Below are 69448 nucleotides of genomic sequence, written 5' to 3' on the forward strand. Positions count from 1 at the left end.
AGTCATTTGGTCAGTGTGAGTCTCCTGGTCGAATTGTTTGACAAAGGCTTGGGCTAGGTCCTCAGGAATTGCTCTTTGGCTGTCTTCAATTTTCCACCATCCCCCAGGGACGTAGTTTCCATTTTCAGTTTTAAACCTGCTGTTTTCATGTTGTGGGTCCCATTCCGCCAATGGACCAGGGAACAGTGTGGCAGTCAGAGCTGCTAGTTCTATTGTCCCCTTGGAGGTTGTGAGTTTTGCTTCTCAGTCTACTTTACATTTTCCCTGAGTGACTGTGGTGTTTCCCCCTTGCTGTCCCTGAATGTGTATGACAGCCACCTTTCTAGAGGCCTGCACAGCATCTAAGAGTTCAAGAATTTCTTTGCCATATTTTATGTCCTTTTGTCCAGAGTTGATTAGGCCCCCTTTCTTTATATAAAGCCCCACGTACATGGGGGGTGGAGAAGGCATATTTGGAGTTGGTGTATATACGGACATGCATGCCTGACGCCAGGTGGAAGGCTTGGTTTAACACAATGAACTCTGCCTTTTGTTTGGAAGTCCCTTTTGGTACATCTTCTGCTTCATTGGTGGAATGTATGGTCACCACCAAATACCCATCAAGGCATTCTCCCTCTTTTACAAAGCTGCTGCCATCGATGAAATATTCAGCATCTGGATCTTTGAGATCCTGGCCTGTTAAACCCAGTTGGCTGGAAAATACTTCATCCATGACTTCAACACAATCATGATCTGGCTGGCCCAGCCCAGCGGGTAGTAGGGTTGCAGGGTTTAGGGTCCTCACTACTTTTACGCCAATGCATGGATTTTCACATAGCATTCCCTGACACTTGACCATCTGGGCATTAGTCGGCCAGTCTTGTCCCTTATACTCCATTAATATTAGCATTGAATGTGGTACTCGGACTGTTAATTTGTGTCCTATAGTCAATTTGCCAGCTTCTGACACAGAAAGCTGTGCCTGCATGTGCCTGCAGGAAGGGTGGCCACCCTTGGGCAATGGCGCCAAGTTGCTTGGAAAGGTATGTCACTGGATGATGTCATGACCTCAGCATCTGAGTTAAGACCCCTACCACAACCCCAGTGTGTGCGTGTATGTACAAGATGAAGGGCTCGGAAATGCCTGGGAGTTCCAGGCCAGGTGCATTGGCGAGGGCTCACTTGGTTGCTTCAAAGGCCTTTTGTTGCTCTGGTTCCCACTACAGAGGTTCTCGTTCCCACTTTGTGGCCTCATAAACGGACTTTGCCAAGACAGAAAATTTAGGTATCCAGATCCTGCAGAACCTTGCAGCCCCTAGAAACTCACAGATCTGGCATCTAGTCATCAGGACCGGGATGGAGCAGACAGCCTGTTTTCTTTCTGGGCTGAGTTGCTATTGTTTCTGAGACAGGTGAAAACCAAGGCACTTGACTTTTTCTTGACAGAGTTGGACTTTCTTTCTTGAAACTTTGTAGCCAGCCTCCCACAGGAGGGTAAGGACAAGCTGTGTTCCATCAATGCATTATTTCTGTGTTCACCCCGCCAGCCGCAAGTCATCCACATATTGGAGCAGCATGCAGCCATGTTGGTCCACTGGGAAGGCTTTTAAATCAGTCACTAAAGTAGTACCATAAATAGTAGGGGAGTGTTTAAACCCTTGAGGCAGTCTGGTCTAAGGCAATGGACCTTGTCACCATTCTCAGCACTTTTCCACTGAAAGCAAAAGTCATTTGACTCTGGGAGGCCAGACGGACACAAAGTGTGTGAGGGTTTGGAAAGACCAGATGTAGGGTGACTGCGGCTTGATTTACTGCACACAAATCTGGGACAGGCTAATAATCATTGGTACCTGGTTTCCAGACCTCCAGGAGAGGCGTGTTCCAAGGTAACTGTCAAGGCCAGATAATTCCATACTTTAGAGCCTTTCTAGGTGCCTTTGAATTCCCATCTGGGCCTTACAGGTGATGAAATACTGCTTTTGTCAGATGGGCCCCACCCCTGAGTTCCCTAGGGTCAGGGCCATTTGGCTGTGGGAGTTGAAATTTATCTGGGGCTGTAGTTTTACCAATAAGTCCCAAACCACCAAAGCCACAGGACAGTCAGGGAGGTATATAAATTGATGAATGACTTCATGTCCACCCAAAGCACATCGTCTAGGCTGCAGGAAGGGGCACCATGTTTGGGTGCCTGTGGCCCCTACTATGGTGGCTTGCCTCTGTGAGAGTGGGCCCACAGGGGGCTGAGTTACCACTGAGTGTTCTGCCCTGGTATCTACTATGATGTCAATGGGTTGGCCCCCTACATTCTTTCAGCCCACAGGCTTGGGGGCCTAGCAAAATATATCCTGGTCCATCCTAGTCCTCCTCATAGTCTCCCATAACAGCCAGCCCTACAAATCATTTTGGGGGGGGGGGCATGTGGCTGTTGGGCCAGCTGATATCAGCCCTGGACCACCCAGGCTCTTCCCCTATACTTGGGACCATATTGGGAATCACCTGACAATTGGGGGCACTCATTTTTCCAGTGGTCTTCCTGGGGACAGCAGGCATATTGGTTCCATCCCAGTTTTGGCCCTGGGCAAGATGGTCCTCCTTGTTGCCCTCCTTTCTGACCTTGGCCTTGGCCTTGAGGGGCACCTTCCATTTGCTTCACCAAGGCAGTGGCCAGTAGGCTCACCTTTTTTGCATTTTTTTTTCAGGCTTTAGTGGTCACTGTTGACAAGCACTTTGGTTGCTATCCCCAGAAACTGACTAGCATTCATACCTGCAAAACCCTCTAACTTCTGGAGCTTGCATCGGATGTCCCCTTGTGCCTGGCTCATGAAGGCTGCATTGATCATCCACTGGTTTTTAGCTGCTTCTGGGTCAAAGGGGACATAGAGGTGGAATGCCTCACATAGCTTCTCACAGAATTGGCTTGATATCTCATCAGGCCCCTGGAGGACAGCTGAGATTTTGCTTATGCTCATGGCCCTCTCCCCATCCTGTTTCATGCCATTTAGGAGAGCCTCATTAGATAGCATGCAAGTTGTGGAAGTCCCCCTTAAACATTAGGGTCCCACTGGGTGTCCTCCCTGGGGAAATTGTCTCGGGCATAAACCTCGGCCTCTAGTGTTTGCACCAGGGCATTTTCCTCCAGCCACTTTTGAGCTGCCTGAGTAATTCAGCACCATTCTTTAGGGTTAAACAGAGTCAGGAGAAGCTGACAGCAATCAGTCCTGCTGGGCTTGTGGCTTTGAATGATGGATTCCATTAGATCATCCATCACCTGAGGCTTCTCTGTGTAGGAGGGAGTTTGATCTTTCCAATTTAGGATGGCAGTGGTTGTGAAGAGTTGATACACAAAAACATGTTGGCCTCCTTGAATCTGGCCTTCTTGATCAAAATAGACAGCCTTCTGGTCTCTTTCAGTGACATCTGCAGGGATACCTGCTACTGTGGTGAAGAAGGGCTGCCCCTGCTGGCCTGACTTTCTGGTTGCCTTCTGGCAGGAGTATACAAAGTTAACACTTGAGGCTCGGGAGAGGTGGTGACTGGTGGCTTCATGGATGAGTCAGGGGAGGGGGTACTCTCAGAGGAGGCAGCAGCCTCTGGCATGGCCCTGGCTGCTGCAAATGTGGGTGGCGGTGGAGGGTGCAATGAAGCATAAGGTCAGGGAACTTCCTCTGGCTCCCAGATGAAATGGGCTTCTCAGGGGTTGCGGTCAGCATTTTGAGGAGGCTCTCATTTAAGCCGACTTAAATTTACAGTTCTCTTCCAGGCAGGCTTTCAGCCAAGGTGGCCAAGAGAGGACAATTTCTTGCCAGCAGTCAATGTAAGGGAATTGGTCAGGGTGCCCTGGGTCTCCTGTGATGACTCTAAGCACTTTGCTAACTAGTTCTTTATCTAGTGACCCCTCAGAAGGCCAACTCACCCTGAATGAAGGCCAATCAATTTCACGGAATGTCCAGAGTTTTCCGGGAGTCAACTTAATACCGTAATCTCCTGAATATCCCCTCTTGAAATTATTTTTTGTACACTCTAAGGGGGTATGTTTACTCTGTTTTCCACCCATTTCCTCCCCCCCCCAAAAGATGACAGTCACACGCAAGAAGGGAAAGGGAAGCAGGAAACAGTTGCTTTGTCTGTCTCTGGCCACTCTCCCAGGGGAGATATTTCAGGTGCCCTTTGCGTTGGTGGGACTCTACAAACCACCATGCCCGAATCTCTCTGAGGAAAGCCACCATAAGCCATAGGAGGATCATCATGGAACTGAGGACCAGAACACCACCCTGCTTTGGCCCGTCTGGTTGAGTCAGAACTCTCCTGTTCACTCACATTCATACAATGTCTCCAACCCACCACCCAGCACCTTAGAGTTCCAGCTTCATCTCCTCTGAGTCCACGTGGGCAACTCTGGGAAGTGATCAAGCTCCCCTCCTGCCTCTTAGGGATAACGTTACCAAACTGAACTCAGGTCCTTACCAGTCTTACAGGCAGCACTCCCTTGGATGGTTCCTGGACCTCACCGGGTTCCATTGTGCTCCTGGGGACCTGGCACCAGCATGCCAAGAAGGCTAGTCCCCCAAGGATCAATCAGTCTTCTGGTGCCAGGTGAGGTCACTGGTCCCAGCATCCCAGCGGTTGCACCCCAGGGACAAAAGAGGTGCAATCACCATCTCTGAATCCTGGACAAGCCCCCAAGAAGTGCAGAACTTATGTACAGAGAGATGGGACACCAAGGCTTTTTGCCAGGAAGCAGCATTTCTTCATGCCTGCATTGGCTCAGCAGATTCATATCCAGAGGCTGAGCCCTGAATGCAGCAGGGAGCTGTCTTATATACCCTCCATTATTTTTTCTTTTACACTTTGGTCACATTGTCCCCCTTATAAAGTAACATACATTCTGCAAATTCTGGTTGGAGGGTCTATGCTACAAAGTTGCACATGGATACAGATTATGTCATAACTGCCACAAAGCTGCAGATGGATAAAGATTACATTATACTGCCGCAAAGTTGTGCATGCACGCACAGATGCTGATTGTGCACGTTGCCTTCCCTTTCTTCTGGAAGGGCCCTATCACAGGTAAGCCAGGAGATCCAGCTGTAGAGCTCAGGGAACCATATCTGGTCACTTTTTTGGAAAGAAGATGGAGGATAATGTCAGAAAAGTAATATGTATATACAGGTATGACTATCATTTTGATGTTAAAAAGAAAGGGAACACTATAAATCAGCTATAATGGAAGTTTAGAAATGTTTAAAAAAATTTCCAGCTCACCTTTAACCAGAGAAGGTGTCTGGGTCCAGAATCCTGCCTCTTAAGGAAAAACAGGAAAACCAACTCTGTTGAACCTATCAAAATTTCTTAGCAATGTGACATCTGACCAGAGGTAATTAGCTAGGGTGTATGAGTTTATTTCTATATTAACAGATTTTTATTTTTTTACTTACCTATTTTTCTGCACCCATTTTTGCATGCCAATACTGTCAGACCAGGGATAGTATCCATGCCGCTGCTGTACAACCCCAGGTTTGTACCTAAAACCCTCTGCCATGAGAGGTATACTGTCAGGAGATACTTCATTATTGCCTTATCTATCAACTCCTTTAGGTAGGAATGTGTATATATATACATATATCAATTTCTATATCAATTGTGCTCATTCTTTCAGTATCTCTTTTTACTAATAAATTTATTTGGGTGCCTCCTGAAACATTGGGATGTTGTCTGGCCAGGGTTTGATCTCCCAATGAAGCTCTTACCACAGCCACCGTAGTGACAAGGAGAGACTCTTAAGTCGGGCAGTCATGATGGAACATGCTGAGAGATTTCTTGATGACACATATCAACCCTGCTTGATTCATTACAGCTGGTTTCAGTCAGCCGTCCATGTGCTGGTGCCATACTGAAAAGAGAGGCTCATCTCAAAAGGCAAGAAGGAAATTTCACCAGGTCTTTTGAGCAAAAAAATCACAGGGATTAGCACAATAATGCCACTGAAGTCCCCTATTCATTCAGCAGCAGCAGCCTCTCTCTCCATATATCTAAACCCCAACAGTCAGGGGCTGAAAAGGGCCAGCGCATGATTCAACACAGATGCTGTGTGGGTCCCAGCTCCTGCCTCTGAAGGAACACAAGGTACTCCAAAACCCAGTGAATCCTTTGAGCATTCTTAACACACTGCCACCCAACCGGGTTGCCAACCCCCATCCAATGCTGAAGGGATACCTGTGTCCTCTTTCTGACACGATGCATCTTACACCAGAGTCCCTGGTGCCCAGATAGCAACCCCAAACTTCCAGGGGCTTGCTGTGGGTTCCACCCACCACACCATCAGCCCCACCACTGAGCCTGCACCTGCTGCCTTGGAGCTCCACCTGGGTCCAGAAGGAACCCTGGCACTATCTTTGGACATCTGCTCTAACAGCCACACTCAGGTTTTCTGCCTCTCTCTGGCTCAGCAGCCCCCCTGGAGCTGCAGTGGCCTGGGGGCAATGTGCTGGTTGGATTTCCTTCCTCCACTTTCTTGAAATACCAAGAAGTGCCCTTCCAAGTGGGCTATTTCTCTCACAAAGTCTTTCAGAGCCCTGAGGCCAACCTACCCCATGCCACACCTTTCAAACCCTTAGCTCCCAACCCATCATGTCATGACACGCTTCTTCCTTTTTTATATCTTCCTGCACTTATGTATTTACAAATATAGGTGTGTATATATGTAACTATTGATTTTTCTTAATTTTCCAACTGTTATTCCTTCATTGATACAATAATATCTTGCTTTTTTTCCTTTTTTTTCTGTTTCTTTCATTCCATCCTTCTTGATTATCTTATTGACCCCACCTGAAGTGAGACTAAGTGGTCTGCCCATCGATTGTTTTCAAGCCACAGAGGTTACCAAACCCAGCACAGAGACAAAGAGAAATCTTTAACTCAGGGAGCTAAGAGGGATCTCCATGAGAGTTTTCTTTATATCAATCTACTGGCCTTAATTCACCCAACCAGGCTTTAGATCAGGTCTTCATACCTGGTGTATAAAGAGAAAAAAAGAGGCTCACATGGAAAGAAAAGGATGGAGATTCAGGAGACCTCTTGAGAGAAAGCACAGGAATTAGTGTAGCTACTCACCAAAATATCACCATTTACCACCTTCCATGGATAAGCCTCAGGCACTTTATCTGGATCCTAAAGCACAGGTCAGGCTGGGGTTTCAAAATTACCAGCTCAACAACTGATACAACCCAACAGCAAAACTATAAAGCAAGAACCAAATTGAAAAATGGGCAAAACACCTGAATAGACATTTCCCTAAACCAGATACAGAGGGCAACATGAACCTGAAAAAAATGATCGCCCTCAGTCATTAGGAGAGAAACACAAATCAAAACTAGTCTGAGGTACCACCTCACCCCAAATGAACAGCCATCATCAGTAAGTCTACAAATAATGAATCCTGGAGAGGGTATGGAGAAGAGGGTGCCTATAGATGCCTATTTACATACCTATAGTGTGGGTGGGTATGTAAATTGATACAACCACTGTGGACAAGAGGATCAAGGTAAATCTGAAAACTACATGTAGAACGACTGTATGAACCAACAATCCCACTCTTGGGCATATGTCTGCATGAAGGTTCTTTTAAAAAGATACATGCCCTGCTATGTTCTTTGCAGCACTATTTACAACAGCCAAAACATGGAAACAAACACAATGTCCATGGACAGATGAATGGATTAGGAAGATATTGTACATATACACAATGGAATACTATTCAGCCATAAAAAAGAACAAGACGTCATTTGCAGCCATATAGATGGAACTAGAAACTCTCATCTTAAGTGAAAGAAGTCCAAAAGAGAGGGACAAATGCCATAGGATACCCTTTCTATCTGGAATCTAACAAATGGCACAAATGAACCTTTCTACAGAAAAGAAACTCATGGACTGGGAAACAGACTTGTGGTTCCCTAATCGGAGGGGAGGGTGTGGGAAGGACTGGGATTTGGAGCGTACTAGAGGCAAACTCAGCACTAGGATTGATATAGCAATGACATCCTGCTTTATAGCAAAGGGAATTATTTCTAGTCACTTTTTTTTTGGAATGAGATGGAGGATAATGTGAGAAAAAGAATATGTATATTCATGTATGACCGGATTACTTTTCGGTTAAGGTGAAATTGAGCACTATAAATCCACTATAATGGAAATTAAAAATGATTTAAAACAACAATTTACTGGCTTAGCGTTCACCAGAGAAGGTGTCTAGGTCTAGTTCTTGCCTCTTGAGGAAAAAAAGAAAAAAAAAAGCAAGCTGGCTCTGATGAACCTGTCAAGATTTCTTAGCAATGTGACTGTGACATCTGACCAGAAGTAAGTACCTAGGGTGTATGAATTTCCAGATTAACATTATTATTTATTTGTTTTAACTTACCCATTTATTTTTCTGCACCCATTTGTGGCAGGCAGATATTGTCTGCCGAGTAATTGAATCCACGCCACTGCTGTACAACACCAGGCTCATCCTTAAAACCCTCTGCCACCAGAGATATGTGTCAGGAGACCCTTTACGATGGCCTTCTCTGTCGATTCCCTTAGCTACTCTGTAGCAATGTATATATGACTTCTTCATCAATTGAGCTCATTCTTTTAAATTTCTATATTATTAATAAATTTATTTGGATGCCACCTGCAACATTGGGATGTTGACTGGCTAGGATTTGATCTCCCAATGCAGTTTGTTTTTTTCTGTTTGTTTGTTTGTTTTTGTCTTTTACTATGGCTACACTCATGGCCAGTGGAGGTTCCCAGGCTAGGGGTCTAATTGGAGCTATAGCTGCCAGCCTACACCAGAGCCACAGCAACACCAGATCCAAGTTGCGTCTGCGACCTATACCATAGCTCACAGCAATGCCAGATCCTTAACCCACTGAGTGAGGCCAGGGATTGAACCCGCAACCTCATGGTTCCTAGTCAGATTTGTTAACCACTGAACCACAATGGGAACTCCTCCCAATTCAGTTCTTACCACAGCCACAGCAGTGACAGAGAGGCTCTAAAGCTAGGCGGCCATGAGGAAACTCCCATGAGAGCTTTCTTGATGATACCAATCGATCCTGCTTAATCCGCCAGACCTGCTTTCGGTCAGGCCTCCATGTCCTGGTGCTGTCCTGAAAAGCGAGGCTCATCTGGAAAGTCAAGAAGCCTATTTCATGAGGTTTCTGGAGTGAAAAAAAGCACAGGGATTGGCACAGCTGCCCACCATAATGCCACCTAAGTCCCCCATTCAATCATCTGCACCAACCTGTCTCTCCACCTACCTAAACCCCTGACAGTCAGGGGTTTCTAAAATGGCCAGCTCATGATTCACACAGACACTGTATGTGCCTTGGCTCCTGCTTCTGGGGGAACACAAGGCATTCTGAAACCCAGTGAATCCCTCAAGCATTTAAAACACACTGCCACTCAACCAGGCTGCCAATCCACCTCAAATACCGAAGGGGCACTTGTGTCCTCTGCCTGAAATGAGGCATCTTGGAGCAGAGTCCCAGGTGCCCTCATCTAAACTTATCCCCTCACCCTAATCTTAACCATAACCCTAACCCCTAACCCTAACCCGAATCCTAACCCTAGCCCTAACTCCAACCCTAACCGCTAACCTCTAACCCCTAACCTCTAACCCTAACTAAAGCCCTGTACTGGCTCCAACTATACTCCTGCACTGTCTCCTTCTAGAGCCCCTTACACTGTCCCTAACAAGAGCCCTCCTCTGTCCCTAACTACAACCCTGCATTATCCCTAAGCAGAGTCCTTATCTGTCCCTAACAGAGCTCTGCCCTGTCCCTAATTGCAGCCCGGCCCTGACCCCTACATGAACCCTTATCTGTCTCTAACTAGAGCCTTGCCCTGCTCCTCAGTAGAGCCCTGCTCCATCCCTAACTGCAGCCCTAACTGTCCCTAACTAGAGTCCTGCTCTGTCCCTAAGTAGAGCCCTGAACTCTCTCCCAATAGAGCCCTGCTCTGCTGCTAACTAAAGGCATACAACATTTCTAACTAGAGCCCAGCTCTGTCCCTAACTTGGATAGGCGCTCTCTCTCACTAGAGCCCTGCTTTGTTCCTAACTTGGGCCCTGATGAGTCCCAAACTAGGGCTTTCACCGTCTCTAACCAGGGCCAAGTTCTGTCCCTAACTAGGGTACAGCTCTGCCATAACTACGGCCCTGCACTGGCTCTAAGGAGGGCCCTGCGTTGTCCCTAACCATAGGCCTTCTCCACGTAAAACTCCGTGCTATCCACACTTAGAGCCCAGCACTGTGGGTAACTGGGACCCTGCACTGTCTCTACCTAGATCACTGCTCTGTCCCTAACTAGAGCCTGCAGTGTCCATAAATAAAGCCCTCTACTGACCCTAACTGCAGTCCTGCACTGCCTTTAACTAAGACCCTACAGTGTCCCAAAGTAGATCCCTGATCTTTCCGTAAATAGGGCCTCCATGGTCCCTAACTAGAGCCCTGTGCTATGTGTAACTGAAGTCGTGTGCTGTCCCTAATTAAAGCCCTGACCTGTCCCTACTTACAGTCGTGCTGTTTTGCCAACGAAAGCCCCGTGCTGACTCTAACTGAGGCCCTGCCCTTGCCCCTAACTAGAGCTCTGAACTGCCCCTACCTAGGGCTCTGGGTGATGCCTCCCTAGAGCCCCACACTCTCCCAAACTAGAGCCTGAAGCCGTTCCTAATTAGAGCCATGCATCCTGCCGACTAGAGTCAGGCACCGTCTCTCCCTAGAGTCCTGCCCTGTCCCGAACTAGAATCCAGTGCTGTCCCTGACCAGAACCTTGCCCGCTCCCTACCGAGGGCCTTCTTCTGTCCCTAACTAGAGTCCTACGCTGTCGCTAAGTAGAACAACGACGCGCTCGCCCTCATCAGGGCACCAGACTGTCCCTGATGGAACCTGAGACCCTACACAGTCTCTGAGGCCCTTTGCCGTCCCTCCCTGGAATCTAGTGCTGTACCTGACGAGACATCTTACACTCGAACTCGAGCTCTGCACGGTCCCTAACTGCACCCCAGCTCTGCTCCTTCCGAGGGCCCTGCCCTGTCTCAAACTGGAGCCCAGCTGTGTCCATGCCTAGAAGACTCTTCTGTTCCTAAGGCCCTTCTCTGTCCTCACTAGACCCCTGCACTGTCTCTGACACAAGCCCTGCTTTGTCCCTACCTGTGGCCCTAAGTTGTCCCAAACTACGGCCATAACTAACTGCACTCTCTCTAACTAGAGCCCTGCTCTGTCCCTACCTGGAATCCTGTTGTGGCCCCAACTAGGGCCATGTCCTGTCCCTAAATAATGACATTTGCATTCTCTTATTAAAACTCTGTGGTCTCCCTACTTAGAGCTCAGCACTGTCCCCAACTAGGACCCTGTACTGTCTCTGGATATAGCCCTACTCTGTCCCCAACTGGGCCCTGCTCTGTCCCTAAATCTAACCCTGGGCTGTTCCAAACTAGGGCTATGCACTCTCTCTGACTAGGGCCCCGCAGTATCCCTAAGAAAAAGCCTGTCTCTATCCCTAGCTAAATCTCTACCCTGTCCCTAATTAAAGCCCTGCTCTGTCCCTAACTAAAACCCTGTACTGACTCTACCTGCGGCCCTGCACTTATCCCCACTTAGAGCTTGGACCTGTCCCTAACTAGGGCCCTGTGATCTCCCCAAATAGGGCCACATGCCTCCCTAACGAGAGCCCTGCCCTCTTCCTAACCAGAGCCTGGCACTGTCTCTAACTAGAGCCCTACTCTGTCCCTAAATAAAGCCTTCTGCTGTCCCAAACTGGAGGCCTGTGATGCCTCTAAGACCCTATATTGTCCCTAACTAAATCTCTGATTTTTCCCTAAATAGAGCCCTGCACTAACTCTCGTTTTAACCCATAGACTAAACTTATCCACCATTATTGTACTAACTTTAGCCCTTAACCTAAACCATAGCCTACCTGATCTGTAACCCATACATTAAGCCTTACGTTAACCTTACCCCTTACCTTAACCCAAAACTAACTGGATCCCTATGTCTGAAACCAGAACCTAGGAGTTCTCATCGTGGTGCAGCAGAAACAAATCCGACCAGGAACCATAAGGGTGCGGGTTCCATCCCTGGCCTCCACTCTGTGGGTTAAGGATCCAGCGTTGCCATGAGCTGGGGTGTAGGTGACAGAGGCGGATCAGATCTGGCGTTGCTGTGGCTGTGGTGTAGGCTGGCAGCTACAGCTCCAATTAGACCCCTAGTCTGGGAACCTCCAAATGCCGTGCGTGCAGCCCTAAAAAGACAAAAAGACGAAAAAAAATTTTTTTAAATGAAACCAGAACCTGAACCCTAACCCAAATCCTAACTCCTAATCTGTAACCCCTAATCCATAAATCATAACCAACCCTAACCCTAAGACCAGAAAGAATATAACAGAGATTGAAGTCACTCATATCCAGAACAGAGACTAGGAGTTTGGAAACACACAGGACACCAAGGAAATTTCTTACCGTGTGCTGATCTCTAGATTACTTACCATCACGTCCAATCCCCTTGCCAGGAACTTGTCCAACCAGATGGTCAATTATTTATCTCACCCACTACTAGAGGGTCAGCTTGATTCAGAAGACCAACCACTCCGTCCAGTCCTCTCAATAGAGGTCTCACTCCAACCAGATGGCCAGATTCCTTTCCCTTAATCTGCCCACCCCTATAACCAACCTTGGCTTTATTGGCTTGAGTGGGGTCATCACCCCATGTAATTTGGTTCCTCAACACAAACCCAATCCAGAGCAAGCATCTTTGTTTTAGATGTGCCAGGGTGGAGGAGGGTCTTTACCTGGGGAGCATTTCAAATAACCTTTGACTGCTTTTGATCTCAGAATGAATCCAGGAGCCCTCCCTGGCCCAGAGGTCCAGGACTGGGGCAAACTGTCATTATTTAACCAGTTTCGTTGATTCCAGGTCAGTGAGCAAGGACTTGCTGAGTTACTGGATGGAACAGCAGAGCCAAGCCTGGCCTCCTACCTGGCTCATCAAATTTCATTACAGAGTTACGTCATGCAGACCTCCGAGGAGGGGCCCATGTAACTTAATCTGGCAATAGAAGCAGTATGTACATGCAATGCAATCTTTCCAATATTCAAAGGGTATTTTTCACAGAAACAGAACAAAAAGTCCTACCATTTGTATGCAACACTGAAGAACACTGAATAGCCTAAATGATTCTGAACAACAAGAACACAGCTGGAGGCATCTCCCTCCCTGACTTTATAGGACACTATGAAGCTACTGTCACCAAAACACTGTGGCATTGGCACAGGAACAGGTACATAGACAAGAGGAACAGAATAGAGAGCACAGAAATAAATCCATTGGTATGTCAACAGTTACCTCACAACAAAGGAGCCAAGAACACAAACCAGGGAAAGGACAATCCTTTCAATAAATGGTGCCAGGACACCACACACCAAAGAACCCTGGACACCATAAGCACCACATAGGAAACCGATTAAAATCTATGATTTTTCACATCAACCCCTTCCTCTGCTGGATCCTCTGAAAATAGACGCCCCCTCCCATGACACTAAGCCAGATAGAGAAATCTCCCAGCACCCCCTTTTCCTCCCACGGTGGGGCCACATGGTAGATCTTGAAGACATGTGTTTCCTGCCTGCATGGACTCGCCTGAGTGTAGTCCCAAAGCTGAAACCGTGGCAGACCCTGAAGAGACCGAGCTTCTTTCCGCAACATGAGGAGCCAAGTTCCTTCATGAGCCAGGTCCACCCGTGGACCACACAGGAACCTCGAGGGTAAGAGAGGCGAGCTTGGCGCCCCCTGCTGGCCAGCTGGGACATGCAGGCCACAAACTCTCAGTTCAGTGGAGGCCATGCTCTGAGAAGGCAAGACTGCAGGATCCACTACATTTGGAAATTCAAACTGAAAGAGAGCCACATATACCATGCCTTCTTCAAAAATAGTTACAGAATAATTCACTGGAAACCATATGCAATCAAGAGAATGTAAACACAAACATTACAACTTACACCAGAATTTACGCAAAACTGTCCATAGGGAAAATTTAAAATGCAGAACTGTAAAACCTGTAGATGGGGATCCAGGATCAAACGGTGGGGTACGATGTGGAGCTCCCCTTCTCCCACCAACATTTTTAAAAATCTACGTTTAAAATGATTCTCATAGAATATGTGCTGAATGCTAGAAGACCTCAGACTTCCAAAACGGGCAAAATAAAAACAAAAAAGCAACAACAACAAAAACCCCTGCCACATGACTGGGTAGAACAAAAGGGAAAAAGAGAGAGAAGTGGGGAAAAGAGAATTCAGGACGTGACCAACACTCCTGAGAAGCACCTGTGCAAGAGGAAAGGAATCTGCACCCTGGGAGGCCCCTGACTGGCAGGGAAATCAGCTGGGATGGAGGAGGCGCCTCAAAGCCTCAGACAAAAGCACAGCAACCGGTCTGAGGAAGGAAAAGCAGAGAGCCGCACAGATGATCAGTGCCACTGCCCAGCACACCACTGCCTGAGACACTCAGGCGGGGCCTGGGTGCTGAGGTTCAGGCTTTGGAAGTCAGTGCCACGGAAAGAACTAGGGTTGGCTGTATGGAAGTAGCATAGGGGGCACCTAGAGAGTGGTGCCCCCATAACCGAGGCACTGTGGGAGGAGGCCTGGGACCACCACAGAAGCAAGGCACCATTGCTGGGGAGGGTGAGAAAAGGGGGAGCTGGACCACCACGGGAACTTCCTTCTCTATACACAGAGACCCTCAGGCAGCAGGGTGCCTCTTTCATGGGCTACGGGGGCAGGTGCAAACCTCTGCAGCCAACTCTGACTCCAGAGGTGGGCACAGTCCGCCAGCACTGAGGGTCCCATGACCAGGCACTGCCTACTGCCCCAGTCACCCCAGAGGTTGCCACTGCAGAGGACCACGCAACTGAGCACTGCCATTGCACCCACCTTCCTGGGAATGCACACACCACACTGTTACCAGTGCCAAGGGCTCCAGACACCTCCCCCACCTCCTAGGGGGTCCCTGCCACTGCCAAGGGCCTTACAACCAGGCACAGCCTGCCACCCTCACCTCACCAGGTCACCAAGGATAAAGGATAAAGACATTCTCAGACAAACAAAAGCTAAAGGAATACAGCAATACTAAATCTATCCAAGCAGAAATATTGAATGGTCTCCTCAAAAGAGGAAAGAAGTAAGAAGATACAGGATGGAGGAGATCATGCTGGAAAGCAAGCACTTGAATAAGTCGGTACACAGACCTACAAGGAAGAAAAGCTATTCGTGAAAGCAGAGACAAACACAAGGAACAGCAAAAGGGTAAACATGAAGAGGTAAACAAGGACATCAACGTCATAAAATGCGGGGAAGGAGAGGAAGAAAATCTAGACTTTTTTTTTACAATGTGTTTGACACTATACGACTATCAGTCTAAAGTGAGCAAATATAAGAAAGGGCTAACACACCTAAAAACAGGGCAATAAAAAATCCAAAACAAACAACAGATTAAAAAAACAACAACAACAAGAGGAGGAGACAAGCATAAAATAAAAGGAAACCATCAAACCACAAAAAGAAAAAGAAAGGAACAAAGAGAAAACACAGAATCAACTGGAAAACAAGGTTTAAAATGGCAATGAATACATGTTAGTAATTACCTTAGATGGAAACACTACGAAATTGGATTGTTGTTTTTTTAATTTAATTTAATTTTTATTTTTTAATTTTAATTTTTTTTTTTTTTTTTTTGGTCTTTCCTAGGGCTGCACCCACGGCACATGGAGGTTCCCAGACTAGGGGTCTAATGGGAGCTGCAGCCGCCAGCCTATGCCAGAGCCACAGAAACACCAGGTCCAAGCTGCATCTGTGACCTACACCACAGCTCATAGCCACACCAGAGCCTTAACCCACTGAGCGAGGCCAGAGATCAAACGCACAACCTCGTAGTTCCTAGTTGGATTCCTAAACCACTGAGCCATGACAGGAACTCCTAATTGGGTTTTGATGATCATTGTACAACTATAAATGTAATAGAATTCATTGAGTAAAAAAAAAATATTACCTTAAATATCAATGGACTGGCTGCTCCATCAGAAGACATAGAGTGGCACACTGGATTAAAAAAAAACAAAACAAAAAACCACAAAAGCCAACAATATGATGCCTAAAAGAGACCCTCCTTAGGACAAAGGACACACAAAGATTGAAAGTGAGGGATGGAAAAAGACATTTCAAGGAAATGGAAATTGCAAGAAAGGAGGAGTCACAATACAAAATATAATTTAAACAAAGGCCATCAAGAAAGATAAAGACACTATTCAAAGTTAAAACGATCAATTCAAGAGCATATTACACGCGGCAACATATATGCACCTAATATAAGAGCACTCAAATACAAAAAACAAACAGAAAAAGAGAATTTGATGGGAATACAATTATAGCAGGGTTAGGAGATTTTACCACCCCACTCCCATCAAAGGACAGATCCTCCAGACAGAAAATCAATTAGACAACAGAGATTCTAAATGACACAATAGAACGGTTACATTTGATGGATGTTTTCAGGGCATTGCATCCAAAAAAATCAGAAAATATATTCTTTTCAAGTGGACATAGGACATTCTCTAGGACTGACCACTGGGGCACAAAACTAACCTCAACAAGTTTAAAAACAGAGATTTTATATATTTTGCCCTCTCTGTGGGCAAGCGAACCTGCACCACACGCCCAGGTACAATGGCTTTTCCACGAGGTCAGCGCAGGCACAGAGGGGCCTCCAGGTGCCTGCCAGTGTGTCTCTTCCAGTGACCACGGACCACAGTGTCCTGCTCTGCCCACGAGAACAAGGCCAATGAGGGGACAACAGGGGGTGGGAAAAAGTCGGGCCAAGGTCAGGCCAGGTGAGAAAGGGCCCAAAGAGTGAAAATGTGGCTGCCCTTGCCTGGTGACCCAAGACCTGACTCCACCCTGTGGTCAGGCACACATCCCCCCATCCTGCGCTAGGGCTGCTTTTCCTGCATGAGGCAGGGTCACACATGTGTATACAGCAGGACACACAGCAGTGCATGCAGCAGGCCTGGTGCCCGCTCCTGCCACGCAGCTAGGAGCTGGGTGATGGTGGAACATCCTGGCAGGACATGGGGCTGATCCCAGAAGGATGTCGGGGTGAAGCTTTGGGAGCGTCTGGAGGGAGCCCTCACCTTTCAGCGCAGGTGGATTGAAGACACAGAGCTGGACACTGTGCCCGACAGGAGGGCAGGGAAACCACGGGGCGGAGCCACAGGCCAGGATATCCTAGCTGCTCACTCTGGCAGGCAGCCTGGCACCGTAACGCCCAGCGCCTGGGCAGGCTCCGCCCCCGCATCCAGAACCCGGCCTGTCCCGGCCCCCAGCGCCCGAGCCCAGCTCCGCAAAGAGCGCTGGGGCCCGTCATCGCCCCCGGCGCCGGCCCCAGCCTCCGCTCCCAGCGTCCGCACCCGCTCCAACCCCCAGCCCCCGCCCCAGCGCCCGGGCCGGGCCCCCGAGCCCTTCCGCAAAGCCCGAGCCCGGCTCCGCCCCAGAGCCCGCCCCCGCCCCCAGAGCCCGTCCCCGCCCCCAGAGCCCCTGGGCCCCGGGTCCTAGGCCCGCCCTCAGCCACCGCCCTCAGAGCCCGACCCGCCCTGGCTCCGCCCTCAGCCCCTCCCCAGGTCCCGAACCCGCCCCCGCCCTCAGCCCCCGCCCCCAGCGCCCGGGCCGACCCCCAAGCCCGCCCCCAACTCTCGAGTCCTCCACCGACCCCGGAGCCCAAGCCGGCCAGCGGCGCCCAGCGCCCGCCTCCGGCGCCCGCCCTCAGAGCGGGACCCGCCCTGGCTCCACCCCCCGGCTCCGCCCCAGAGCCCGAGCCCACCCTCGCTCTCAGTCCCCCTCCCAGCGCCCGGCCTGCCCCCAGCGCCCAGATGCCAGCTCCCGTCCCCAGCGCCTGCCCCCCAGCTCTCAGATCCCAGCTCCCGAGCCCGCTTCCGCCTCGGCCCCAGGCTCCTTGGCCGCAGGAAACACCCCATGTCGAGCCAGACGTGGGCTAGGAGCGGAAGTGTAGCCCCATCTACACTGCTGAAAACAGCTTCGTCTTCACTGGGCAGAGAGACACCCGACGGTGACTTGGACAGCGACGGTCTTGAGGTTGGAAAGTGAGCGCTGGGAGCCTAGAGAGGAAGGATTCCTTGGGTTCGAGACCACAGGGGGCCGGAGAGGGACAGGGATGGATGCGGACAGACAGGGGGTTGGGCCTAGGACAGGGGGACACGCAGAGGGAGGGTCAATGAGTGTCCTACACTACCGCACGTCCGTCCTCCCTCAGGCTGGTTCCCCGCCCCCCAAGGCGGGGCCTCTGGAAGGGGGTGTCCATCTGGCTGGTTCCCTGCGGCTGGACATGGGTGGGGACACGGGCACGTCTGGTGGCCTGGTGAAGACATGGTTCTCTCAGCCCCTGGTCTGCTGATAGCCTACTCCTTGGGGAGTCACGTGCTTCCTTAGGGGGTCAGCCAAGAATGCTTCCCAAATGATTGGAAGCATTTGCTGCTTTGACCTGCATGGCCGAGGGGTCATGGGGACAGTTTGTAGTTAACACAGCAGGGCGGCACTTGCAAACAGGAGGTGCTGTGTCACAGTTCATGAATAGGGAACTGGGCTCATCCGTGTTCACTGTTTGGGAACTAACAGCATAGAGGCCCCCTGGTCCTAATAACTCTTAAATGGTCTTTTTTTTTTTTTTTTTTTTGGATCTTTTTTGCCTTTTCTAGGGCTGCTCCCGCGGCATATGGAGGTTCCCAGGCTAGAGGTTGTGTCGGAGCCATAGCCGCCAGCCTACACCACAGCCACAGCAAACGTGGGATCCGAGCCATGTCTGCGACCTACACCACAGATCCTTAACCCGCTGAGCAAGGCCAGGGATCAAACCCACAACCTCATGGTTCCTAGTCGGATTTGTTAACCACTGCGCCACGATGGGAACTCCTAAAAAGTCTATGAACTAGAAGGGCCTTGAGGACAGAGAAGTGAGTGACCACACAGCACAGTCCTGGGTGGGGTCCGTGCACAGACAGGAGGAGCTGGAGGGGCCCAGGGTGCGTCAGTTATGCTGACAGCCTCACAGGAGGGAGAAAGGGCTTCAGGAGGCACAGATGTGAGTCCTGCAGGTGCCACAGCAAAGGGACGCGGGCCAGGCAGTGGGCAGGCCTTGCTCCGCCAGCAGGACAGGGGCCATGGCCCTAAGAAGGTGACCTCACACGTGCTGGTAGGGACCCAGCTGTGCACAGGGGACATACCTGTGTCCAGGTCCATGTGCTGCTTCTTTGGGGCTAGACTGCTCAGACCTCGGCGTGACCTCCATGTGACCTCTGCATGACCTCTACAGGCTGGCCTGAGCTGGAGCATCGTGTCCAGGGTCTTAGGCAGGTCACATCCCCAGGGTGCAGGGAGGCCCCCCAGGAGACCTTGGAGGCCACTTCTGGGGGAAGGACTCAACTCTGCCCACTGAGGGAGGGTAAGCAGGGCAGGGGTGTCCACGTGGACGGGCAGTGTTACAAGCTCACCTCAGAAAATTCCTTCCATGGTTCCGGGTGTTACGGTAAAAATCTTGTTTCTACCGTGTGTGTTTTCGAGTAACAGGAGGTGTTCCCGCCCTACTCTGCAGCCACACCCGTGTCCCCGCACCTCCCATGGACTGACTGCAGGGCCGTCTGCTTCACCTGGCAGGTGCCATCCTCGGGGTGAAAGGAATCAGGACACGGCCCCCCGGCGTCAGCCTGTGCGGGGGGGCCCCTACCCCACGGGGCTGGTCACAGCGCAATGATAGAGCTGGCCCCGCCCCTGGTGGCTTCTGTCCTGCGCTGCCGGCGCACATGAACATGCAGGCTGAACAGTGGGTCTGCCTCTGGACCGTCCTGGTGAGGGTTGTTCACGCCCTCGTTTACACTCCATAACCCCCCATGTTGCCACCCAGGTACCACCTGGGCAAGCAGATGGGGGTCTCTGTGCAGAAGCGGGAATTCCCTGCGGTGTCAAGTTGTCGATGTGACAAACCACAGGAACCCGAGGGCAGGCTGTTCAGAGACCAGAGAAGGAGGAGCGAACAAAACTGGGGGCAGGGCTGGGGGCTGCCAGGATGGATACCACGGGGCTGCGGGAGCTGTGGGGGGGAGTGGGGGACGTCCACCGTGGGCTCAGGGCCCAGATGGGGGGACATCCAGAGTGAGGTCAGGGCCCAGATGGGGGGATGCCCACTTAGGTCAGGGCCCAGGTCGGGGGGATGTCCAGATAGTTCAGGGCTCAGGTGGGGGGATACCCACTTAGGTCAGGGCCCAGATGGGGGGATGCCCACTTAGGTCAGGGCCCAGGTGGGGGGATGTTCACAGTAGGGTCAGGGCCCAGCTGGGAAATGTCTACATAGGTCAGGGCCCAGATGGGGGGACGTCTAGAGTAAGGTCAGGGCCCAGGTCGGGGGGTAAGGGGTGATGCAGTGTCCCCTGACTCTCCACTCCAGGCCCTCCGCCTCATGGGCACCCCTCACCTTTACCTGGGTCCCCTCTCCGCCATGTGATGCTCTATTGGGAGGGGACATCACGTGTGTTTGTTCAGATCCCCAATAGGACCCTGGAATGTCCTGAAGCTGCATTGTCCTCCCTGAGGTTGCTCCGTCATCAGAATGGGATGTGCAGGTTGTCACATCGATTTGAACCCATAACAGTTACTCTCATTCCTTGATGGAATATTACTCAGCCATGAAAAGCAATGAAGTTCCAACACTTGCTTACAAAGTGGGTGAACCCTGAGGACACAATGCTCAGCGAGAGAAGCCAGTCACAAAAGTCACACTTTTTTTAAAGAAACTTTTTATTATAGTTGATTTATAATGTCCTGTCAATTTTTGCTGTACAGCCAAGTGAAAACCCACATTTTCTTGATTCCGTTTAATATGAGCCATCCAGAGCAGACAAATCCATGGAGACAGAAGCAATCTGGTGTTTTCAGGTGGAGGGGCGAGGACACTGAGAGTGATTAACGGGACAGGGTCTCCTCCAGGGGGATGAGGATGTGCTGGAACCAGATAGAGGTGGTGCTGGCACAACATTGGGAATGGGCTAAATGCCCCCAAATTGTTCTCTTTAACACAAAAAAATTTTTAGCAATAAAAAACCCACACCAAGGTTTTGGGTTGTTTTTGTTTTTTGCTTTCTAAGGCCACATCTGTGGCATATGGAGGCTCCCAGGCTAGGGGGCCAGCCTACACCACAGCCATAGCAATGTCCGATCCTTAACCCACTGAGCAAGGCCAGGGATGGAACCTGCAACCTCATGGAGACTGTGTCAAGTTCGTTTCCACTGAGCCACAACTAGAATTCCATAAAACCCACACCAGGGTTTTATAGAAAAGTTGCCCACCGCCCAGGCTTGGGAAGTCGCAGTGCCTGTCACCTTGGGTGATGTCAGGGTCTTTGTCCGGGAGAGGCATCTGCTGATTCTCTGAAGGAGGCATTGCGCTGAGTGTCTGGGCTACAACATACATGGGACCTGTTCCCTGCTCCCTGTGGGAGTAGCTTTCATCCCGGATGGCAGGTGTGAATGGCTGTGGGAGGGCTGCATGGAGGAGGCAGCCTCTCAGCCGGGACTGGAGGAAGGAGGTGGAGGGCGGGGTCGGACAGGACGAACAGCTGCAGGAAAGAGACCTTGCATTTGTTAGTTCCCTGCAGGCGCTGTAACTGCTTCCACAAAGGTCTGGTTGGTCACTAGTGCCACGTGGCCTCCCTGGGCTGGTGCACGTGTGGGCAGGCTGGTTCCTTCTGGGGGCTCCTGGGGGAGGATGCTGTCCTGCCTTTCCAGCTTCTGGAGCCTTGCATCCTTGGCTGGAGGCCCTTCCTCCGTATGCAAAGCCAGCAATGGCTGAGGAGTCCTTCCCACAGAATCACTGATGCTCCTTCCGGTCCCTCATCCACATTTCAGCCCGGTGTTTGCACCGCCGGCCTGGGTGAAGAGGGGACGCTCTCTGCCTCACGCTCAGCTGTTCTGCAACCTGATTCCCCTCTGCCACGGAGCCTGATGAAGTAAGTCATAGGTTCTGGAGATCTGGACAACTTTGGGCGGTGATTTCGCCCCCTGGAGGCAGGAGGGTGAAGGGCAGGAGAAGACCTCTCGGGGAGGAGGACGCCTGAAGGCGGGCGGTCAGGAAGCCCCGCCCAGACCGGAGGGAGGGTCTATTATGCAGGCAGTGGAGGGGGGTGGGCAGGCCCATTTTTACCAGCTCCACCTGGGATCCTGGGCTGTGGAAGGGGCCAGAGCGGAGAACAAGGGACCGGTGAGAAGCTGCAGGCAGGGAAGGGGTGGGAGAGCTGAGGGGGCGGGGCAGGAAATGTGAGGGTGGGAGGGGGAGGGAAGGAGGGAGGGAGCCTCTGGGGCCTGCGTTTGGATGAGGCAGGGAGAGAGGAGCCAGCCAGGTGCTTTGACGTCCCCATGAGAGACCAGAAGCCCCAAGTCCGCCAGCAGCAATGACAGAGGGATGAGGGTTCTGAACGGAGGGGAGAGAGGCCCCCTGGAGAATTCACCCCTGTCGGCCTCTGAGCCATCCCAACATTTGTCCACTCTGTTCCTTGACTTCCCGCCGGTGTGGGGGGTGCGGGTGGGCAAGACTCTTCGCTGAGCGGAGGACTCACGAAGAAGGGCAGACAGGAATGAGGAGAGGGGGAGGGACCCCCCTCCTGGGCTGTAGTCACCTTGGGGTCAGCGTCAGGGGCAGGGGGTCTGCAGGTGTGGACGTGCCCTGGGGATCCACTTCCACCCACTGAGGCCACACCATCATAGGAGCTGAGACAAGGGCCGGCCACTTAGGGCAGAAGGAAGGACACTTCAGTGGAGGAACTGGCCGTTTGCCGATCCGTGGGCTCCGAGATCAAAGGCATGGGTGCCTCCAGGATGATGCAACTGGGCTCTGGGGTGAGAGTCTAGTTCGCTCCAGCCCTGGGGTCCAGCGACTGCTATAATGGATAGCGGCCAGAGCTCAGCCAGGCACACGTGACTCAGATTGGTCACATCCAGTCCACTGACCACAGGGCCCTGGGGTCACACTCAGGACACACTCATGTCCCTATCCTCTGACCACTGGACCCTGTGGGCACACCCAGGACATCTTCATCTCACCATCCTCTGGCCACTGGCCCCAAGGTCACAGTCAGGACACCTTCATAACCCTATCCTCTGACTCCTGGATTCAGTGGTCACACTCGGGACATCCTTCCGTCCCTGTCCTCTGACCCCTGGACCTCGAGGTGGTCACCCTCAGAATGTCCTCACATCCCACCATCCGACCACTGGATGCCATGGGCCCGGTCAGGACGTCCTCACGGAGTCCCCTGCGGGGGTCTGGTCCCTGCAGACTGTCTGCCCGAGGAGTCGAGGACCCCCAGCTGGGCAGCGCAGTCCCCACAGTGGGGTCCCTTCCAGAGGTGGCGAGGTTGCTGCGGTGGGGTCCCTTCAGGAGGTGGGGGGAGGGATGCGTGCTGGGGTGGGGGCGGGTCAGCCCTGGGAGGTGGCTCCGCCCACACCTTCCAGGAGTGGGCGTTTGCATCCAATCAGCGCCCGAGCGTTGGAGGAAGTGCCCTGGGCTCCCAGCCGAGGCGGGGAGCCGGTGGAGCTGCGGCCAGAAGCCCGCGGGACTCGGCGGTCGCGGTGAGTGCCACCGTCAGTCTGAATTCTGAGACCCCTGACAGTCCGCCGGGGAGTCGGGCAGGTCGGCTCCCGAGGCCGGACGGGTGTCGAGGGTGGTCCACGCGCCCATCCTTCAGCCCCGGCTCCGCTTTCCTTCCCGGGACCCTGGGGCTGCAGGGGCCGCTGGAGGGGCTGGAGGGCCGGGGCCCCGGGGGGCAGCGTCCCCCTCTTGGGCTCTGGTGGCCCCGGCGCGGAGGGTGGGGAGCTCCCTGGGTCAGAGCCCCTGAGCCCGCCGTCTCCTGTGCTGCTGACCTAGTCGGCAAGAACTCGATGGCTGAAGTTTCCTTTACCAGCCCTGCGGCGTCGGGGGTTGGGGAGTCGGTGTGGATGAGCATTTTCGGAGCTCACCGAGCATTCGGGAGCTTGCTAAGCGTTTGGGGAGCCTGGTGGTGGTGGGGGAACAGCGAGCGTTGCAGGGGAGGGGTCCGGGGAGTGTTGAGGGGTGAGCATTCGGGGGTCCAGGTGTAAAGGACTTCGGGAGCATCAGGTGGGTTTGCCGTCTATGTGCACGTCCATCCGTCCCTTCCCCTGACAACTATTTCCTGAGTGTCACTATGTGCCAGTCACCACCTGCGGATGTGCGTGGGGCGGAAGGCGCCTCCCTGTGGCGTCCCCGCGGCTCAGGTCAGAGCAGGGTCAGCTCATCCTGCTGCGTTTTGTGAAAGCCTCTCCTCGTGGCCACTGCGGGGTGGCGCTGACTGAGAAGCCAGAGGGTGGAGTGGATCCAGCTGAGGAAGTGCTGGGGGCGGGGGCGGGGAGCCCTGGCTCACCCCGCTGACTCCCGGAGGTGCTGCGGAGATCTCGAGACTGAGGAGTGGGGTCACCCCGGTGGTTCTGGGTGTGCTGAACACACCTGAATCTGTACCTGGAAAGCAGAGAGCTGAGGTCTGCAGCAAGGGCGAGGACGGGTCCACACCTGTGCACCTGGGAGGAGGGGAGTGCTTGGCAAATGCAGGACTGGTGTCCACGGGCATGGGACCATTTTCCTCCCGTCATGGACAATCTCATGACCTTCTCAGGTGTGCAGGGGCCGATGGGGGGATGAAGGGCTTGTTACAAAGCGACCCATGTTCTCATGAACCAGAGGCCTGGGGACATGGGGACAGGACACCCAATGGGCAGGTGACCTAGGTCATGGGGACAGGACACTCTTGGTGTTACGTATCTTGTGTTTGGGCAGAGGTCTCCTTTGTGATAGGAAGACAGACACATACCCACAGGTGCCCCCACTATGGTGACACAGGCACACACCATGCATCATGGGGGACATGCATCCACAGCTGCCTCATACACCCACGCCTGGGCCCTACAGCAAGTGTTTTGATGTATGTCACCCTTGCAGTCCCTTGAGGCTGATGAAATAAATTCAAATCCAGGAAAATTTTTTCTTTCTTTTTTTCTGTTTACTCGTTTATCTATTTCATACATTTATTTGACAGATATTTATTGAGCATCTACTATAGCTGAGTGGGAAACATTGCAAAGGAATTACTGCAAGAAGGAACGGGGACTAATATAAGGGGATGTGAAGGGGGAGGGACTCTTACTGTAGCAGGGGGACTATTACTGTAAAGGGAGGAATGGTACAGTGGGGCACTGTGATAATGTGGGGGCTGTTACAGTAGTGGAGGGACTATGACAGTAGAGGGGGCCTATTCCGTGGAGATGGACTAGTATAGCAAAGGCAGCGTTATGTCATTAGAGAGTGGACTCTTATAATGGGGGAGACTCTTACCATTGTGAGGGGACTATTACAGTATAGCAAGACTATTAAAATAAAGGGGGGTCTATTGCTATAGAGAGAGGCCTATTACAAAAGAAGGAGAACTATTGCAGTAGAGGAAGACTATTACTGAAGAGGGGGGACTGTTACTATAGAGGGGCGATTACAGTGCAGGAGGGCTGTTAGTGCAGAGGAACTGTGAAGTGTTAGTACATAGGGGAATAGGGGAGTTTTACTCTAGAGAAGCAGACTATGACAATAGAGGGGGACTGTCACACTAGAAAAGGGTCTATGGCAATCCAGGAGGACTATCACTGCAGAGGGGGGACTGATTATAAAGTAGCTCTGTTACTGTAGGGGAGAAACTGACAATAGAGAGGAGACTTTTACTGTAGAGGAGAGACTGTTACTGTGGAGAGAGGTCTGTGACAATAGAGTGGGTCTATTACAGTAGAGGAGAGACTGTTACTGCAGAGGGGGGACTATGACATGACATAGCACTGTTACTGTAGAGGAGAAACTTTGAAAAGGAGAAGAGTCTTTTACTGTAGAGGAGGGACTCTGACTGCAGAGTGAGGACTGTGACAATAGAATGGCTCTATTACAGTAGAGGGGAGACTGTTACTGCAGAGGGGGGACTATGGCAATGGAAGAGAACTATTACTCTATAGGGAGAACTGTTACTGTAGAGGGAGGACAGTGTCGATAGAGGAGGACCATTCCTGTAGAAGAGGGACAGTGACATAGATATTATTATGGTGGAAGAGACGCTCTCCTGTCCAGGGGGAATCTGACAATACAGGAAGACCGTTACTGTAGAGGGGACTGTTACTGTGAAGGGGGGATGTAAACATAGAGATATCAAATGCCGAAACCCGGCCTCTGGGCACTGACACGGAATTGAACCTCAGAGACAGAGTTTGGGGTGAGGTAGAAGAGAAGAGCTTGGTTGCTTTGCCAGGCAGAGGCAGCCACAGCAGGCTCGTGCCCTCGAAGCTGTGTGTCCCCAACCCCGGGGGGGGGGGGGAGGAGTTTTATAGCAGATTCAGGGGCAGGATTGCTGATAAGGATCAGGGTGTGTGCAGGGCCTGTTCCTTCAGTCTGTTCAGTCTGGACTCGGGGTGGCTCCTGATGAGCTTCAGCATTTCTCAAAGTGGGACTTTCTCTCTGGAATGAGGAACGGGCGCGCCTCGTGTCTGCATCTCCTCCCTTCCTGGATCAGCAGCTATTTGAAGCTGCCCTTCAGAACTCAGGGAAGGTCCTGGAGGTTGAATGAAGCCTGTTTCCTACAAACAAGAAGGCAGGACAGGGGAGGGGGGACACTGAAAGCCTTCTGTGCCCAGGAGCCCCATGGGGCCCTACTCGGTTTCAGGACTATTGCTGTAGAGGGGGGACTAATACTGCACAAAGCGGATGGTTAGAATAGAGGAGGATTACTACTAGAGAGGAGGGATATTACTACAGAATGGGGACGATAGCAGTAGAGGAGGACTGTTACTGTAGAGGGGGGAATATCGCTGTAGAGTGGGAACTGTAATGGTAGAGGAGGACTATTATTATAGAGGGGGGATATTACTGTAGAGTGGGGACTATAACAGCTGAGGAGCACGGTCACTGTAGAGGAGGAACTATGACAGTGGAGAAGGAACTATTGCTGTAGAGTGAGGACTGTGACACTAAAGTGGACCTATTAGTGTAGGGGGGATAGGCCAGTAGAGAAGGACTCTTATTCTTTTGGGGGGGCTGTCACTCTGGGGGCAGGAGAGAACAATAGGGGTAATATGACAATAGAGGAGGACGCTTGCTGTAAAGGGGAGACTGTCGCTCTAGGGGTAGTATGACAATAGAGGAGAGCTGTTGTCATAGAGGGGGGACTGTGACACCAGAGGTAACTGCTGACAAGGTCTGCAGGCATCTGGAGACTTGGAGCAAAGGGGGTTTCTCCGTGGAGAGGCGCAAACGCAGGCGCAGGGGCCCAGGCGCGGGGCTGGCGTGAAGGTGGCTGAAGGTACGTGGATCAGAGGCCCCGACGCAGGAGGTGCCCCGAGAGGGGCTTCTGCCCAGGTGGAGGGCAGGGGCTGCAGGTGGGCAGGGAGGAGGGGGACAGGTGGGTAACCAGCCTTGTTCGGACCAGTCCTGGGAAGGAGCGGGTCACCCCCTGGCTGAGGAGCCCAGAGGGCCTGGGCCTGTGTGGCCTGGTCAGGAAGGGGGTCCTGAGGCTCAGCCGGGTCTTTGTGGGGAAGGGTCTTTGTGGGAAGACCTTTCCAGATGCAGAGGGGGAGGGGGTTTCTGGTCCTTCAGGCCACCTTCACTGTTGTGGAAAGGCCGTGGGCTGTAACAGGAGGAGGGGACACTCAGCCCCGGGCTGTGACAGGAGGAGGGGACACTCAGCCCCAGGCTGTGGCAGGAGGAGGGGACACTAAAACCCAGGTCTTTTGTGGGGACGAAGTCACAGGAAGGCAGCCGGGAAACCACAGATGACCAGGGAGTGAGACGCTAATGGGCATCTCCTCTTTAAACGTAAATGTCCTTGGCGGGAGGAATGCCTGCGCTCTGTTCTAGAGCGTTCTCTGTGTCCGCCTCCAACCTCTCTTCCCCTCCCCCTCCTTCGGGGTCTGTGTGTCTGTCTGTCTCCCTTTCCATCTCAGTCTGTCTCTCTCCTGACGTCTTCTGCACCCTCGTGCCCACCCTCTCCCGTCCACCCGTTGGAAGGGAGCTCTGCTGGTTCCTTTTACGCGGACACGACCTCGTTTCCTCCCAGGTCACCCAGAGCTGCCTCTGATGGGCGGACAGGCGAGCACATCTGGCAGCTTCCCGCGTGGGCCCTGCCCCAGGGATGTGAACGCGGACTGGATGTCGGCGCTGTGCCCGCGGCTCTGGGACGTGCCCCTCCACCACCTGTCCATCCCAGGTGAGTGCCCTGCGTGCCTGGTGGGGGCACCTGCGGTCAGCTGGGTCCAGGGTGCGGGGAAGCCTCAGGTGCCGTAGGCGTGCACACACAGATGTGCACACACAGGCATGCACACACAGATGTGCACACACAGGCATGCACACACAGATGCGCACAGGCACACACCCACACTCACAGGCAGCACACATGCACCCAGAGGCATGCACATGCATTCACATGCATGCACCCACAGGCAGGCACATAAGCGTCTTCCTTCCTCTGTCTACCTCATTCCCCCTCGGCCCGGGAGGCACATGGTGCACCTCCAAGAACGCGGCTTCAGGAGACGTGACAGCCCCTCAGCCAGGCTGTCCTGGCCCCTTTCAGCCCCTCATCTGCACACCCACGTTTTCCATCAGAGCTGGTGTAGTGTCTTCTGCACTTGGACCTGGAGAGTCCAGAGTTGGGTCAGACCCCCCCTGAGATGCAGTAAGGTGGTCCAAGACTTTCTCATCGAGCTGAGGAGCCTTTGACTCAAGCCCTTTTTGGAGCAGAAAGTGCTGCAAAGCTCAGCCCTGGACAGGCGTCTCGCCGGGGGCTGCCCCGTGGGGACAGGCAGGTGGGCAGTTCCAGGGTGCGCATCTGTGCTCGGGTCATTGGAGAGATGCTTACGGCTCTGTGGCCTGGGTGTGGGTGCACGCGCTCCCCATCGTCCACCCGCACTCCTCCAGCTACGCGGACGCAGGCCCCTTGCACCTCTGCGACCCTGGCGCTGCCCGCCGGCTGCCTTGGCCTGTCTTTCGTTTGCAGGGCTGTCGGACAGATGCAAAACACTGATTCACTTGGATACCCGGCCTGACACTGTCTCTCACTGTTGGAAGTTTTCTGTTTGCTTTGTTTTCTTGACCACCGCTGGGCTCTGTGCTGCCTGTTCCCCCTCTGTGGGACGAGAGGGCCCCACTGCCCACCCGTCCCTTCAGGGTGTGGGGCCGACAGGGAACCGCCTGCCCACCCAGCACAGGGTCATCCAGCCACAGCCCCGTGCCCTCGGCCCCTGCCATGTGCTTCCCAGTGGGAACGCCACAGGAAGGATGCTTCCAGTGCTCAGGCCTCCGTCCCCAGGAGCAGCCCTTTGTGGGTCTCCTGGCTGAGGCCCCGGCAAGACCACCAGACTCTTTGGGGATGTGGGGCCGCGGGACCCCAGCTGCAGGCACAGCCAGGCTAAGCGCAGCCGGGATGAAAGCTGCACAGCAGGGAGAGAAGGCTGAGGCGGGGGAGCCTTGGGGACTCTGAACAGGGCTCTGGCCCCTCCCTCCTGGGGGGCCCTGTCTCCCAGCCCCTGGCCCGCACCCCAGGGGGCCAGGCTCAGGCCTGCAGGCCCTGTCTCTGCCCTCCGTCCTTGGAGAGGCATAATTTGATGGAGGAGTAAGTTACACACTCCTGGATAGGTTTTTTTTTTTTTACAGTTTTATTGAGACGCAGCTTGCATACGATGCAGTTCACCCGTTTATAATATTTATTTATTTACTTATTTATTTATTTTCTTTGTATGGCCACACCCACGGTATATGGAAATTCCCGGGCTAGGTGTCAAATCAGAGCCGCAACTGCCAGCCTACACCACAGCCCAGCCATGGCAACACCAGATCCAAGCTGCCTCTGTGACCTACACCACAGCTGACAGCACTGCCGGATCCTTAACCCACTGAGCGAGGCCAGGAATTGAACCCCCCTCCTTATGGATACTAGTCGGGTTCTTAACCTACTGAGCCACACCGGGAACTCCTCACCCACGCAAACTGAAGAGTTTGGGGGCTTTGAGCATGTTCACAGCTCTGTGCCACCACCCCTCCTGTGTAGGTCCAGAACGCCCTGTAACCCCTGGTACTGTTACGTAATCTCCCATTCACGCTCCTCAAGCCCTGACAAAACCTAACTGCTTCTGTCTCGGTCAGCTTGCCTCTTCTGGACATTTTTCTTTTCTTTTCTTTTCTTTTTTTTTTTGTCTTTTGTCTTTTTAGGGCCGCCCCTGCGGCATATGGAGGTTCCCAGGCTAGGGGTCGAATTAGAGCTACAGCTGCCGGCCTATGCCACAGCCACAGCAATGCCAGATCCGAGCCACATCTGCGACCTACACCACAGCTCATGGCAACGCCGGATCTTTAACTCACTGGGCGAGGCCAGGGATCGAACCTACGACCTCATCGTTCCTAGTCGGATTCGTTTCCGCTGTGCCACGATGGGAACTCCTGGGCATTTTTCTAAATGGTTACACAAAATATGTCCTTCTGGGTCTGGCTTTGTTCCCGGAGCATCGTGGGTGCCAGGCTGCCACCTGGCAGCCTGTGTCCAAGCCTCACTCATTTTCATGGCTGAGTCACAGTCCACCTTGTGCATGGACCCCATGCTGTGTTTCCACCCATGAGTTCCTGGACATTTGAGTGGTTTCCGTCTGCTTTGCTGCTGTGAATAGTGCCGCTGTATCCAAAGGCGTGTTGGAGCGCCCGCGTTAGGGGGTGTCTGCTGTCGGCCAGCAGCGTTTGGGGGCGGAACCCAATCTGTTTGTTTCCCCATCCGCGGGCCCAGTGTCCCACCGGCCGTGACCTGAATCCAGTCACTGCAGCGGTCTGATCATTCGCAGAGGACAGAGGCCCCGGGGTCTCAGGCGCGGCCCCGATGCTCCTAAGGCTGGGCTGGGGGGCGGGGGGCGGGGGACACCACACACCTGACCGTGGGAGTGACCACGCGCTGTGTGTGCTGCCACATTCACGCCCCTCTGACCCTGTGAACAGGACCTTATTTGGAAGCAGGGTCTTTGCAGATGTGCGGAAGTGAAGGACCTGATGTGACGGCTCCTGGATCCTGTCAAGTGAAGAAGCAGATTCAAATGGCATAGTTTGATTCTGTTGTTTGTTTAAAATATATATATATATGTACACACACACACATATATATATAAATGAATGGTCTCCACATATAAATGGACCCAGATGTATAACATATATGCGATATATAAAAATATACATAGAAATATGTGTATGTCAATAGGAGGACATATTTTATTTTTTGCTTACCTGTGTATTCTCATTGTTCTGCAACCAACGTGTGTTCCTGGGAGTGTGTTTCCTGTTCCCGTCTTTGCCTCCATCTTCCCGTGGCTTCTGCTCTGTGTCTGGGTCTCCTCTCTGTCTCTTAGGAGGACCCTGTCCTTGGAGGGAGGGGCCCCCTCATCCCGGAGGACCTCCTCTCAGACCCTTCCCTTCCTCACACCTGCAAAGACCCCATTTCTAGACATGGTCCCATTCCCACGTCCTGGTGGATGAGAGTTCGGGGGCCACGGAGTGCCCCCAGGGCTGCGCGTGTGTTTCCTGTGTGTGGCGCGGGGCCCAGAGCAGGAGGAAGGAGTAATGAGATGTCCCTCGGGTGTCGCCCAGGGAGCCATGACACGATGACCTACTGCTTGAACAAGAAATCGCCCATTTCCCACAACGAGTCGCGGCTGCTGCAGCTTCTGGCCAAGATCCTGCCCTGCGTCACCCTCCCCGTGGTGCTCCGGTGGTCCATCACCCAGGTGAGGCTCTGTGGGCATCTGGCCAGCTTGGACGCGAGTTCCTGCCAGCGTCACCCACAGGGACTGACATCCTTGTCCCTGGTGGGGACATAGGATGGAAAACGAACCCCCTGCACCCGCAAAGCCTCCTGGGCAGGTAGGAGAGAAGGAGTGTGCTTTCACCCTGGAACCAGTGTGGAGCCAGAGGGGACGCATCACAGGTGGCTTCACGGGTGGCCTCGGAGAGGCTGCAGAGACAAGGGTCTCGCGCTTTGTGCAGCTGAGCAGGGACCACCCTGCCGCCCGGTTCCCAGATCAGCGATGCCCCTCGTCCTCAGGAGGTGGGTTTGTGTTTGGAGCCAGGCCTCTCCTCCCAGGAGCCAGGAGCGGGGCCTTTGCCTCTGCATCACGGGTCAGATGTTGACTTTTAAAACGTGCACGACCTGAGAGTCGAGAGTTCGGTTTTCCTGGGGGAAAGTCTGGACTGCAGCCCGGGAGGCAGCATCCCAGGAACTCCGATGAACCGCTCCGAAGAGGCAGGGGGAGGGCAGAGTGTCTGATCTTGGTGAAGGGGGAGTCCCTGCCACCAAGCTCACATTGTGCAGAAGGTCCCTGCTGGTCTCGTGAGGGTCACTGCTGGTCATGAGGAGCAGACGTCATCGTGAATGATTTTAGGGCTTTCCTAGATCCAAAGAGATGCTTGGGCTCCAAAAATCTTCTCCTGAAAATGTCTAACCACCTGAAGACCGGTTCTTCTGGTTTTCCTAGAGCACAGAGTCCTCACTCCTGGTCCCCACCCTGAGCTCCTGTCAGGGGTGGGGGGCGGCAGTGGCAGCGGCTCAGGATTCAGTCCCCGTAGAGACAGGTGGCACACCTCAGGTTCACACAGAGATGCACCCTGGCCTGGAAGAGACACGTTCAGAGTTGTGGGACTGGCCACAGGCCTGTTTTTAAAGGTTCACGGACATTTGAAAAAGTTAAGAAATCACCAGCACGTGTGCATTTTCTCGGGGGGGGGGGGGAACGCTGGCCGTGCCCTATTTTCAGTGGGAGAATGAAGTTTCTCCTTCCTACTTTGCCCCTCATCCTTCACCCACAGCCTCTGCCCACCTGGGTGGGGCTTTTAGGGTCTGGAGAGAAGCTGGGATGGGGTGGTTCTTGGGGGTCGAGAGGAAGGGGACTTCCCCTTCTGGGGTCGATCAGGGGCAGGGCTGCCCAAGGGACCCTGCTGCCCTGCGCACGTGTTGGCCAGCAGGGCGCGGGGTGGGGGGTGGGGAGCCCACCTGGGCGCGGAGGCAGGAGCACAGCCGCCTGGGGCGCTGCCCACCCCCAGCCCCCCTCCCCCCATGTGGTGTCCCTCTGGAGGGTAGCAGGATCACTCCTGAGACTCGGTCCTTTGTAATTGCTTCCGGCTGGGAGTGTCTGTCACACACGCATCTGGAATCCCTCTGGATCCGCAGGGGTGGAGAGCGAGGGCTGGAATGTTGGGAGACCACATTCCCAAATGTGTCAGGTGCTTGCAGCCTCTCAAGGGTGCGTGGGAGCCCGCTGGGAGTGGGGAGCAGGTCCCCTGGAGCCCAGGAGTCCCCCGTCGAGCTGGGGTCGCATCATGCTGGCGACAAGGAGGTCTGGAGGGGGTGTTGGGGGCCAGTGGCACTGCGGGGAAGGCTGGGAGCCTGCAGCGGATCCAGCAGAGGACATAAGCAGAAAGCTTGTGCGGAGGCTCCAGCCCCAGAGCACGAGTCTGGGAATCAGAAAGTTCCTCTGACACTGGAAGTGGTTTCTCTCCTGAACATGCTGTGTCATCAGAACGGGGCAAATGCAGAACATCCACAGGATGACCCGGGGTGGGGGCATCATTTAATTTTGTGTCGGGGCACCTGGGGAAAGTGGGTGGCAATGCACCCTCCTGCCTCCCAGCAATTGCCTGTGATGTCCTGTCCCCAGGTCTCAGCGCCGGTCAGCGCTGGGCCACAGGCCGCAGGTACATTTCTTCATCCTCTTCAGGCTCTGCTACCAAAAGGCTCTGCTGCTTTTGTTTTTTTAAATTAATTTACTTATTATTTTGCTTTTCAGGGGCATTCCTGCGGCATATGGAGGTTCCCAGGCTAGGGGTCGAATCGGAGCTGCAGCTGCTGGCCTACACCACAACCACAGCAACCTGGGGTCCGAGCCACATCTGCGACCTGCAGCACAGCCCACGGCAACGCCAGATCCTTAACCCACGGAGTGAGGCCAAGGATCGAACCCACAACCTCGTGGTTCCTAGTCGGATTCGTTTCCACTGAGCCGCGACAGGAACTCTCTCTGCTGCTTTTAATATTGTTTTCCAAATAGTAAAAGATGAGCGCCTGTTTCATCGTCTGAAAAACACTGTAAATTCCCAAAGGAGATGTTAGCGGATACAGTGGTCCCTCCACCCAGAGCCTCAACCAAAGGAAAGGCCACAGGATTGAAGGCCTGTGCCCTGCAGCCTGGGTGACCCCGGGTCCCCACGGCAGGGACACTGACCTAGGTGTCAATGAAAATATGCACAACCTAAAAGTTGAGAGTTCAGGAGTTCCTGTCGTGGCGCAGCGGAAACAAATCCGACTAGGATTCATGAGGTTGCAGGTTTGATCCCTGGCCTCACTCAGTGGGTTAAGAATCCGGTGTTGCCGTGAGCTGTGGTGTAGGTCGCAGACACAGCTCAGATCCCACGTGGCTGTGGCTGTGGCGTAGGCCGGTAGCTACAGCTCCTATTCGACCTCTAGCCTGGGAGCTTCCACAAGTTGCAGGTGCAGCCCTAAAAGACAAAAGACAAAAGACAAAAAAAAAAAAAGTTGAGATTTCAGTTTGACTGGGGGCAAAATCAGGACTAGAGCCCAGGAGGCAGCATCCCAGGAGCTCTGAGAAACTGCTCCTGAGAGGCAGGGGGAGGGCAGTGTCTGTGGTCTTAGTGAAGGGGTGGGGGGTCCCTGCCACCAAACATACATTGTGCAGCGGGTCACTGCTGGTCTCGTGAAGGTCACTGCGGGTCACGAGGAGCAGACGTCACCACGAAGGATGTTCGTGCTTTTCTAGATACGAGGAGATGCCAAAAGCTTTTCCTGAAAATCTCCAACCCTCTGGGGACCGGTCCTTCCAGTTTTCCCAGAGCACAGAGTCCGCACTCCTGGTCTCCACCCTGAGCTCCTGTCAGGGGTGTTGGGGGTGGGCAGCTGCAGCAGCTCAGGATTCAGTCTGTGTGGAGACAGGTGGCACGTGCCCATCTCCAGCTCACACAGGGCAGACCCTCGGTCCCAGGGCCCCTCTGGGCAGCTCTGCATGGAGGCTGGGGCTGGAGTGTAGGGCCGGCCACGCGCCTGGGGGCCCCTTCATAGCCCCCAAGCCTCAGTCCTTACCTGCCAGTAGGGGTCCAGCAGGAGGAACCTGAGCTCCCTGCAGGGCCACAGAGAGCGTGAGAATTATTTCCACTGTAATTCCTGTCCTTTTCATCATTTTGTGTAGAGGGGACGCGGTACTGTTTCTTTTATTTTTTAGGTTAACAGTACCATGCGTTTTCTTTGATTTTGGATAGAGAGGCCACCGTTTCCTTATATTTTTCTTTCCCTTCATTGGTCTGTGCACAGTGCCTGGCACCGTTTTCCTCTCCTAATTTATATCGTTTTTCTCTCTCTGTTCCTTGTGCGTCCCAGAGGGTCTTTTTGTCCCTCTATCTGCCCTCTGGATTCTGTCTTGTCTTTCCTACCACTGTGGTTGGGCAGAACCGTCCCCTCTGCAGGTGCCTGTCCCTGTGCACCCTGGGGTGTCCTGGAGCCTGGCCTGGGGCCGCTGCACCCAGAGGGGGTTCCACCCAGGGACTGCCTGGAAAAAGGCAAGGCTGGACCCTGCAGGGACCTCCAGGGACCCAGCATCAGGGCTGAGGGGCACCCACTGCCAGACGGACCTCACCAGGCAGGTCTTTGGCCCCACGTGGCCACAGTCCCTGCAGAGCTGGTTCCAGATGCAGGACTCAAGCCCTGCAGGCACCACGGCTACTGATCGGACACTGGACAACACGGCCCTCAGCTGGGCGCCGTCCCCCTGGCATTCCCTGCCCCTGAGGGGGGCGATGAGCCAGGTGGGAGCTGCCCTCCTTCCCCAGCGGGGGTGACCAACCTTGTGCGCAGGTGCTGGACGTCACGGAGCAGCTGGACGCGGGGGTGCGGTACCTGGACCTGCGGATCGCGCACATGTTGGAGGGCGCCCAGAGGAACCTGCACTTCGTCCACATGCTGTACACCACCGCGCTGGTGGAGGTAGGGCGGGGGAGCCGGGGGCCAGCAGCTGCGGACACACGTCCGCTCCAGGCAGGGGGTGGAGGCCTGAGCTCCGATGGGACAGACCCCCGTCCTCTGCAGGCAGGAGAGGCTGACCCTGGCCGTCATCAGTTAGAATTCCTGACCGGCGTGCGTCTCTGAACTCACCCCTGTACCCCTGGCCACTGCGGTGGCTCCTGGAGTTCTGCATAAGTGGGTCCCTGATCCGTCTTCCTGTGTCCAGTTGAGGGGTATCCAGTCCAATGTCTCGGCTGCTGGATACATCACCTCCTACTTTGCACTGGTTTTGGTCCCCTGTGTCCCCAGGCCCCCAGGATCCTTTAGGTCTGGAGGCGCCTTCCTGGGGACCTCGTTCTGCAGGTCACCAGCTGGCCTCACAAGCTCCCTGGAGCTTCCAGACCTCAGGCAACTGCACAAGCCGTGCCCTCTGGAGCGGGTATGCACACGCATGCATATTTGTGCACACACAGGCACTGATGTATGTGCGCACGTGTGCACCTACAGGCACAAACGCATGCGAGCACACACACACATGCCCACGTCTCCCCCACAGCAAGGGCAACGCAGGCCAGGCTGGCACTGCGACGAGGCTGCGGCCCTGGAGGGCTGCTGCTGTGCTCTGGCTCTGCGTTTGTTTAGGACCGGGCGGATGGGGAGGGGTGCGCTTCCCGCCCAGCGGCTCTCAAGACGACGACGGCGACGACGTAGCGCCCCTCCCCCCAGGACACGCTGACGCAGCCCCCCCTCCCCCCAGGACACGCTCACGGAGATCTCCGGGTGGCTGGAAAACCACCCCCGGGAGGTGGTGGTCCTGGCCTGCAGGGACTTCGAGGGGATGACCGAGGACCTGCACGAGTACCTGGTCGCCTGCATCAAGAACATCTTTGGGGACATGCTGTGCCCCCGAGGGGTGAGCAGGGGTCACGCCATCCCCACACTCTCCGCGGCAGCGGCAGCGGGACGGCGGGGAGGGCGGGCTGGCTTCTCATCACAGACTCCATCTGCGGGCTTGGTGCTGAGAGGATGCTGGGGCCAGGTGAGGCCGCTGGCGGGGTCCCCTCGATGCCCAGGGAGGAGGGAGCCACTGCCCTCAGAGGCACGGCACCTACCGCCTGGTGCCTGCACCCGTCCCGCGTGGCATCACATGAAGCAGCTGCTTCCCATGACCTTGGGTTGCCCTTGGCACCCGTTTAGAAGAATTCCCAGCATTTTCACACCCTGCGTGCGTATGTGCTGGGTACCTGGCTGCTGTACACAATCCAGGAGGCTCAGTTTATTCCCTCCCGGTCCTGGAGGCTGGAGTCTGAGCCTCAGGGGCGAGCAGGGCCGGTCCCTCCTGAGTCGTCTCTCCTGGGCGTGTCAGTGGCCGTGTTCTCACAGGGCCGCCCCTCTGTGTCTGTGTCCTAACCTCCTCTTCTTCTAAGGGCCCCTGTTCTGGGGGATCAGGACCCACCCCTGTGACCTCATTCACCGCCCTCTCCTCTTGAAAGACCCGTCTCCCAACACAGCCCCATCTGGAGGTCCTGGGGTCAGGGCTTCAGCCTGGGAATCTTGAGGACACAGTTGAGCCTGTAATACAAGCTGTGGTTTGGTTATGTCCATAGTTCTCTCCATTTGGTGCTAGTGGCTGATGTGCACCCTCCCTCCGTCCCCCAGGAGCCCGAAAGTTTAAGCCCACATCCGTTTTGGTTGTGTTTACATCAATTCATGTCACATCCTTATGTTTGGCATTTCTCCAGTCCACTCTGTGACAGCAGCAGGTGCATCCAGGGCTGAGTATTTGGGGTTAAAACAGAGACCACAGCATGCACGGCCGTGAGCCTGGGACGGCCGGGCACTCAGGGCCCGAGAGGACATGCCCGAGACGCTGTCCTGGGGACATGCCAACCACTCTGAGCCCCACCGAGGACGTCCCAGTGCTGGGGAGGAAGGCTGGGAAGTGTGTCACAGGGCAAGGTGACTGTCCTGTGATGTGTAAAATCATCACAGAATCTGTTACATACTTGTAACTAATCAAGGGTCAGTGTGAGCTCAGGTGCTTTGAAGATGAGTGTCTGTGAGCTTGTGGGAATCAGGGTGCCGGGATGCTTTTGGGACGGAGTCCCCACCCCCGCAAGGCACCCCAATAACCCACCACCCTGTCCACACAAACACCCCAATAACCCACTTCTGTCTAGCCTCACAGACTACCCCAACAACCCACCACCCTTTCTCCACACAGACACCCCGATAACTCACCGCCCTGTCCATGCAGACACCCCAATAATCCACCACTGTCTCCTCTCAGGCACCCCAATAACTGACCACTGTCTAGCCTCACAGACGCCCTAATAACCCACCACCCCCCTCCATGCAGAGAGCTCAATAACCCACCACCGTCTCCTCTCACAGACACCCCAGTAACCCACCCACTGTCTCCCCTCAAGATACCCCAATAACTCACTACCCTCTCTCCATGCAGACACCCAAATAACTCACTACCCTCTCTCCATGCAGACACCCCAATAACCCACCACCCTTTCCCCGTGCAGACACCCCAATAACCCACCACCCTGTCTCCTCTCACAGACCCCCCAGTAACCGCCCACCCCATCTCAGGGCACCCCCCCATCCCCCGCTGCAGGAGATGCCGACGCTGCGCCAGCTGTGGTCGCGGGGCCAGCAGGTGATCCTGTCCTACGAGGACGAGGCGTCCGTGAGCCGGCATGCGGAGCTGTGGCCGGGGATCCCCTACTGGTGGGGGAACAAGGTGAAACCCCAGGACCTCGTCTGCTACCTGGAACGCATGAAGAGCTGCGGGCGCCCAGGTGCGTGCTGCCGTCACACGTGTGCTGCCGGCCGGGGTTTGCTTTGGGGGTCCAGTGAAGGAAATGCAGAGCAGCGTCTGCCCGTGTGTGCACGTACGTACACGAACATCTGTGCCTGCATGTACACACCCGTGCGTGGCCATGCCCGTGCGCCTGTATATGTACAAATGTGGCCTTGACCCAGGTGTGTATGGGGAGCCTTGCAGGCAGACCCATGGCCCTGGCTCTCTCTGCGGGTGAGGCCAGCAGGACCAAGCGTGTCCCCGCGCACCGTGGTTTCGCGGTCACGCTGTCTTATTTCCCTGCACACGGGCCTCAGGGACAGGAGACGTCAGGGTTTCCACCGACTGGGCACTGCTAAGGGTTTACACGCGTGAGCCCGTCCATCTGCACGGCTGACCTGGAGCTGGCCCGTGGCCCTGCCCAGTGGTGGGTCAGGAGGGGGACAGTGGCCCCCGAGCCCGGCAGCTCCACCTCCGCCCCATCTCTCTGTGTCTGTCTCTGTGTCTCTCACCTTGTGTCTCTGTCAAATTTCACTTGCTCAGTTCCGGGGCGTCCGCCGGGCCGTGCGCTGTGTGCCGGCCTCCCGCTGCGGGGGATCAGCCGGGGTCGTGGGCTCGGCGTGTGCCCAGCTGCCATGTTGCCTCCCAGCTTTGTCTCCTGCTTTGTCCCAGGGGTTTGTTGGTTTCTTGAAGACGATCAGCTTTGAGGATCTCTGGGGTTTTTGCTTGGTGTAGCCATCGGTTTGGTGAAGGGGAACTTCTCCTGCTGACGGGTCCACGGCTTAGGGGTTTAATGTTTGCAGTCAACGTGGACCCTTGACTCCAGGGTCTGCCGTCAGATTCCTGTCCTTGGCCAACAGCCGCTGATCAAGCTCTATCCTGTGTCACACTCGGTACCCCAGGGAGGGCGTCACTGGCGGTTTTCTCTGAGCCAACGCGATAGATGATGGTTTTTACAAAAGCATCGGTCACTGCAGACACATCTGAGGGAGTTTGGCGCCTGCTCCTGAGCATCGGGCCCCCTTTCCCCCAAGGCAGCTGTTTCACCCTGGACACTATATGGACCTTTAGGGTTTCTGTTTCCTTGTCCATGTTCGTAGAAGGAAACCTGGCTGTGGTGACGCAGTTCGGGGCAGTGTTGATGAGGCTGCCAGGTGGCAGGGTCTGGGGGAGGGAGGCCCTGGCCCCCAGCCTGGCTGGACCTGGAATCAGCTCCGTCCCGGCTCTGGGGTGAGGTTTGGGGAATGTTCAGGGTGGGAACGACCCGAATGCCTGTGGCTGGAGAGACGGACTATCACATGTGCCCCATCCACACAGTGGAAGATGGTTCGTGAAAGGGAATGAGGAGATGCAGATGGGCCTTGAAAACAGGGTTCAAGGAGTCAGACCCCGAAGGACACACCGTGTGTGATTCCACCGAGAGGAAATGTCCAGAAGGGGCAGATCCACAGGGACGGAAAGTGGGTTTGTGGTGCCAGGGGCTGGAGGAGGGGCTGGGGGTGACAGCTCATGGGTTTCCTTAGGGGATGAGAATGATCGGGAACCAGGAGTTCCCATGGTGGCTCAGTGGATTAAGAACCCGCATAGTGTCATGACGGAGCAGATTCCATCTCTGGCTTTGCTCAGCAGGTTAAGGATCTAGCGTTGCTGGGAGCTGCGGTGGGGGTCACAGATGTGGCTCAGATCCCGCATTGCTGTGGCAGTGATGGGTATAGACCTGCAGCTGCAGCTCCGATTCAGTGTCTAGCCTGGGAACTGCCACATGCTGCAGGTGTGGCCATAAAAAGATTAAAAGCAAAGATCAGGAGCCAGAAGCGATGGTGGTTGCCCAGCGCCGTGCATGTGCTACGTGGCCCTGCTGTAAAATGGTTGATTTTACGTTACACGGATTTCACCTCTAGTTTCAAAAAACAGGACCAGGGAGTTCCCACGGTGGCTCAGCAGTTTCGAACCTGACTAGTATCCATGAGGATGCGGGTTTGATCCCTGGCCTTGCTCTGTGGGTTAAGGGTCCAGCATTGCTGTGGCTGTGGCATCGGTTGGCAGCTGCAGCTCTAACTCGACCCCTAGCCTGGGAACTTCCATATGCCGCAGGTGCAGCTCTAAAAAGCAAAAAGCAAACAAACCCCCAAAAACAGGACCGGAGAGTTCACACTCCCCCCACCCCAAGGAAGGCTGTGCATTTACACCACGTGGGGCGCCTACCCTCCACTGGGCCCGGGCCACCCTCCCAGACTCTTGATTTGGCAGGTCTGGGCTGGGCCTGAGTCTGCATTTCGAAGATTCTGGGGACCCCCTTGAAAATCAGCTGCTGATACACTCTGTGGGGGGGGGGTCTCCTTTTGCTGCTGTGACACAACTACAGACCTCTTGGCCTACAAGCGCAGGCAGATGTGTTGTCCTGGTTCTGGGAAGTCATGGGTGGGCTTTTGGAGAGAACAGCCGGGCGGAGTATGGCGGGATCTGGTCCTGTGGGCCGGCTGGTCCTGGGGGGCGGAGCTCGTCCTGAGGGGCGGGGCTGGTCCTGGGGGCGGGGCTGGTCCTGGGGGGCGGGGTTGGTCCTGAGGGGCGGGGCTGGTCCTGGGGCGGGGCTGGTCCTGGGGGCGGGGCTGGTCCTGGGGGGCGGGGCTGGTCCTTCTGAGGCTCTGAGGAATCTGCCTCCTGCCCTTCCAGCTTCCAGGGGCACTGCGTTCAGTGCCTCTGCCTCCCATCGTGTTTTCTCCCCAGTTGCCATCCTGCCATCCCCTTCTCCCTGTTCTGTCTCCAGGCTCCCTCTGCCTGCGTCTTACCAGGACCCTGTGATGACATGTAGGGCCCCCCAGATAATCCAGCATCATCCACCATCTCGAGATCCTTAAAGTCATCCCAGCTGCACAGTCCCTTTTTTGTCACATAAGGTCACTTACTCACAGGTTCCAGGAATCAGGATGTGGAATTGGGGATGTTAGTCCATCCCCCACGTGGGAATCGGGACATGGACGTGTTTGGGGACAGTTCTGTCCATCATCATCTGCAACAGGAGAAATTCAATGAGTCGACATCCCTTTGAGCCCCTGTGTCAGCTCTCATCTCGGTCTGAGATCGGAGAGTCTGAAGCTGACCCAGGGCAGCCCAGGGAGGGCTGGCCCAGTGGGCGGCACTGCGGGCACCAGCCCCCTCCCCTCTCTGTTCCAGGTGGGCTGTTTGTGGCCGGCATCAACCTGACAGAGAACCTGGAGTACGTCCTGGGGCACCTGGCTGGGTCCCTGGAGAGGATGACGCTGCCCAGCCTGCCCTACCTAGACGCGTGGGTGCGGGCCCAGTGCCCAGGGTCGGGCGTCCGCTGCACCAACATCATCGCGGGCGACTTCATCGGGGCAGACACGTTCGTCAGCGACGTCATAAGACTCAACGAGAAGCTGTTTCGGGGCTGAGGGTGCTCCTGGCAAACCCGGCCTCCAGGCACCACCAAGGCTGCTCCTCCATCCTGTGGGATGGCCGCCAGCCACCTGGGTGAGCAGAGCGGTGGGGCCCCTGGCCTCCCCTCTGAGGCGGTGCCCCTCAGCGCACCCAGCCCGGGAGGTCCCCGGTGGGTCTAGGGAGGTATCCACATGTAGGGGGAGATTAAAGGTGGTGGTTTGCGCCTTCCTCAAGGAGAATTACCTGGATCGTGGGTCTGTGTGGGCTCGGCCCAGCTCTGCTGTGGTTGCCGATGGGACAGGCTCAGGGCTGTTCCCTCCCGGGGGTGGGGTGGGCGCGGGAGTGGGGGCAGCAGAGGGTGTCCCCCCCGCTCAGGGTCTGTAATGTCATGTCCATAGGACAGGACTGAGCGTGTTGGAATCCTATCAAGAGAACTATTTTATTAACTCATGGGGGACCACCTGTTTCTCATTCTAAAAGGGAACCAGCACCTGCTCCCTTTTCCCAGGATTCCTAGGGGTCGGCTGGTATTCCCTGGCTGTTGCAGGAATGAAGGGTCTGTTTGGGGGGTTGTTACAGAGATACGTGTAAGCGATGTTGCACACGTGCCCCCCCCATCCCCAGACCCCCACTGTAACCTTGTCTTTACACAGGACGTAAATGTGAGGACACAGGTGTAGGGACACGGGTGCGGGCAGAAAGAGGCAGGTGTAAGGACAGACGTGTACGTGATATGGTGCAGGTGTAAGCGGGATGACTCAGGTGTAAGGACACAGGTCTCAGCACAGTGGTGCAGGTGTGCGGACGCGGGTGAAACGATGTGACGTCCGTGCCTGTGCAGGTGCAGGCACACGGCCCTCGCAGCCTCGTCCTCCTCACGGCTGTCTCTTGTGTGTGCTCACATCGCCTCCCCCAGCTCCCCAGCCCAGGTGTGCGGCTGCCCTGCACCCTCAGGTATCGAACCTGAGGTGACGTGTTTTTCTCTGCATTTGGCCTCTTTGCTGCAGCTGGATCCACACCTGTAGCTCTTCCTGTTCTCCCAAAGCCCTAGGCGGTGTTTCTCTGTTTCCCAACTTGCCCCGTGTTCTGCCGTTCCGTTCACTCTGTTCACTGTCTGTTCACTTTGTGTTTTCTTATTTTCTGTGTTCTTGATGCTCTCGTTTGGGGGCCTTGTAGACCCAGGGGGGCTGCCCCCAGGGTGCTCGCTGACCCTGAGGATAAATCCACCAACTTGGGGGTCCTCTGGCCCATGGGCACCCACTACCCTGCTGTCCAGGGCTCACACACCAGGCTGGTTCACCGCCCCCGCCCCCAACACCCAGTGCCAGGTCCAGAAGCCCAGTGGCCGTCTCGGCAGCCCAGAGCCCCAGAACCAATCAGAGGGTCCAGTGCTGCGTGGCCCACCCTGCCCCTGCTGTGCACAGTCCATGGCCTCGGGCATCGTCCTCCCGCCCCACACAGGCTCCCCGGTGGCCCTGCACGGCGGCCTGGCTCCTGGGCACGGGAACATACTGCTGTGCAGCTTTCTGCTGCTCTGGGTTGGCTCAGGCACCTCCGTAAGTTAAAACCCCGTGGAACAATGAGACCTGGTGTTGACTCCGGTCCTGAGGGAGGCTGGCCATCGTCCACGAGGCCTCTGCTCTCTTCCCGCAATGAGCAGGAGTTTCCCAAACTCAGAGGTTGTGAAAGCATATTCTTTTGCCTGCGCCTCAGCCAAAGGAGAGACCCCAACTGGGCTTTTAATGGAATGTCCGGCTTTAGAGAGACCTGGAGGCCGGGGCGTGTGTGTGTGTGTGTCCTTGTGTGGCTCATGTTCTGGAACATTCTTCCTGTAAAGGGATCAGGTTCTTAGGATAGTCTTGAAAATGACCATTTAATCCACATTGGAAGACATACTCTTTGGGACCCCATCAGCCCTTTTCCTTAAGAAAACCTGCTTCTGCTTTGAGTGAAGGCACCTGAAATCCAGAAAGAAACTCACAGGCCACCCCAGGGGCTACCCTGGCCTGAGCTTTGCTGAGCTTGCGGCTGGCGTGTGGAGCTGGTGCAGGGGAGCAACAGAGGCAAGGGTGGGTGTTGACGGCTGCCCCTGGCCAGTGGCTCCCGCTGAACCTCACACTTGTGTCCGGAACGGGTCAATGTGGATCATTTAATTCTGGAGAATGATTAAAAGACCTTAAAGTCAGTTGTGTTTGTGGCATTTTTTAAAATAAATATTTGCTTGCTTTCTTTTAAATTGGGTTTACTTTTATTTTTGGACATGGCTGCAGCAAGTGGAAGTCCACCAGCCAGGGCCTGAATCCACAACAGCAGCAACTAAGCTGCTGCAGCAGCAAGGCCAAACCCTTAATCATCGGGGAACTTCTTGTCTGTGGCTCAGCTGCCGGCCTGCACCACAGTCACAGCAATGCAGGATCCAAGCCGCGTGGGTGACCTGCTGCAGGGCTCAAGGCAATGCCGGATCTTAACTCACTCAACAAGGCCAGGGACCAAACCCGCATCCTCATGGATACCAGTCAGGTTTGTAACCCGCCGAGCCACAATGGGAACTCCCGTTTGTGGATTTTCTGTGGCCACGCAAACAACTAGAAAGTCGTGGCGGCTTTTGTGGTGCCACACAGGAAGCAATTCAATGCTGATGGAGCACTTGCCCAGGTCATAGTGAGTTTAAAAAAAAAACCAAGTCACGCCTCCATCCTCCTGTTTATTTTTGCTTTATAGTTTTAGCTTCCCACGGGGACATGAAGCAGAGGTCCTGCATCTGTGCTGAAGATGAATTTTTGAGCCTTCCGTATTCGAGGAGGGAGTTCTGGCAGAAGGATGTTGCTAGCGGGGCAGCTTCCAGGCCACGTGCTCAGGCTGCCACCCGTGAAGTGGGGCTGGCCACACACATTCACCTCTTCTCAGCCAGTGTGTGAGCCCAAGTGCATCTGCTGAATAAGCCACCGGCCAACACGATGGAGGCTCTCAACCCTCAAAACCATCTTGAGGCCACCTCCCCATCAGATATGTGATGGGGCGCCCCAGGGGCTGCCTGGCCCAACCCCCTTCCTCTAACAGGAGCGTCCTGTGTCCTGTCCATCCACCTGGGCCTGTCCTCAGAGCCCCCAGCATCTCTGGACCCAGTGGACCCCAACTGGGAGGGGAGACCCTGTCCACAGATGGAGGGTCTTGTGCGAATCTGGGGCAGGGTCTTATACCTGTTCTCACCCACTGGGAGCCTGAACCCTCTCTCTGGGGTCCCATGAAATCTGGGCTCCCTGAGGCCCTCCCTTCCCCCAGGCCCCACCTTATCCTTCCCTCCCGGGCCTGCAGGATAAGCTCCAGCAGAGGCTGTCTGGCCCTGCTCCCCCCAGTCCTTGGGTGGGGCTTCTGGGGCTGGGGGTGGGGAGGAGCTGGGCAGTGGGAGGGGGTACCAGGAGAGGAGGGGACCAGAGGCCATAACCGACCCCCACAGCCCGCCCTCACATATTGTAGATGGGGAGGAATTGGAGGGGTGGACCTGGGAGGAGGTGGGTGGCCAGGCACAGGGACCAGGCTGAGAGGACGCTGAGGGAGCCCTGGGGGACTTGAGGGCACGTGGGGGCAACCATGCCTGGCAAACGACCGAGCAGGATCCTCCCCACCCACCAGGGTGCCAGCAGTCTGGGAGCCCTGGAGCCTCTCAGATGTTAGGAAGGGGTCCCCAAGGGGTCTTCTTGGAAGCTGGGCTCCAAGACGTGACTTCCTGCTTGTGGACAAGAAGCCTGAACTTGTATTTCCCTTGGCGTGATGGGTTCGTCTCTCTGGCCCTGCAAAGGGGGAGACTCTTCCGCCTGCTGGGCTGTCCTGTTAATTACACCCCTGCCGCTACCACAGGACAGGGCAAAGCCTGGCCGCCGTGACCTTGTGGACACACAGCGCATTTGCTGAATAAGCCACCAGCCAACACGATGGAGGAGTCCACCTGCCTCCCTCATGGCCACTGTTCACAGGGCTTTGCTGAACAATCAGAAAGGCTGGTTTACAAACACACATGCAGAATTTTTAGGGTCTCGAGGCTCAGTCATCCTGTAAGGGAATCGCTCTTCAGATGCCCTAACAGTTGACAGGAGCCCTCAGAGTCCCACCAGGAAGGCCGAATCCCACTCGGAGTCCCACGAGCCCCCTGCCAGGTGAAGGGGTACAGGGAGGGAGGCCCCCACACAGCGCCTGCTTCTCCTGGAGGCTATAACGCGCAGTCCAGCCCAGGCCCTTGCGTGTCTTTCACTCGGGGAAGAGCTTCCGGAACCTGCCGTATGCCGAGTGGCTTATGATGACCTTGACGTCGGCCGCTCCAGCCTCGGGCATCACATCCACCGCCTGCACCGTGGCCTCCTTATGCAGCCAGCTGGGAGGAAGACACGTGTAATGAGAACAGGTACCCCCAAAGGAGCCCCGAGCCAGGGCTGAGCCGACAGCTCGGATGTGGACAAGGCGCGTGGATGAGCGTGGCCACCGGCTCACACGTGGCGGTTAAACGGGATTGGCCGCGTCGCCGCTCCCCCGCCACCCCCTCGCCCCAGCCCCTCCCCCGCGCCCCCCACGCACCTCAGCTGCGCCCCCGCCAGCCGCACGCGGAGGGTGAGGACCCGCCTCCCCGTGGCTGTCAGCACCGCATCCTCCAGCCTGGCTTTCAGCTCCTCCAGCCCGAGCCCCAGGAGGGCGGACACGGCCACAGCGTGCGGTCCCATGGGTTTGTACCTGGGGATGGGGGTGGGGGGCAGGGGCAGACCCGGCTCAGAGGGGGACCCGGGCCTGGGTCCACAGTCCCCCACCCGGTGAGGACCTGGCCCCGCCAGGAGGTAAAAGGGGGCAATGTGAAGAGACGCGCGTTCCCGGCCGGGGTGCGGGGTGAAGGGGTCGAACACGCCAGCCCCGAACGCGTGCTCCGCTGGGGCGGACCCTGGGTTACGGCTCTGACCGGCAGCGGGTGCGGGGGGACACGCCCGGGAGCAGGAAGGGGCTCTCGGGCCCTGGCGACGTGGGGCAGCAGGCGGCGGGGCGCTCACCCGGGCACCAGGTCCACTTTGTTGTGAACCTCCAGGACGTTGTCCAGGAGCACGGCCGGCAGGCGCAGGCCCCGCAGGGCGGACAGGACGCTGTCCTTCTGCAGCTCCGTCTCGGGGTGGCTCACGTCTCGCACATGGACGATCAGATCCTGGGACCAGGTGGTCGGGCGGTCAGGGGGCTTGGGGTCGGCGACGCCCGCCCCCACCCAGGAGGGCCCGCCAGGTGGGGGACCGGGCTCTTAGGGCACCGCTCAACCGGATGGGGTGGAGCCGGCGTGGGGCCGGTGCGGGGTGTGTGGCTGAGACCGCAGAGCTGGCCTGCAGGGGACTGAGGCCCTGCCCCGTTGCTGGGGATCCGCCCTGGGCAGGCCGCTCCCGGTGCACCTGGACCGAGGGGCCCTCAAGCCCACCCCACCTCCTGCCCCACGGGTACCGGCTGCACCTGGGCGCAGCCAGTTACCAGCACCCAGCCCCCCGACAGGGGCTTCGGTCAGCGCTCTGGGCTGTTGCATGTTTCTGTGAAACCTTCAGGTTCCCGTTTTAAAGAAGGTGTTTCTCCTTATCTTGTGCTTTATGTGTAGTTCTTATGCAACATTTGGAAAATACAGAAAAGGAGGAAATAACAGCCCAGGGCAATTCTGCCTGGAAAGAAGGTGGCCTGTAAGATGTGGGGGACTCACTTCCGGGTTCTTTTTTGAGAGGAACCTAACTTTTCCTTAACGTTTCATTTCAGAAGTTGTAGGATTTCAGAACGGAGCAAGGACCTAAGCCTGTGCTTGGGCTACTGTGGCCTCTAAGGTGCTGGAGCGTCAGGGACACCCGAGTCCCTGTCTGCTGACGAAACCCCAGATTCTGTAGGGGTCACTGTCTCTCCTTCATGCCTCTGTCCAGGGCCCCCAACATCCCAAAAGGGAACTCCTTTTGGTTGGCATTTACTTTAGAAAAGAGCAGACGTCTGCTCCCTGGAGTGGTTGAGGAGGACTCAGCCCGTGTGATGGCACCTGTGAGGGGACCGGGACCCCATGGACTGTGTTGACTGGACCAGGCCCTCCCACCGTGTGGTGTGGCGATGAGAGGACCCCCCCCCCATCCCGTGTGGTGTGGTGATGAGGGCGCCAGGCCCCTGCTGGCTGGTATTTGAAATGACTGGGCCCTGGCCCCACCCTGCTCACCGAATGGGCCACGTCCTCCAGAGTGGCCGAGAAGGACTCGATCAGGCTGTGGGGCAGCTGGGACAGGAAGCCGATGGTGTCCATGTAGATGACAGCCATGCGGGAGGGCAGCGACCCCGCGTGGGCCGTGACGTCCAGTGTGGCAAAGAGCTGATCCCGGGGCTGGACGGCGGCGTCCCCCGTCAGGGCCTTGATCAGCGTGGTTTTTCCTGCAAGTGGGTCACAAGAGGAGGGTGCCCATGTCCCCACCATCCACTGTGACCTTGCAGCGACGGGATCGCTGACCACAGGCCGCTGGAGGCTGGGCCAGGGGGAGGGTCTTTGAGCCCAGCGGGCTCTGCAGGACCCTGGCGATGCCATGCTCAGGCGCATGAGGACACAGCTGCCGCTGTCTAGGCTTCCAGGAGAGAGGGACCAGAGCCAGGGGCACAGGCACCTGTGTAGGCGAGGGTGGTGGTGTAGACAGTAGGGACGTGTGTATGAGGTGGGCACAGACAGAGGGAAGGTATGGTGTGTGAGTGTGGCGTGGGTGTCTGTGTAGACAGGGGGTGCTGGGGTCGGGTGGGTGCAGAGTGTGTGTGTGACATGGGGCAGGTGTCTGTGTAGACAGGGGATCCGTGTGAGGTGGGGTGGATGTCTGTGTAGACAGGGGGAGGGTGTAGACAGACACGACTGTGTTCTGAGGTGGCCCCTCCACGGCCTTTCCTGGCAAGGTGGACGCTCTCCCCAGCTGACCCCAAGTTCAGGGTCACAGCCATCCGGTCGAGGATGACCCACTGGTGAGCTCTGGGTACCAAGCCCTGCCCCAAGTCCACGGAAGGTGCTGACTGTCCCTGCCCTGGAGGGACCAGGTAGGTCAGCTCAGCCTAGACGCTCTCGGCTCAGCCGGCGACCCCGAATCCCCAGCAGCGGGTGTCGGGACCCGCAGGCCGCTCCCTGGGAATCTCAGAAACAGAGAGGCGGCCCCCACACCCTCTCCCACCCTCTGAGCGACTCCGCCAGAAGGTGCTGGGTTTCCTGGCACGTGCGAGGTCATACCCTGGTGCTTCCCACTGAGGGACCAGGTGCTTCCTACTGCGTTCAGGGCCCTGTGACTTCAGGGCTTTGGGACCCTAAAGGACACCTGAGCTCTGTCACGTGCCCACAGCTTTCTCAATATGCTCCTAAAGACGGACCTTAAAACACACTGTTAAGTTTTACTTTGTAAAATCAGAATTTTTGGATTCCTTTAAGATGAAGTCTCTTTTGCACATGGACTTGAAAACGAAAAACATCCAATTCCCTCTTTCTCAGCATTTGGAGGGCATCCGCTAAGAGGGGCGTCAGCCCCCACCGCCCCCCCCCCGCCCTGCCCTCAGCAGACAGGCTGGGCTCCAGCCGTGGCCCCTGCGACGGCCGGAGACAGGCACACACCCAGTCTTTCCCACTATCCAGGAGCCTTCAGCGAAACCTGGGTGTCGTTGGCTCTGCAGGTGGATTCCCCTAAAATACCTGGGGGCCCCACCGCTCACCACAGTTTGTGTATCCGACCACAGAGATCACGGGGAACTCCCGCCGCCTCCGCTGCCTCCCCAGGAGCAGCCTCTTCCCCCGCAGCCTCTCCAGCGCGCGCCGAATCCTCACCTCCTTGTCCTTGAGGAGACGCTGCTGCACCTGCAAGGAAGACTCCCCTGCAAACATCCAAGACGGCAAGTCAGTGAGCAGACACGGGAGCAAAGAGGCCCGAGCCCCAGCAGGCTTCCCCCTCGAACCCACCCCACGCCACAGAGGGGGATATGGACCGGCTGGCTCTGGGGGTGGGAAGCCTACTCGCACAGCAGCCACAGCCTGACACCTGTTCCAAGACAGCTCTGCCTGGCGGCCGGCAGCCTTACTACACACTGCCCTTGACCCCTGACCTCAGATGCCTGGTCTCCAAGGCTACCAGGGGATGAAGGTATGTGGTTTTAAGGCGCTGGTTCGCATTCCTTTCTTACTGCCACCCTAGGAAGCACCCTAATGCCCTGCTTTGTCAGAACATGACCACAGATGAGGCCCATGGGCAGCCCTGGCCCCGTTAGGGCCTTTCTGGGACACTGCGCCCTTTTTAGGGGCAGCCATGACAACCCCGTTCCAAGTGCCCGCTGAGGAGACCTCCATCGCATTACCTGACCCCATGATGTAGCGAGAGCCCCCTCCTCGTCCGTCCAGGTGGCCAATATCACTTTTCAGGTGGGACCTGGCGTGGATAAGGGTGGGCTCAGTAGATGTGCACATGCGCTTCCAGCATCAGACACGGGGCAGAGGATGCAGCCCGGGGTGGGGGAGGTGTGTCTGGACAGAGAGAACAGGCTCACTGGGGGCCTTCCTCCTGCGGAAGCCTCCACTGTTAGGGGATCCAGGGTGCGGAGCTGGGCGACATTCCTCGTGGAGGACCCACCCCAGCAGACTGCTGCTCGGCCCCGCCCACCACAAGCTCGGGGTCCACATGCCGCCCTCACATCTGGCAAGAGTCTAGATATATGAAAACAAGGGGTCCTTCCGCCAGAGCGGCGCTCTGCAGGCACCTGAGCAGCGGGAGCTCGGCCAGCGCCACCTGCAGCCGTGCCTCCTTGGTGCGCGCATTGCAGCGGAAGATGTGCAGAACCACGGTGAATCGGTCGAACACCTGCACGCCCCAGGTGGCTTCCAGTTCTTTCTAGAAGAGGAAGGCGTGACGGCTGTGTCCTCACAGCAGGGGGCTGACCGGGTGGGGGAGGGGAGCCAGCGTCCACCCCCCCTACCTTGGTGGGCGTGGCCATCCTCTCCACGTTCAGGAAGACAGCGGAGACTTCCCGGGACCCCCTGATTTTCTCTAAGGAAAGAGGACGCCCATCAGACTCGTGATGTCTGTCCGGGGATGGACCTGCACTTTATTTGGCAGTGTTCCCCGGGCATGACTCTCTGGGTGCCGTATTTGGCGAGTGCGGGTTGGGTCCATGGGGAGGCCCGCGTCCACCTTCAGGGGCACAGGTCTCACGCATGGGGATCCCGTGAGCCTGAGCACCTTTTAAACTCGGGGTAAAACCCGGGCGCTAAGCACCCTCCCCCGCGCGTCTCCTGCTCTGAGCTGTGAGCCAGGCAGCGGTGTGGGGCGCAGTCCCTGGGCCCTGAGAGCGGGTGGTGGGCTGGGCTGCACAGCTGACACGCGCCCAATTCTCTCAAGATCCTGACTCTCGGGGCCTCTCCTGAATTCTGACGCAGACCTGGTGGCCTTCTATGTCTGGCTCAAGTTGCCATGAGGCCCAGAGGGACAGCCATGCTTGCTCTGTTTCCAGGAGGGGGCGGGAACACGTGCGCTGGACCCACCCGTCAGGTGCTCCAGGGTCCCTTTGCCGAAGATGAGCCTCCTGTCTGGGGTCTTGGTGGGTACCACTGCCGTGTCCACCACTGACCAGCCATCCAGCGTGCGCACCAGTGCCTGGGCCTCTGCCACCTGCCACTCAGCTGTGGGGAGAGACAGGCCAGTGTGAGGTCAATTTCTGGCCAAGTCAGCCCAGGCCTTGTCCTGTCCTGCCAGGTGCCCCTGGCCACATGCCCAAGGCTGGAATGGTGCTGCCTACACAATGGTGCCAGGAAAGCACCTGAATCAGCATTTGTTGTAAACGCAGCTCCATCCTTCTGGGCAGACTGTCGGCGGGCAGGCAGGGCAGGGTGCCCATGAGTCCTCTGAGCCCTGATGGGGGTGGACAGGGTGGCTGCAGGTCTCGAGGGACCTGAGGGCTGGTGGATGGCTCTGCGAGGACCCTGGTTTGTTCCCTGGTACTGAGTGGCTTTTTTTTTTGGCTGTGTCCCCAGTATATGGAAGTTCGGGAGCTGCTACAGTGACAATGCCAGATCTTTAACCCCTGCCACATGGGAACTCCCTGGTTACACATGGAATAAGTGCCATGAGCCCTGCCTTTGCACAGAAGCTCAGAGAAACAGCCGGTTCATGGCGCCTCCTGCTTCATGGTCCTCACTCCTGGGACCCTTGGTGCTGCTGTCTCTGGGGTCACCCGACCCTCTTCAAGGCACAGTGAGGACACAGGTAAGAAGAGGCTGTTGAGACAAGGCTGATGGGGGCCAAGGCCACAGAGCAGAGTCCTCTGTGCTCTGGGCCATGGGAGGAGGGGGTCACCCATCCTCAGGGCAGTGTCCTCACCCTTGGAGCTATGTGAGGCGGGGTCCCCACCCCTGGGCCATGAGAACCAGTCTTCTCGGACGCCTCCCCAGGGACCCGCGGCCACACCTCACCTCCACCTGCTTGCGCGGGGTCTGGCCCATCAGCAAACACTCAGGCGACCCCAGGGGCTGCGTGCCGGCCCCATCGTGAATCCCTACTGCTGTCCCTGCCTCTTCTGGTCGCTCCCATGGCTGCCTGCCTGGGGGTCTGGTCAAAACAACACAGGGGATCCCACCACCTGCCCCTAGGTATCCATCAGTGGGAATGAAAACAGAGAAGCATGTGTGGAGACCCCAGTCCAGGGGCACAGGCTCCATGAGAGACTGAGTCCTGAGCCTAGGACCACAGAAGGTGCCCAGGCCTTGGCTCCATGTCACTAAAGCCTGCTCAACATATGGAAAAATGCTCCATGTTACGTGTCATCGGCGAAATGCAAACTAAAACAGCCATGAGACATCACTACACAACTCGGAGAATGGCTGGCATCCAGAACCCTGGCCACGCCAGGTGCTGATGAGGGTGTGAAGCAACAGGAACTCCCGTTTGGGGCTGCTGAGGACTAGAGAAGGGTGCCGCCACTTTGTAAGATGGTTTGGCCATTTCTGAAAAGACTAAATAAACTCTTACCATGTGATCCAGCAATCACGCTCCCTGGTATGTACCCAAAGGAGATGAAAGCTTATGTCCACACAGAAACCTGCACACAGATGCTTATAGCGGTTTCACTCCTAATTGCCAAAACGAAAGCAGCCAGATGTCCTTCAGTAGGTGACTGGATAAACTGTGGTCCATCCAGACAGTAGAATGTTATTGCAGCACCGAAAAAAAATGAGCCATCGCACGGTGAAAAGTCATGGAGGAACCTGAAATGCGTGTTTCTATGTGAAAGAAGCCAGCGAGAAAAGGCAGCAGACTCTGGGATTCCAGCTCTGTTCCTTCCGGAAAATACACAACTGTGGATACAGTTGTGGGGGTGGGGGGGGGAACGGGCAGAGCCCAGAGGGTGTTTAGGGAAGAGAAAATACCATGTGTGACACTATAATGATGGATCCATGATGTACACTTGTCCAAACCCACAGCAAGAGTGAGCCCCGAGATAGACGGTGGCCTCTGAGTGATGGTGACATGTCCCCATAGGGTCATCAACTGTAACAAATGCACCATCGGGTGAGGGTGTTGATGGGAGGAGGCGGTAAATGTGAGTGCGTTTAAGAGGCATCTCTGTACCTGCCTCTCAGTTTTGCTGTGAAACTCAAACTGCTCTTTAAAAAAAAAGTCTAAGAAAAATTTTTAAAAGGCCGACACAGGCTACAGCATAAACAAGCCTGGAAAACATGCTCCTTGGACAGTAAAGACCACGTATCATCTATTCCACTTACGTGAAATGTCCAGGACAGGACCATCCACAGGGACAGAAAGCCCCTGGTTTCCAGGGGCCGGGGGATGGATGGGGGTGAGATGGGGGAGGCCTGCTGTTAAGGCTACAGGGTTGTTAAGGGTACACAGTCTAGACAGAGGTCGTGGCTGCACAGCACTGTGAATGGACGACATGCCACTGAATTGCATCCTAGGTGGTTCATCGTATGCTCAATAAAGTGCTAACAAAAGAGGGGGAGGAAAGGATTAAGGTGACCGACCCCTCCCCCACCGTGGGTCCCTGCTCTGCTTAAACCCAGAGTCCCTGTGCTGACCCGAGGCCATGCATGGCCTGCACCACTGGAGAGACGTGGTTTTAAAAGCCCCCAAAAGCCTACAGGCAGTGGTCCCAGGAGGCCCCAGGACATGCTCCTTCGGGAGCCCTCTCTGGACACTTGTCCCTATTTTTCTGTGGGGTCCCTCTTCCCAGGCCATCCAGACCCACTCTAAAGAGATGGCCCCCTCCCCACCTGCGTCTGTCTTCCTACTCGGTTCTGAACACAGCACTCAGGCCAGGTGGCAGGCTCCTGCTCCGTGTGTCTGCTGTCCCTACCCCGCAGCCCGACTGGGGTGGGGACAATGGGGTTCCTGATGGATGAGGGCGCTGGATGCCGGTCCCAGGCGGACAGCCGCGCAGGGGCTCAGCGGGGTTCATGGTTTCTGCTACAAAGAGCGGGTGAACACCTTTGTACACAATCTTGGGCTTAGTATTCAGTCACACAGAGTGAAACGCGGCTGATAAAAGCCTCAAAACTCTGGGACACAAGGGACCCTGTGCACACGGGTGTCACTGGCTGGATGCTTTTCCTTTCGGGACGGCGGAGGATGCGGAAGAAGCAGGGAAAAGCGATAACCCAGGGCGCGGCTGAAAGGGGAGGGGGCCCAGGACCCGCAGGGGGGCAGAGCGCTCAGGTACGGCGACCCCGCCCAGAATTAGGATTTACAGCAGAGCCTCGGCGCCCCGCCCCCACAGGCCAGCCATCGGTGCCCCGCCCCCACGAGCCCCTCCCCCGGCCGCCCCGCCCTCTGGGCTTCAGCCCCAGGAGTCCCGCCCCAGAGCCCCGCCCCCGCCGGCCCCAACCTATGAGCGCCAGCCCTCGGAGTCCCTCCCCAGCGCTTCCGCCCTATGGGCTGCAGCCTCCAGCGCCCCGCCCCCCTGCGTCCCAGCCGGCGGCCGCGCTCCCAGTTACCTCGGGTCCCTTGTGGTTTCCTGGGTCCCCACTTGACCTCAGGGTGAATCAAGAACACGCGCTGGGTCCCCGCCGGTAACAAAGGGTCCCTCCTCAGCAGCTCCTCTTCCTCCTCTTCCTCCTCCGCATCTTCTGGCTCCTCCTCCTCTTCTCCAGCCCGACTTCTCCAGCCATTCGCACCTGGGCTCCACCTTCCACCCTCTCGCCCCTCTGGGCCCCCCGCACCCCCGCGGAAGGCGGCGACCGTGCGCTTGGGGCAGGGCGGCAGCGGCGGCGCGGCCTTTGGAGCCCCGCAGCCGCGAACCACGCGGGAGAGCCGGGCCCCCGGGCGGACGGCGGCCCGTAGGGCCCACATCCCGTGCGCGCCTGTACGCAACGGGGCGTGGCCTCGGGGGCGTGCTTCCGGGCGGGCTGTCCATTGGCCGCCGGAGTCACGTGTTCTCCGCCGCCTGATTGGTGCGAGTGGCCCGGGCCCGGACACCGCCTCCCCGGACTTGCTCCTTTTTCTCCTGGATGCTGGCGGTTATGCTCCCAGGCCACGTAGCGCTGGAGCGGAGCCCGGCGGGATACCTGGCGGCGCTTCCCCACAGTCACCACCTCCCTGCGCCTCTCTCCGGCCTCCACGCAGCGTAGGAGGTCTGGCCCTGGAGGTCTAGCTCTGTTCATTGGAGCCCCGAACTCTGCCTTGCGGGTCCGAGTGCGGCCTTGGGAGCCCTAAACTGTGCTTTAGGGCCCGAGTGCGTTTCGGGTGTCTCACATCCTACTTTAGGGGTTCAAGGGCGGCCCCGGCGGGTCCTAGACCTTGCCTTCGGGGTCTCAGTACGTCTCGGGGGTCCCAGACCCTGGCTTAGGGGTCCCAGTGCAGCCCTTGGGTTCAAGATCCTGTCTTGGGAGTCCAAGCGCATTTATGAGGATCCCAGACTCTGCCTTGGGGCGTCTGAGTGCAGTCGCGGGGGTTCTGAACTCTGCCTTAGTGCAGTCCGGAGCCCAGGCCCTACCTTAGGGTCCAAGTGCAGCCCTAGGGGGTCCTAGACCTTGCCCTGAGGGTCCTGGACTTTGCCTTGGGGTCTGGAATCTGGCCTGGGGGTATTGTGAACACCGTTTGGGTTTCCAAATCCAGTCCAGCGGTCCAAAGTATATGCTGTATCTCGACTGTGGTCCTGGGGATCCAGGCCTGTGCCTGTGAGTCCTACATTCTGCCTTAGGGCTTCATGTCTGTTGCAGAGGCCCCAAACTTGGCCATGGCTTGTCTTGTCTGGTCCTGAGGGTATAGTCTGTGTTATTAGCTAAGGGTGGGAATGTAGCCAGAGGGGGGGCCGGGACTCTACCCTGGGCGAGGTTTCCGAGTGCAGTCTGGGTGGGTCCCAAACCCTGCCTTGCAGGTCCAAGTCTGTCACTGTTCATCTAAGCCCTGGTTTACGGGGCACAAGCTCCGAGCCCCCTAACCTTATGGGCCCCTAACTTTGTCATGGATGTCAAATGCTATCCTCCCTCAGGGGTCCCAAATACTGTTTGGGACTTCCCAGTAGGAAGGGTGGGGGGGTGTTCTTAAGTCTGCATTGGCACCCTGAGTGCACCCTTGGGGGCAAGAGTCTGGCCAGGGGTCCCCAGCTTTGTGGGATCCAAATCCAGCTGGCAGATGTGGGCCGGGAGATGAAGTGGTAGGAAGACTGCTTCCAAAGTACCCTCTTGGCAAAACTCAAAACCCGTGGTGCAGAGAGAAAACTTGTTTTTTACACAGGAGAACCATTTCTGTTGGTGTTTTTGTTTTCAAATATCTTTTATCAGGGACAAAAGTTTCAAAGCAAAAAACTTCGAGAGCCATTCCTCTAGATGGTCTGGCTTCAGGACAGCATGGAATCGCAGGAGCTCCCCTCCCATAAGAGCTGCCTTTAAATATTTACGCATTTTTGGGGTTCTTTTCTCCAGGGTTTCTACCCCCATGAGCCACATCATCTCCTCAACATTAGTATAGGAGAACAGCTTTTTGTTGTTGTTTTGTTTCTTTGCTTTTTAGGGCCGCATCCAAGGCATAGGGAAGTTTCCAGGGTAGGGGCTGAATCGGAGCTACAGCTGCCCCACAGACACAAAACAGCAACTCAGGATCCGAGCCTCGTCTTCGACCTACACCACAGCTCACGGCAACGCTGTATCCTTAACCCCCTGAGCAAGGCCACGGGTGGAACCTGCATCCTCATGGATACGAGTGGGGTTCATTTCCGCTGCTCGGCAATGGGAACTCCGGAGAGAAGAGTTTTAACTGAGATGTTGCTTCTTAGGTGTCTGCAGAAAGCCATAGCCTTTCAGATGTTTCCAGAGGCGCTGTTTAGGCTTGTCTTTGATCATAGAGCAGGAAGGAGACCCCAGAGGAGTGTGGAGAAGTGTTGTCGGAAACAGGGTACAGACACAATTTCCCTTTGGGAATGGGTGGAACATGGAAGGGGCCTCTGAGGCCAGGACCTGTCGCATACACTGCCTGGCAAGTGTGATGAGGCTGTGCAGCATCACAAGCTTCAATTCAGAGGGAGACGATCAGCCTTCAGGCACACCCGAAGCCTTAGAATCTTCATCTGCAGCTGCCTGTGGCGCCCCTCCCTCCCCGGTGGTTATTCCTAGGGGCCATTTCCCTGTAGGTAGGATGAGAAGCTCAATGAAGACAATGAATCAATGGTGAATTCACAGGTGTATGAGTTCTGGTGGCTGGTCCTTTTGTGGCTGGTCTCTGCCCTCCCCCCGTCACAAACGGCTGGAGACAGCCTTGCGGCCCAAGAGATGTCATGGACGGGGCTCATGATCAAGCCACCAGGTCGTCTGTCCCAGCAAGGGCGCCTCTGCAGGGCTGGCTCTGATGCCTGGGTGGCACCCAGCTCTGCAGAAGGAAGGCGGTCAAGAGCAGGCGGCAGCGTGGTCTGCTCCTGCCACGCCACCTGGCGGGAGATTCGGGTAGGTCACCTCGTTCCTAAGCGCAGCTTTATGGGGCGCCGGGGGCGGACGTTGAAAAAAGACGGGAAACTCCCGAGCGTGTGGCCCAAGCACAGCGCTGGGCTCCTTGTGCAACCAGACCTCTCAGCTCTTCTCTGCACTGTGATCTATCTCCGTGCCATCCCCGCGGCATCACCGGCGCTGTCCCCCGGAGCCAGTCTTCTCCGAGGTTTCAAGGGGTGTGTGTGGGAGGGAACCTCAAGGATTAACAGGCTTGATCATGAGGCAATGCGGTTTTTTTTTACTGCCTTGTTATTGATCACGTGTCGAATGGCTGCTGATAGAGGGTAGATGGTTTCCTTCCAAGGAAGCTGTGAACCTAAAACCCTAAAACCTCGTTGAGATGAAAATCCAGACGTCCCAGAGACCTCTCAGCAGACAGTTGGGGAACATCTACCACTGACTATAAACGAGGAGACGCCGGTGTGGCGACGGCGGTGACGAAGCTGCTGGAGGACCTGGGGAACCAGGTGGGGAGAAGCGGCAGCTGCCAGACGTGCTGGAAGGCATGGCAGGTTTAGGAAGGTGCTCTGGGAGCCAGGCGGCTGTGCCTGGGCTTAGCCTGGAGCCGGCTGTGCAGGGTTCTATTGCATTGATTGGCACATGCTCATGATTTTATTGGTATGTTTTTGACTTTTTAAAGTATAGTTGAGGGAGTTCCCACTGCGGCACGGCAGAAACAAACCTGACTACTATCCGTGAGGTTATGGGTTCGATCCCTGGCCTTGCTCAGTGCATCAGGGTTCTGGTGTTGCTTTGAGCTGTGGTGTAGGTCTCAGATGCTGTTTGGATCCTGCAGTGCTGTGGCTGTGGTGTAGACCTGCAGCTGTAGCTCCGACTCAACCCCTAGGCTGGGAACTTCCATATGCCTCAGGTGCGGCCCTAAAAGTAAGGAAGGAAGGAAGGAAGGAAGGAAGGAAGGAATGAAGGAAGAAAGAAAGAAAGAAAGAAAGAAAGAAATTGACTTACAATGTTGTGCCAATTTCTGCTGTCCAGCAAAGTGACTCAGCCTCTCAAATAGATATATTTACTTCATATTATTTATGTATATATACACATTCTTTGTATTAGTTTCTTTTTTCTTGATTAAGCTGTGTACTTTTTATTTTAAAAATTTTTCAATTTAAAAACATTTTCACTAAAGTATAGTTGATCTGCAATGTTGTACCAATTTCTGCTGTCCAGCAAAGTGATCCAGTCCTACATATACATACATTCCCTTTCTCAGATTCTCTTCCATCCTGGTCTATCCCAGGAGATGGATAGAGTCTCCTGTGCGGTACAGCAGGACCTCATTGCCGATCCATTCTCAGTGTCCTAGTTTGCGTCTACGAACCCCAAATGCCCCGACTATCCCACTCCCTCCCCCTCCACCTTGTCAACCACCAGTCTGTTCTCCACATGTGTGAGACTGTTTCTCTTCTGTAGACAGGTTCATCTGTGCTATAGTTTAGATTCCACATATAAGTGATATCATGTAGTGTTTGTATTTCTCCCTCTGACTTCATTTAGTCTGACCATCTCTGGCCATTCATCTTGCTGCAAATGGCATTATTTCACTCTTTTTCATGGCTGAGTAGTATTCCATGGTGTAGATGAACCACATCTTCCTTATCCATTCCTCTGTCAGTGGATATTTAATTTGCTTTCATGGTCTTGGCTGTTGTGAACAGTGCTGCAGTGAACATAGGCTGCATCACATGCCAGGAATTTTTGTTTTTTTTTTCTCTTTTTGCCTTTTCTAGGGCGGCTCCCGTAGCATATGGAGGTTCCCAGGCTAGGGGTCTAATTGGAGCTGTAGCCACCGGCATGTGCAACAGCCACAGCAACACGGGATCCGAGCTGCGTCTGCAACCTATACCGCAGCTCACGGCAACACCGGATCCTTAACCCACTGAACAAGGGCAGGGATCAAACTTGCAACCTCATGGTTCCTAGTCAGATTCGTTAACCACTGCGCCACGACGGCAACTCCACATGCCAGTAATTCTTAAGAATTAACACATTGAGGAGTTCCCATCGTGGTGCAGTGGTTAACGAATCCGACTAGGAACCATGAGGTTGACGGTTCGGTCCCTGCCCTTGCTCAGTGGGTTAAGGATGTGGCGTTGCCGTGAGCTGTGGTGTAGGTTGCAGACACGGCTCGGATCCAGCGTTGCTGTGGCTCTGGTGTAGGCCGGTGGCTGCAGCTCCGATTCAACCCCTAGCCTGGGAACTTTCATTTGCCACAGGAGCGGCCCAAGAAATAGCAAAAAGATGAAAAAATAAATAAATAAAAGAATTAACACATTGATTTCACTTCTTTGTGAGAAGCAGCAACAAAGCAGACAAAACCCAGCCATGAAAGACTAGCTTGGGTGGGGAGAAGTCTCCTCAGTCATGGGGCATCCAAGAGCCAGGGGAGCTGGCAGGACCCCTCCCCCACCCCCAGAAGAGGTGATGCAGGACTTGGCTAGGGCATCTCAGGCACTGGGGGCACTGCCAGTTTCCTCCCATTGGCTCCTGTTTGTAGCTTTCTTCCTCTGCTGACAAGAACGGGAAGGTGTCTACTGCTGGAGTAAGCCCCTGAAATCCCAGGGCTTGAGATGGCCTGTGTCCTCGGGAAAGACGTCGTGGTGGAGTTGGGGGGGTCGTGTCCTTAGGTGGCGCACAGCTTCAGGGGCTGCATTTAGCACCTTGACTGCAGTGCTTCAGGGGCTGCATTTAGCACCTTGACTGCAGTGTCTCAGACGAAGGTCAGGACAAGATGTGGGGAATTCAGGGCCTGTCTCAAAATGCGGTGGCCCTGAGCATGTGTTGGAAATGCTCCTTAGTAGGGATTTTGTCACGAGGACAACCTGCCATATGGATTTCTTCTCTTGGCTGCTCTTGCAGCATGTGGAAGTTCCAGGGCGAGGGCTTGAATCGGAGCTGCAGCTCCCAGCTGACACCCCAGCCAGAGCCACATGGGATCCGAGCCACATGTGTAACCTATACCACAGCTCATGGCAATGCCGGATCCTGAACCCACTGAGCAAGGCTGGGGATCAGCCCTGCATCCTTGTGGATACTGGTTGGGTTTGTAACCTGCCTGAGGCACAACGGGAACTCCCTCCTGTGTCACATGTTAGATTCCTCGTGTCAGGGATCTCATAGGCTATTTGTCTTTCTCTGACTGACTTCACTTACCATGAGAATCTGTAACTTTGTTCTTTTTTTGTCCAACGTGTTTTGCGTGTTTATATTCCTTCCTCTTCCATATCCATTTGAGAATCCATTTGTTATATCCTCAGAAAGTATGCTGAGATTTTGATTGGGGTGGTGTTGAATTTACAGATCAATTTGGAAGACTGCACATCTTAGCACAGATGTATCTTCCAGCCCGTGAACGTGGTATATCTTGGTGTCTCTCTCTTTTTTATTTTTCTTTTTCATCTTTTTGCTATTTCTTTGGGCCGCTCCCGTGGCATATGGAGGTTCCCAGGCTAGGGGTCCAATCGGACCTGTAGCCACCAGCCTACGCCAGAGCCACAGCAACGCGGGATCCGAGCCGCGTCTGCAACCTACACCACAGCTCACGGCAACGCCGGATCGTTAACCCACTGAGCAAGGGCAGGGACCGAACCCGCAACCTCATGGTTCCTAGTCGGATTCGTTAACCACTGCGCCACGACGGGAACTCCCGCTGTGTCTTTTTTTCCCCAGTTTTTTTATCATGGTATAAGATACATGACATAGAATTTACCGTCATAACTCTCCTTAACTATATACCGTCTCATAATGGGTAACCATCCTCTCGACCCATCTCGGTAACTCATCCTTTTCATCTTGTAAACCTGAAAGTGTTCACCCATCAAATACTAACTGCCCATCCCCTGCCCCCCAGCCCCTGGTACCCAGCCCTCTGCTTTCTGTCTCTGTGATGTGACAGCTCTGAGGACCTGGAGTCACATGTCATGTGCCTCTTTGTGATGGGCTTGTGTCATCAGGGTAACATCGTCCTCAAGGTTCCTCAGGTCAGAGCATCTTGCAGGACGGTCTTTCCTTGGAAGACTGAATGGCCCTCCCTGGCGTGTCCGAATTACAGGCTGCTTATCCGTTCATTGGCTGACGGGCACTGGGGGCTTCCGTGTTTTAGCTGCTGTGAACAGGAGAGTACCGCTGTCTCCTCCAGACCTTGCTGCCCACTCTTTGGGTGTATACACCTGGGAACGAATTGTTGGATCCTATGGTAATTCTTTTTTATTTTTTATTTTTTCCTTTTTCTAGGCTGCATCTGTGGCACATGGAGGTTCCCAGGCTAGGGGTCCATCAGAGCTGAAGCTGCCGGCCTATGCCACAGCCACTGCAACGCCAGATCTGAGCCACGTTGGCGACCTACACCACAGCTCATGGCAATGCTGGTTCCCTAAAACCAGTGAGCGAGGCCAAGGATCGAACCAGCAACCTCATGGTTCTTAGTTGGATTCCTTAACCACTGAGCCACAACGGGAACTCCCGGCTCTGGTTTTCTTGTTCAAAGTAGTTTTAGCTCTTTGGGGTCCCTTGAGATTTCATATGAAGTTTAGGAGGAGTTTTTATATTTCTCCAACAAACAAATTTTTTGTTTTGCTTTTTGGTCTATTTATTTATTTATTTATTTTTTTGTCTTTTTGTCTTTATAGGGCTGCACACACAGGAAATGGAAGTTCCTGGCCTAGGGGTCCAATTGGAGCTGTAGCCACCAGCCTACGCCACAGCCACAGCCATGCCAGATCCCACCTGCATCTGCAACCCACACCACAGCTCACGGCAATGCCGGATCCTTAGCCCACTGAGTGAGGGCAGTGATTGAACCCACAAACTCATGATTCCTAGTCAGATGCATTTCTACTCTGCCGTGAGGGGATCTCCTGTTTTGACTTTGTCGGGCTGCACCTGAGGCAGATGGAGCTTCCCAGGTTAGGGCTTGAATCAGAGCTAAGCTGCCAGCCGAAGCCACAGCCACAGCAACGTGGGATTGGAGCCGCCTCTGTGACCTACACCCCAGCTCCCAGCTGTGCTGGGTCTTTAACCCACTGAGCAAGGCCAAGGATCCAACCTGTGTGTTCATGGACACTAGTCAGATTCGTTTCCAATGAGTCGCAACAGGAACTCCAGACTCTCTGAGATTTGGACAGTGATGGCGTGGAATCCCCAAGTTGCTTTGGGAAGAACTGACAGTTTAACAGCTTCATATTCTTCAGGCCATGAACATGGGCTGTGGGATTTTTCTTTTCTTTTTTGTTTTTGTTTTGGGAGGCGGGGTTGCTCCTGAAACCTATGGAAGTTCCCAGGCTAGGGGTGGAATTGGAACTGCAGCTGCTAGCTTACCCACAGCCAGAGCAACCCTGGATCCTCACCCCACTGAGCGAGGCCGGGGATCGAACCAGCATCCTCATGGGCACTATGTCAGGTTCTTGACCCTTGAGCCCCTACGGGAACTCTGTGTTTATATTTCTGTCTTCTTTCTTTCAGCAGTGTTTTGTAATGTTCTTCGTACAAGTCTTTCACCTCCTTGATGAAGGTACTTCCAAAAGATTTCATTCTTTTTGATGCTGCTTTGTGTGTGTGTGTGTGTGTGTGTGTGTGTGTGTGTGTGTTTTAAAGGCTGCACTGGCGGCATATGGAGGTTCCCGGGCTAGGGGTCTGGTAGAAGCTGTAGTCCCGGCCTTCGCCGCAGGCACAGCAAGGCAGGATCTGAGCTGAGTCTGTGACCCACAGCACGGTTCATAGCAACACCTGATCCTTACCTCAGGGAGCAAGGCCAGGGATTGCACCTGCATCCTCATGGATGCTAGTCAGATTTGTTTCCGCTGAGCCACGTCGAAAGCTCCTTTTGGATGCAATTATAAGGAGAACTATTTGTGTAATTTCTTTATCAGATTGTTTAGTGTTTGCAGATAGGAATGCAACTGATTTCTGTGTGTGGACTTCATATCCTGCTCCTTTGCTGAATGTATTTATTAGCCCAACAGTTTTTGTGTGTGTGGAATCTTTGGGTTTTCTACACATAAAATCCTTTCATCATTCCACTTTCCTTTCTGATTTTAGTTTTTGAGCCATCACTGTTTGCTCCTTCGTGTTCGGAACTAAAGCTTTGTCAACTTTGTGGCCTCTTGGGAGGACCAGCGTTCAGTCTTTCATTGAGTTTTTTTTTTTCCTCCTGCTTTTCTCTTATCTATTTGGCTAATTTCTCCTCCAATCATTGGTATTTTCTTCTTTCTGCTAGCCGCATCTGGTGTGTCCTTGCGGGAGCCTGGGCTGCACTGGGAGAAGCTGCTGGCGGAGCCCTGGTCCTGACCTCACGTGGCCAGAGGAATCTGGAAGGGTTTTCGTTTTCGTGTTGCATGTTGAAGTGTTTCATTTCGGGAAGGTTTTGAGCAGCTTCCTGACGGGATGAGGTGTGGAGGCTGATCCTGACGTATTGATTTCTTTTCCAAGAAAGGGACACCCCACTTCTCGCCAGGGCTGAGCCCCTGTCCAGAGATGAGAGACCCCACATGGGTGACTTGTGTCTCCCGGGGGAGCAGCCCTAAGCTCGTTTCAACCCGACCAAGTTCTGTCTACACGGTAGATTCAGACCTCTCCATGTGCTGTCTGCACTGTGTCTCCACCTGACCGTGCGCTGTCCACACCGAGTGTGTTTGGACCTGACTGTGCACTGTCTTCAGTGAGAACTTTACACCTGACCGAGTTCTGCAAACACTGTGATATGAGGACCCGGGGGAGAGCCGGCCTCCGTCCAGAGCTTCAGGGGGACGTGGGGACCTTGGGGAGACCCAGCCTCCGCCCTCGGAGATTCAGGGGGATATACGGACCTGGGGGAGACCCGGCCTCAGTGCTCTCACTTCAGGGAGGATGTGGGACCCTGGAGGAGAACTGGCCTCAGTCCTGGCGATTCGGGGGGGATGTGGGGACCTGGGGGGGAAGCCGGCCTCCGTCCTGGGAAGCTCCGTGCCTCTGTCTGAATGTCAGTGCTTCAGTGTTGGCTCTAGGGCTGTGTGGGCTTGTCTGTTCGCAGTTTCTGCTCTGAGTGGGGTGACCTGGGCTCCAGGGGTGAGTGCCATGGGAGGGCCCGAGTCCTGCCCCTGAACAGGTCACCTTCCTGGGGCTGGTGCAGCCCCCTCACCTGGGCTACCTCACGTGACTCCAATTCCCCAGCCGCCCCGGGGTGAGGAGAGGCAGGTTTCCCTGGCGAACTGATTGCTGGGCTCGTGGATCTCCATTTAAGGCCACAGGGCAGCAGGGGAGGCAGCCTCTGGAGTCTCCTTCCACTTGCCCGCCCACTCGGCCGAGCCCAGGCCTGCACCTCCTCTTGCAGCTCTGCTGTCCCGCGAGGCTTCTCGTCACCTCAGTGAGACGAAGGGCCTGAGCCAGCCAGACCAAGGTCCTGTGTTCCGCTTTGTCCCGAAAGCTTTAAAAGCAGCGCAGATCCCCCAGAAGCAAGTGAGAAAAGAGGCCTGGCTTCTCTGGGGCGAGCGTTTCGGGGGCCCTCCACCTCGTCTGCACAGAAGGGCCTCCTGAGGCCAGGCCGAGGTCACAGGTGAGAGGAGGGGGAGGGGTGAGAAGGGGAGGGGTCACCCGCCCCCTCCGCCCGGACCCCTCCCTGCAAACCCAGAGGGCTTTCCTGGGCCTCCTCTTCCCAGATTTGGGGTTTTTTCATGTGCTTTCAATCACATCCTAACCCGAGGACCTCCTGGAGGCCTCACTGAAATCGGGCTTCGTTTTACAGATTCCTTGGTGGTTCACCCTGAAGGGATTGAATTCACCTGCTTGAGCTCCCCTACAAAACAAAACAAAACAAAACAATCCCCCAGATGGGGTGGCTTCAGCAACAGGCATTTATCCCTCCTGGTCCCGGAGGCTGGAGGCTGGAGGCTGGAGGCTGGAGGCTGGAGGCTGGAGCCTGAGCCCTGGGGTGGGAATGGCTGGTCCCCACCGAGGCCTCTCTCCTGGGCCCGTCGATGGCCGTCTCCTCCCCACGTCCTCACACGGCCGGCCCTCTGTGTGTGTGTCTGTGTCCCAACATCCTCTTCCTCTAAGGACCCCCGTCCTGGGGGCTCAGGACCACCCCTGTGACCTCATTAACCTCCACCCCCTCTCAAAAGACCCGTCTCCCAATGCAGCCCCATCTGGAGGTCCCGGGGCTCAGGGCTTCAGCCTGTGAATTTTGGGGTCCCTTCAACCCCCAGCCTGTGAATTTGGGGACAAAGTTCAGCCCATATCAGGCATTTTTCTGCCAAGGGTGAGAGCTGTAAAAGCACACACTGGGGGTGCTCCCTGGATGCTGATGCCCGGCTGGGGGCACGGCAAAGGCAGACCTCGCTGCCCTTGAACTTGGAGGCGAGAACACCCCCGTTCAGGGCTGACCCCGGTTTCTCGCAGCACCTCAGCGCCAGGACACACTGCGCCCGTGCATTCCCGTTCCTGGGACGGAAGTCCAGGTGGGCAGTTGGCACAGGCCGGGCAAGCTCCCCCTGAGCATAGACTCTGGGTGGGGCGTGGAAATGGCTTTCTGTCTCCGTGGCGACGCGCATCCGTCCTGTCCTCTGACCTAACCAGCCCCCGAAGCACTCTGGGTGAGACGGGTGTTTAGTCAGTGTGGTTTCTGGTCCGCGCCCGTGGCACACAGAGGGTCCCAGGCCAGGGGTCAGACCGGCCCTGCGGCTGTGACCTGAGCAGGGACGGCACCAGACCCTTGACTGGCTGTCCACCAAGGAGCTCCCCAAACACATGCTTTGCAGCTCCCACCCTGTCCAGGGACATGGCCGACGAGCGTGGTGGTCTCAGCCACGTGGCTTGCCCAGCGGGTCTGCCTGAGGTGACAAAACCCAAAGACTTAAATGTCCTGGTCATCCCCCTCGGGGTCACCCAAGGACACGGTCTGGCGGAATTCTATTCATCCCGTGTCTACACCTGTGGCTCTCAACTGGGGACACTTGGTGATGTCAGGGGACATGTGGGTGTCACACTGGGCAGGGGTCCTTCTGGCATGTGGGGGGGTGGACATTGCACAGGACGCCCCCATCAGGGTCCTGCAGCCCAGAACTTCAGCGGTGCTGTGACTGAGGCCCCTGTCTCAGCCTGGGGACTTCCTGTCAATGACCTGTCACCTGTCTGTGTTATAACCCCATGTCAGTCATGTGTCATTCCGCTGTCAATCCGTCTATGGACCCTCCATCCCTGCATCTGTCCGAAGAAATTGTACTTATCTGGGGCTGTCTTACCCCTCAGGGGACACTGAGCCATGTATGGGGACATTCTGGTTGTCCCATGAGGGGAGCGGGAGCTGCTGGCACCTGGTGGGTGAGACGAGGGACCCTGCTCCGAATGCCCCACCCGGTGTGGTCCAGCCCAGCTGTCCCTGGTGCCGAGGGGAGAGCCCCCACCGTGGACGAAGGCAGGACGCGGTCTCAGGAGCCACCACATTAGGGGGGGAGGTGGGAGCGGGGCTGGTCCACCCGGGGCCCTGGAAGGGGCAGAACCCGCTTTGCTGCTGGACCTGGGGTGGGGGTGGTGGGGAGCATGTCCCTGAGGGAGGTGGGGGTCCTGGGTCTCTAAAGGGCCCCAGTCACCCTGCTGGGGTCAGAGGTCAGACTGGGCCGTTCTGTCCAGCGGTGACTGGAACGAGCTTGCTCCTGACCGTTGCTCTGCTCCTGCAGAAACGCGTCCTGTCTGATGCAGGACCGCCAACCAGAAGGCGCTTCCGGGTAAGTGACCTCTTCTCTGATGTGCATCCAGGTGCTGGGCCGAGGGTGTGGGGGCAGAAACGTCTGGAATCAAGCAGGTCCCTGTGGGCCTTTGGGCTGGGGTGACGGGCTCTGTTTCGCTGGGATGTTCAGCCCTCTGGGGGTGCGGCCACCTGGTTATGGTTGTGGATGGGACAGTGTGAGAGCAGCTGGAGGGGGTGGTGGGCAAGGCCACGTGGGGTCCCGTTAACCCTGCCCCTTTCTGCTATCCAGCGCTGGTGCTAGCGGGCCATCTGGGGTCCCCAAGGCTGAGTGTCTGCACACGGTGTTACCTGTCTGTCCCCAAGATGTAACTGGACGTCCACCCAGGAGCTGCGGACGGGCGATAAATCAGCTGCTTTAGAGAGGAAGCCATCGAGGGAGTTCCTGTTGTGGCTCAGTGGGTTAAGAACCCGACTAGGGTCCCTGAGGACACAGGTTTGATCCCTTGACTCGCTCATTGCATTGAGGATCCAGCGTTGCCATGAACTGTGGTGTAGGCTGCAGACATGGCTTGGATCTGGCATTGCTGTGGCTGTGGGGTCGGCTGGGAGTGGCAGCTCTGATTTGATCTCTAGACTTGGGAACCTCCTTATGGCACACCGTCAGGGTTCCTGCACTTGCAGCAGATCTCTTGAGCTCTGACAGGTGCCCTCTGAGTCTCCACTGGGGGGCCTTGTTGTGGGTGCAGCTGTCCTGCAGTAGGGGCATTCTTAATCCACTGGTTGAGGCCAGGGATTGAACCTGTGTCCTCATGGAAGCTAGTCAGATTAGTTTCTGCTGAGCCACAATGAAAAGGCTCTCTGTTTTCTTCTTTGGCATGTGGCAATGTGGTTTTCCCAGCACCACATGCTAAAAAGACAGTACTTTTTTGTTTTGGTGGTTTCCGAGCTGTGGCAGGGGCATCTGCAGGTTCCCAGGCCAGGGTGCAACCTGAAATGCAGCTGCCAGCTTACCCAGCGACCAGAGCCCACTGGAGCCTTCACCCCATGAGTGTGGTCAGGGATCAGACCAGTCTCCTCATGGGCTCTGTGTCCTGCCCTTGCCCCACAGAGCCCCAGTGGGAACGCGGTGGATCCATTGAGTTCCATCTGCTTGCATTTAGCCATGTTTCATCATTTTCTTTGGACAGGTCGTTTGCCTCTTGGATGGTTGCTTCCTCATATTTCTTTCCTGTTGATGCTTTTCTTTTGAGGGGGGTGGACTTTTCAGGGCTGCAGCAGCAGTATACGGAGGTTTCCACGCCTGAGGGCGCTTCGGAGCTGTAGTCCTCAGCTGACACCACAGCCAAAGCCCTATGGGGTCTGAGGCGAGTCTGCCACCTACACCACAGCTCATGGCA

At 55.5% G+C, this 69448-nt stretch overlaps 2 protein-coding genes across 13 annotated transcripts; one reads left to right on the forward strand and one right to left on the reverse strand.

Annotated features, from left to right (window-relative positions):
• The first annotated feature begins 17776 nt into the window (after nucleotides 1-17776).
• LOC110257938 (PI-PLC X domain-containing protein 1) lies at nucleotides 17777-44590 on the forward strand. Of its 7 annotated transcripts, XM_085009035.1 has the most exons (8): nucleotides 17925-18164; nucleotides 21976-22076; nucleotides 28218-28367; nucleotides 31781-31917; nucleotides 36048-36176; nucleotides 36952-37107; nucleotides 38821-39004; nucleotides 42181-44590. In XM_085009035.1, exons 3-8 carry the CDS (start codon nucleotides 28238-28240, stop codon nucleotides 42417-42419), a joined length of 975 nt encoding a protein of 324 aa, XP_084865161.1. In that variant the 5' UTR covers nucleotides 17925-18164; nucleotides 21976-22076; nucleotides 28218-28237; the 3' UTR covers nucleotides 42420-44590. The 7 variants fall into 7 exon arrangements, with proteins under 7 accessions (XP_084865160.1, XP_084865159.1, XP_084865161.1 ...); XM_085009034.1 differs by lacking the exon at nucleotides 21976-22076 and having other exon boundaries at nucleotides 17777-18164; XM_085009033.1 differs by lacking the exon at nucleotides 21976-22076 and having other exon boundaries at nucleotides 17893-18156.
• Nucleotides 44591-45089: 499 nt separating this feature from the next.
• On the reverse strand, nucleotides 45090-55756 carry LOC110258925 (putative GTP-binding protein 6). 6 transcript variants are annotated; one of them, XR_014836130.1, is made up of 10 exons: nucleotides 55397-55756; nucleotides 51935-52072; nucleotides 51370-51440; nucleotides 51154-51284; nucleotides 50755-50825; nucleotides 50122-50277; nucleotides 48608-48816; nucleotides 47436-47584; nucleotides 46975-47127; nucleotides 45090-46774 (listed from the first exon to the last, which is right to left on the reverse strand). XR_014836130.1 is itself a non-coding variant. In XM_085009028.1 (10 exons), exons 5-10 carry the CDS (start codon nucleotides 50762-50764, stop codon nucleotides 46651-46653), a joined length of 804 nt encoding a protein of 267 aa, XP_084865154.1. In that variant the 5' UTR covers nucleotides 50765-50825; nucleotides 51154-51280; nucleotides 51370-51440; nucleotides 51935-52072; nucleotides 55397-55756; the 3' UTR covers nucleotides 45090-46650. The 6 variants fall into 6 exon arrangements, 4 of the variants coding, with proteins under 4 accessions (XP_084865154.1, XP_084865153.1, XP_020937869.1 ...); XR_014836131.1 differs by having other exon boundaries at nucleotides 50755-50920; XM_085009028.1 differs by having other exon boundaries at nucleotides 50119-50277; nucleotides 51154-51280.
• Between the last annotated feature and the right edge of the window lie 13692 nt (nucleotides 55757-69448).

The sequence above is a fragment of the Sus scrofa genome, chromosome Y (genome assembly GCF_054392235.1).
Source record: "Sus scrofa isolate SSC_HxYL_T2T_F1_AM1 chromosome Y, Sscrofa_HxYL_maternal_Yorkshire_Landrace_v2.0, whole genome shotgun sequence".
Taxonomy (NCBI): Eukaryota; Metazoa; Chordata; class Mammalia; order Artiodactyla; family Suidae; genus Sus; species Sus scrofa.

Coding starts and splice junctions, on each gene's coding strand:
- LOC110257938 (XM_085009034.1), top strand. CDS start 28,238: ATGGGCGGACAGGCGAGCACATCTGGCAGCTTCCCGCGTGGGCCCTGC. Junction 28,368..31,780: donor CCACCACCTGTCCATCCCAG/GTGAGTGCCCTG, acceptor GGTGTCGCCCAG/GGAGCCATGACACGATGACC. Junction 31,918..36,047: donor TCCGGTGGTCCATCACCCAG/GTGAGGCTCTGT, acceptor CCTTGTGCGCAG/GTGCTGGACGTCACGGAGCA.
- LOC110258925 (XM_021082210.2), bottom strand. CDS start 55,751: ATGTGGGCCCTACGGGCCGCCGTCCGCCCGGGGGCCCGGCTCTCCCGC. Junction 51,285..51,369: donor GGATGGCCACGCCCACCAAG/GTAGGGGGGGTG, acceptor TTCCTCTTCTAG/AAAGAACTGGAAGCCACCTG. Junction 50,278..50,754: donor TCGCTACATCATGGGGTCAG/GTAATGCGATGG, acceptor GGATGTTTGCAG/GGGAGTCTTCCTTGCAGGTG.